At 32.6% G+C, this 66,752-nt stretch overlaps 6 protein-coding genes, 1 long non-coding RNA gene and 3 other non-coding genes across 21 annotated transcripts; 6 read left to right on the forward strand and 4 right to left on the reverse strand.

Annotated features, from left to right (window-relative positions):
- TRNAA-AGC lies at positions 9,653-9,725 on the forward strand. The gene has a single exon. It is a non-coding gene; the product is annotated as a tRNA-Ala (tRNA).
- Positions 11,727-17,215, reverse strand: LOC109358627 (TGACG-sequence-specific DNA-binding protein TGA-2.1-like). Of its 2 annotated transcripts, XM_019602973.1 has the most exons (5): positions 17,194-17,209; positions 14,157-14,218; positions 13,947-14,126; positions 12,922-13,170; positions 11,727-12,233 (listed from the first exon to the last, which is right to left on the reverse strand). In XM_019602973.1, the coding sequence occupies exons 2-5, from the start codon at positions 14,211-14,213 to the stop codon at positions 12,087-12,089; spliced, it is 633 nt and encodes a 210-aa protein (XP_019458518.1). In that variant the 5' UTR covers positions 14,214-14,218; positions 17,194-17,209; the 3' UTR covers positions 11,727-12,086. The 2 variants fall into 2 exon arrangements, with proteins under 2 accessions (XP_019458518.1, XP_019458516.1); XM_019602971.1 differs by having other exon boundaries at positions 12,087-12,233; positions 13,947-14,218; positions 17,194-17,215.
- On the forward strand, positions 13,390-13,462 carry TRNAA-AGC. The gene has a single exon. It is a non-coding gene; the product is annotated as a tRNA-Ala (tRNA).
- LOC109358626 (transcription factor TGA2.3-like) lies at positions 19,203-25,999 on the reverse strand. Of its 9 annotated transcripts, XM_019602963.1 has the most exons (13): positions 25,771-25,875; positions 25,330-25,425; positions 24,472-24,575; positions 23,642-23,715; positions 23,357-23,545; positions 23,110-23,160; positions 22,973-23,032; positions 22,701-22,778; positions 22,511-22,562; positions 21,506-21,777; positions 20,481-20,729; positions 19,614-19,792; positions 19,203-19,499 (listed from the first exon to the last, which is right to left on the reverse strand). In XM_019602963.1, exons 1-12 carry the CDS (start codon positions 25,869-25,871, stop codon positions 19,646-19,648), a joined length of 1,473 nt encoding a protein of 490 aa, XP_019458508.1. In that variant the 5' UTR covers positions 25,872-25,875; the 3' UTR covers positions 19,203-19,499; positions 19,614-19,645. The 9 variants fall into 9 exon arrangements, with proteins under 9 accessions (XP_019458508.1, XP_019458514.1, XP_019458511.1 ...); XM_019602969.1 differs by lacking the exon at positions 25,771-25,875 and adding an exon at positions 25,926-25,999 and having other exon boundaries at positions 19,203-19,792; XM_019602966.1 differs by lacking the exon at positions 25,771-25,875 and adding an exon at positions 25,926-25,999 and having other exon boundaries at positions 19,203-19,792; positions 24,472-24,588.
- On the forward strand, positions 20,949-21,021 carry TRNAA-AGC. The gene has a single exon. It is a non-coding gene; the product is annotated as a tRNA-Ala (tRNA).
- On the reverse strand, positions 41,364-46,006 carry LOC109358921 (vacuolar amino acid transporter 1-like). The gene is made up of 12 exons (XM_019603416.1): positions 45,662-46,006; positions 45,286-45,560; positions 44,701-44,915; positions 44,317-44,340; positions 44,041-44,221; positions 43,724-43,943; positions 43,497-43,632; positions 43,297-43,313; positions 43,046-43,194; positions 42,471-42,514; positions 42,037-42,099; positions 41,364-41,736 (listed from the first exon to the last, which is right to left on the reverse strand). Exons 1-12 carry the CDS (start codon positions 45,850-45,852, stop codon positions 41,635-41,637), a joined length of 1,617 nt encoding a protein of 538 aa, XP_019458961.1. The 5' UTR covers positions 45,853-46,006; the 3' UTR covers positions 41,364-41,634.
- LOC109358922 lies at positions 46,547-47,217 on the reverse strand. The gene is made up of 2 exons (XM_019603418.1): positions 46,823-47,217; positions 46,547-46,721 (listed from the first exon to the last, which is right to left on the reverse strand). Exons 1-2 carry the CDS (start codon positions 47,011-47,013, stop codon positions 46,562-46,564), a joined length of 351 nt encoding a protein of 116 aa, XP_019458963.1. The 5' UTR covers positions 47,014-47,217; the 3' UTR covers positions 46,547-46,561.
- Positions 50,230-53,478, forward strand: LOC109358923. The gene is made up of 2 exons (XR_002109015.1): positions 50,230-50,261; positions 53,284-53,478. It is a non-coding gene; the product is annotated as an uncharacterized LOC109358923 (long non-coding RNA).
- On the forward strand, positions 57,502-59,163 carry LOC109358770 (uncharacterized protein At5g39865-like). Its single transcript, XM_019603205.1, has one exon. The coding sequence runs from the start codon at positions 57,892-57,894 to the stop codon at positions 59,152-59,154; it is 1,263 nt and encodes a 420-aa protein (XP_019458750.1). The 5' UTR covers positions 57,502-57,891; the 3' UTR covers positions 59,155-59,163.
- On the forward strand, positions 62,578-64,940 carry LOC109357704. 3 transcript variants are annotated; one of them, XM_019601719.1, is made up of 6 exons: positions 62,578-62,720; positions 62,812-62,913; positions 62,991-63,077; positions 63,646-64,266; positions 64,357-64,401; positions 64,698-64,940. In XM_019601719.1, exons 1-6 carry the CDS (start codon positions 62,700-62,702, stop codon positions 64,767-64,769), a joined length of 948 nt encoding a protein of 315 aa, XP_019457264.1. In that variant the 5' UTR covers positions 62,578-62,699; the 3' UTR covers positions 64,770-64,940. The 3 variants fall into 3 exon arrangements, with proteins under 3 accessions (XP_019457264.1, XP_019457266.1, XP_019457265.1); XM_019601720.1 differs by lacking the exon at positions 62,991-63,077 and having other exon boundaries at positions 62,580-62,720; XM_019601721.1 differs by lacking the exons at positions 62,812-62,913; positions 62,991-63,077.

Here is a 66,752-nt window from a genome sequence, read left to right on the forward strand (position 1 = left end):
TAGACATTTTCTTGCTGAAGAAGGCGATGGGAGGACCCTGTCGAGATAGCACTGCACCGATGGCTACTGTTGAAGCATCCATCTCCACTTCAAAGAGTTCGTGGAAGTCAGGCAACCGCAATACTGGAGTTTTAGTCATTGTTGTTTTTAATTTTTTAAAGGCATGTTGAGCCTCTGTAGACCATGTAATATTGTTGTGCTTAAGTAGATCGGTGAGAGGAGCAGCGAGGGATGCATACTCTTTAAAATATTTTTGGTAAAAATCGGTGAGGCCCAGAAAACCTCTAAGTGTCGTAAGTGATTGAGGTGGAGGACAATCCACCATTGCTTGGATCTTGTCGGGGTCTGGCTGCACCCCTGTTGCTGGAATAATATGACCTAAGTAGCTAACAGAATCCACACCAAAAATGCACTTTGATAATTTGGCGTAAAATTGATTAGAAGATAATAGGTTTAACACTATTTCTAAGTGTTTCAAATGATCAACAATATTGGCACTATAAATCAAAATGTCATAAAAAAAACTAGAACAATCCGCCGTAGGTGTAGCCTCATTAAATCATTCATTGCTTCCTGGAAAGTGGAAGGGGCATTGGTGAGGCCAAACGGCATTACGAGAAATTCGTAGTGCCCATCAAAAGTGCAAAAAGTGGTCTTATGGGTGTCAGAGGGGTTGACCCTGATTTGGTGATACCCTGAGCGTAGATCGATCTTAGAAAAAATTGTTTCGCCACCCAGTTCATCCAACAACTCATCAATTGTAGGAATAGGGAAACATTATGGAATTGTTATAGAATTCAGTGCCCGATAATCCACACAAAACCTCTAGTTCTCATCCTTCTTTCTTACCAACAGGACTAGGGAAGAGAAATGACTTGTACTAGGTACAACAATCCCAGTTTTGAGCATATATTGTAGCATAGTGGTCATAACCTCTTTTTGGGAGTATGGGTAGCGGTAGGGTTTAAAATTTATGGGGGTAGAATTAGGAATTAGAGGGATGTGGTGATCATGTGGTCTAGAATGGGGTAAGGTCGTGGGAGTGTGAAAAAATGTGGCAAAATTTTGGATAAGTGGTTGAAGTTGTGGGTGGATAGTGGGTGTATCGGTGGTGGTGTTTGTGGGGATGATGGTAATAGCGTGAAAAGTAGCAATGCTATTTGTGTGAAATATTCGGGTAAATTGGTGTAAGGTGGAAGGTTGTAAGTTAAAAGATGTCTCACCAGTAAGTGTAATGATCTGCTCCCCCACTGTAAACTGCATGGAAGGGACCGAGAAATCTGAAATAATAGGCTCAAGTGTTTGGAGCCACTCAATACCAAGCATCATGTCTTCCCCCTTAATAGGCAGTAAGTAGAATGAGATGATGAACTCCTTGTCTTGCAAGGTAATCGGTATATTATTACACAGACCGCTACAATAAATATGTGACCCATTGCCAACCATAACAGGAAATTGAGGAGTATTGGTGACTGGTAAGTGTAAGTGGTTGGCAATTCTTGGTTGTAGAATATTATGTGAGCTTCCAGTATCCACTAGGACTGTCACAGGGTGTCCAAATAAAGATCCCGAAAATTTGAGTGTTTTGGGAGAAATGTTTCGACCCAAAGCTTGGTTAGAAATATGGAAGTGTATGATATCTTCACAAAAACTTTCTGGGTCTTGAGGGGTACATTCATCAACAATAGTGTCTGGAGTGTGTATGGTAGCATCCATAGAAAGAGTAGGATCATCTTCCAAGAACAAGAGGAATCTATTGGGTTGGCATCTAAGGCCGTGATGGAATTTCTCGTCACAATTGTATCAAAGACCTTGTGCTCGTTGCTCCTGCATTTATGTATTGGTCAAGCGGCGAAGAAGCTGGGGAGTGTTAGTTTGAGATGTTTGGGCAGTTGGGTTAGGGATAATGGGTTTGGGTGGATATGTAGGGTTAACTAGTGGGTTGAACCGTGAGGGTCGAGGGTTAGAACGGTTATTGTCTCTGATTTTAACTTCCACTAGTTTAGTTAGGCCTAATGCTTCAGGTATGGTTTTGGGCCTCAAAATAGCCAACCCATGTTTAATTTCAGGCAACAACCCATAAAGAAAACAATTAAGAATTACCTCTTGGGAAAGACCCAAAATCTTGTTACATAATCGCTCAAACTGCTGTTGGTACTCAGCAATTGTACCCATTTACCTCAACTTGAATAAGTCAGATTGATAATTAATGTAGGTAGATGGACCAAAACGATTCTCCAAATCCCGGGTAAAAGAGTACCAATCCGAGAGCTGTGAGTTATGGAACATCCACTGGTACCAACTAAGGGCTTCTCCATGCATATAGAAGGAAATCATATGGAGGCGTTGGTTTGGGGGTACCATATAAAGCTGGAAAAATTGTTTTGCTTAAAAAATCCAGTCAAGAGGTTCTGAACCATCAAAAGGTATAAGTTGTAGCTTCGGTGGTCGTGATTGGGTAGGGGAGTGGGGTAGATGAGAATTTGGTGGAAATGAGGGTTCTGGGTAGGTTGTTGGTGGATTGTGAAATGTGGGTGGGTTGTGATTAAGGTTGATAGGTGGGGTGTGAGTAGGATTATTGGGGACGTTATGGGTAAGGTGTGAAGAAGAAGAAGCATGATGAGGGGATCCATGAGTTGGATCTGGTGGAACAGCAGGAATAAAGCGAATATCAACTAACTTATCTGTAAAATTGTGCAAAACAATGGTGATGGCAACATGTCTAGCATCATGGAGCTCTTGATGTTCCCTTAATTTCTCCACGAGTAGGGTATAAATGTTCCCTTAATTTCTACACGAGTAGCAATGGAAGCACCAAATTGTTAGGAAGCAGCTAGATAAAAAAAATTGACAAAAAATAGATACTTAGAGAAATAGAATTTTGGAAATTTTATTCATATCTTCATTCATTACTAATGACTATTTTTATAAGGAATGATAGAAATAACTAGTTGATCTGAACTGTACACATGGTTAGATCCTACACAGATGCTACCTGTATCAAAACAGAAAATATTTCATAGTAAGATATTTTAGAGAAAACTGAAACTAATCCATAAAATAATTTTTCATCCAGTTGGGCTTGTTTATCATTCTTTTGGGTTTGCCTCCAACAGAATGGGCTCTAACATCATACATCTAATATTTTAGTCGTGCATTAATTTTAAGGCAATTATATTGCTACTAATGTAAATTGATTTCACTGAATTCAGATAACATCACATGTTTTAATAAAGAAGAAAATTCTAAAAATGAAAATCCCACATAATCCAACACACTAAATTTAAAGTGGAATTTCGGTATTTAGTTAGTTTGATTTTACTTTCTTATTAACTTTTTATAAATATTATAATAATATCAGCGACCCAATGTTCAAATGTGAAAACATGGTCTCCACTTGGCTTGAACATGGAATTGGTACTACTATCTTGGCTAAGTATATGGCTATTGAGCATGGACTCCACTTGACTTGGAATAAAGGTTATCATCGTATTATTCTTGAGTGTGACTATTTGGAGGTGATACAAAATATTATTAAGAGGTTAGAAGTTTGTATGCATCAAGTATCAAAAGTGGTTAAGGGTATTTTGATTTCAATACATTCAAGTTATTACTTTTTGGTTAAGTTTTGATTCTTTAAGAATTTCTTAATGCGGGTTTAGCTTGATCACCTAAAATTTGATTTAAATATCCAAAAATGCTTCTTCTTAAAGTGTTGACAAGTGAACTAAAAATTATAACCTACACCTTAGTTCACTTGTCATATCAAACATCTATTTAAAACAACTTATGTTCAAGGCTAAATGATGTTAATGAAGCCTGAAGTAGGGTGTGACAACCTCCTCCGACGAGTGACACTTAACTATTGTTTAGTGTATTATATAAGGTTTGAAAATTATCTTATCATATTATGACACTAGATGAAGGATTTAGAAATGGTGTGTGGAATTAACCAAAAGTATAACACATAACTTGTAATGTTTTCAAAATCATTTGAGTCAAGAAATAATTTCATCTTTCAAATCAATTATTTCGTCTTGAATTTGTAAATAGTTAGTTCTTTACTTTTTCATGTTTCTTAGTTCATAAAATCACAAAAACAACTTTAATTTTTATTGTATTACTTTTGATAAAAGATACAAAGTACGAGTACATTTCTATTAGGCAATTCCATGTGGTTCGACATAATCCTATATTGTACTACAATTGAATCTTGAAAGAGATGCAAAAGTAAAATAGTAAAGTGTTAATTTATAAATTTTATTTGTTGACAAAGAAAGAATCGCTTGAATCAAAATGCAATTTAATTCATAAATTGTATCTTTGTGAAAAGGAAAAATACATAGTCATAATGAGTGATCTAACTACTAACTTTTATTTTCAGTCATTTACATTTCTGCAACTAACATTTATTTTCAGTCATTTAAATTCTGCAACTAACCATTTATTGTTTTATTTATTTATTCTTTACCAACATTCCGTAAGGAAATAGTTCGGTTAATAAATAAAAATGGAAAATAAATATCACACATTATCACTTGTATTAATGTGCTAAATTCATATCATTAAGTCGGCGTTGAAATTTATTCCAACCAAGCCGAGATGGTATGAAATTGTTAATAATTCATTAAAACTAAGTTTTCGATTAAAGGAACATTCTTGAAACCATTATATCGGCGTTGGGATTTATTTCAACAAAGCCGAGATGGAGAGCAAAGAATCGACATGTCATTAAATAAATAATCAAAAACTTGCACTTCAATAAGCAAGCAACAATCACTCTTTCAACATTGGCATGCAATTGGGTTGTCCAAGTTCACTTTATTCAGAGGAAGACTAACTCTTTAACGAATTATATGATAAAACTTGGAAATATGTCATCAATAACTCCATTTATGCAAGTTTCCCCTGAAAGGAGTAGTGACAATTTTAGGGAGCCACATTTTCTGTTGAAGATGTGTCCCACTTCATATACCCATTGTTTCTCACTCAGAAAAATAAAACTAAAATTAAATATATATTAACTTAATATTTTTTGACTAATGAGAATACAATAATAATTGAAGTGGGTACATATTTTGAAAAGGAAGTTATACTCCCTAATTTTATATGTGGATCTCACTAATTAGTTTTTTTTTATGTAAAACAAAAACATAAAAATCTCATCTCCTCCATTCCAATTATGTATTGGCATTGGAAATATTCAACTTCCATTATTAATTAATCATGTCAATTTTCATCAACATTTTAGAAATAACTATTAAATACAATTGATACTTTTATGTTGAATATCTTTATGTATGTCTTTGTTAACATGTATCATCAGCTTTTTTTTTTTTAATTTCAGTTATTTTTCACTCAAATTGCTCTAAGTTGACATTGTGCTAAAGAAAGCTTACCATCATAGTTTCTAATGTTATTGCTCATAGACATGAGGCTTACATACACTAGTATGTAATGAATTAAGGGTGAGCAATGGTTGGGTTGGAAGATATAAGATTTATCTATTACCCAATCTTAAATGTTGGTCGTATTATTTTTTGAATTCAGACTCATTTCTAGACCCGAACCTAACCCGATCTCAAATGTCGGCAAAATCAGCTTTTAAACTCAAACCTAACCCTAAACCGAGTTAAATATAATGCATTGATATTTTAGATAAAGTCTTCTCAGTATTATTTATTATTATGGATATGCAATTTGACATATGAAATGATATGATATTTTGTTAATTATTTATAAAAAATCGGAGAATCAATGATATTTTGATTACAAAAATATTATTATTCTATATACAATAGAATATGCATATCCAAACATGACAAATGAGTAATGACTCAAGGTTCATATTTATCCCTTACCAATCTTGAATTTTGATTGTGTCAATTTTTTGCAAATAACATAAGTTATCATATTATTATGAATTTGGGATAAGGACTCAGGACAAGTGATCACTCATGTTAGCAAAACACCTTTATGTATATATATGTCATCCTTAGTAATAATTGTGGAGCTCTCTAAACATCCCTCTCTTCATGGGCCTGCTTGTTCTCTAAATATCCCACTATTATCACTTAGAAATTGGAAAACAATTAACAATCTTCATATTACTAAGGATAATAACAGAAAGGAGATAACCTCGGGAATATCCCTAAATCTTAAAGAGTTAAAGTTAAAGATAAAAAAGGAAATAAAAATCTATGACTAAAGTAATAAGAGACTTCCATAGTTTTTTTTCCCATTTCTACCGAAATTACATAAATCGTTCATTTTTTATTTTTTTGTACCTACACAAATTTCCCCTAATTTATACATTTATACATGTAAATTACACTAACTATTCATGTCGCTAGTAGACCGTTAAATAACAGTGTAATGTGCTTATTACATGCCATTTAATAAAATATTATGACAAAAATACCCTTCTCCTCATTATTTATTTTACTCAATGTTCTCATTCTTCATTCTTCTTCTTTTTTGCAACTATGTTTATTCAGTCTTCTCTTTCATTCTATGTTCATCTCACACTAATTCTTCTTATGCAAATCAACTTTTGTCTATTTTCCATGGATAGTTCTTCTAGAAACTCTAGGCCCTTTTATTTTTTCATGTTTTGTTTCTTTTGTTTTATAGGAATCCATCAATGTATACTTAGTAGGAGTGTAGGACCATTGAGAATGAGACCCAAACAACTACTGAGTACCCTAATTAATCACTCATCAAGCGGTTAACGTGACAAACCCATCCAACAACTTTGGCCAATTTGTCGAATAGCTTGTGTTCAACAACCAAATTTCATAATGTTATAATGAACTGCTGTAAGAATTTTGTGTGCAAATTATGCACAGAAGAATATAGAATTTCTTCATATATGATACTTTTATGATTTAATTTATTTGAATCCTAATTTCATAAAGAGGATATGTTGTGTTTAAAAGAAAAACAAGAATCATATTTTGTTTGAAGTGAAAATATTTAAATATTTCACTCCATAACTTTTAGGTAACTATGTTATTTGGAAGGGAGGTGTTGTAAGTATAAAAAAAAGAGGGGTAGTATATGTAATTTTATTAAAACTAAAGGGAAATCTATATAATTTACTCAATTTGATTATCGTTCAAAATAATATCACTAAAAAAGGGCTGAGAAGCTTATAATTTACTCTATTTGATTTTTTTTTAAATAACGGTTCATATTTTGAATAAAAAATTATAAATCATGAACTATTATGGATCTTATATTCTAGTATTGTACCCTCATGTATCGGAGAGGATCTTAATCCAATAATAATACATGTCCCATGACTCATGAGTACTCATAAAAATAGTTAATAAATGAGTCAAACATCATAGTACTCATATTGTAGCAATCATATTACATCATTGTACTTACATATTTATAAATTTAATTTTTAATTAAATGCTATGTTTTTATAGTAAATTTTAGTGATTGAAAAATATAATAATAAATTTAATATGTACAAAATTTCCAGTATTGATGTAATAATTAATATATATATATATTATAAAATATATACTTAAATTTAAAAACTTGTTAGAAACTCACAAATACTTATTATCCACGCTAGGAACCGCAAATAGTACAATTATATGCACTAGAAAGCATTATCAGCCCCACCCATCACCAATGATGATGCTATATAGTCTTGAAGGTGTGCAAATGCACACCCTGACAATTTTTTGAAGAAAAAAACTATATTATTTATAGAGAAAAAATATATACATTGAAAGTCTATGAGTTACATATATTGTTATTATATCATTTTTATCATTTATATTTAATTATCATTTACTCTTAAAATAAAAGTAATCCAAATAAATGTTAGATATTTAGTGACTGTATATAAATATTTAAGCATTGCATATATATTACACTCTTATTTATAACTCTACAAGCTCAAAATTTATTTTTTTAGTAAATGACATGACATGCTTGATGGAAAATAAATAGTGATTATTGTATTAAATTATTTTATAATATTATAAATATGCATTCGAGGAACTTCATAATCAGATATCCAAGAGAAATACTCGGTTGCTTCTTTGTATGTATTGTTTGAGTCTATCTGACTTTTTCTCTAGTTTTAATATGACAAAACTTATTAAATTTGTAAAGTTTTCTAAACATGATTTTCTTGTTCAACTAATTTTATGATGTTTGATAAACAACTTGAGACTTACATCATTGATATGCTTAACACTGTTGAATATGCTTTTTTGAAGTGAATAAATAATTTTAAGATAAGTTGGTCGGAGGTGAAAGATACATTGTTTCCGAGTAATTTATCTTCTTTTAAAGTTAACAATACAATTTTAAAAAGAGTTTTTTCAACTATGAAAATTGTAAAAAATAGAGTTTCTAATCGAATAGAAGATGCATGAATGAATAACTATCTAGTGACTTATATTTAGTGAGAAGTGTTCAACAACATTGACAATGAAGTAAATATCTTTCAAAGATTTTAAAATGTGAAATCACACAGTGATTAGTTATAAAATATATACTTTATTTGATTAAATATATTTAAATTTTGTAATTTTGATATCAATATTTTTATTTTTATAATTGATAATATTTATTATTTTAATTTTAATCTATGTTGCATACTCTATCTCTGAGTCTTAGATTCATCACTGCTCATCACTACGTATGAGCAAAATGAGTGTTTCAATATTATCAAACATAAGTGGTAATAAGGATCATTTAATATTGTGGCATAAAAATCTTTACTACAACAACAAGTATGATGTAATTAGTAATTATAGTTCTTTTTTATAATCATGGTTAGACAATGGGATGATTTTTTTGAAAGAAAGTGCCAAATCGTTTTTTGCCTATATACAAAAACGGATAGAGTATACAGTAAGAGATGATATTTATGCCTTATGATCATTTACTCTATGAGTAAGTTTTTTAAACTCACTTCTCATCCTGACCATTAATTCTGTGAACATTTAATAGTTTAGATCTACTTACTAATTGAAACTAATGAATTTCATTAGAATTGATCACTACTTTAAAAAACTTACTCTTAGAATAAGTGAATTTTCACTCTATTTTTTAAATACCTTTAAAGATTGCCAAATATTTTTCTTTCAAGTTTGATTTGATTTTCACATTAAGTTTTCCAAAATTTACTCCATTTTGCAAAACTCAAACTGAGATAAACATTATGGCGTCTTTTCAAATTTTAGCTTTATACAATTTTTTCTAGGAAGTATGAACTCAAATTGAGACGAACTCAAAGGATAAATATGTATTTTTATTTAGAAAAAATCAACACTTAAACAAGACACCCAAAATAAAAAATTTCTAAATTATCAAATCTAAAAAATCATCTAATTTATTATCATAGACATCAAACTTAAATCTGACATGATATATGTGACATTTGGCCCAATATTTAAAGAAGTGGGGTGCTTTAACCTAGTTCATGAGTTTTGACCAAATTTTCATGTTCGCCTATTAGTTGAGAGGTATGATAAGAGGAATAAGGACCATCCTTACTTTGATGATTATAGGCTAATTCTTTGAAAGAATATAAAAGAAAGGCTCATAGACATGTTGGAAAATAGTTACCAAATATTACGGATGTTTTTGTGAGAGTCCAAATGACAAAGATTAACATGTTGGGGATGTAGCTCAGATGGTAGAGCGCTCGCTTAGCATGCGAGAGGTACGGGGATCGATACCCCGCATCTCCATTTTTATTTAATTACACAATACTTCTACAAACTCGTCAAAGCTAAGTAAAAAAACATTGTTTACTGGAGAAACATGAATTTAGTCCCACATCATGAATAACAAGCAAGTGGAAAGGGTTTATATACGCGAAACGGGAGAGGAATGGTCACGACCTTACTTGAACAGGATCTGTTCTATAGGCTCGTACCATTGTGTCCTTGAGTTCTAAGGAGACAAGAACCTAAGCCTGGTTGATGAATCATGACCGTGTGATCAGAGCGTGATTAATGGCTCTGATGGGCTTCTCTTCTGAGAGTGTCATCTGTTGCAATGGAGGATCGTTCTCAGACAGTGTTAAAACTGGCTGGGGGATGGTTACACGGTTGTCTGACAGGTTCAACATTTTTTTCTTCATATTTCCCTTTTGTTATGACTTTTTTTTTGTGCAGAGGAGAAGTGTGAGTGACACAAAAAGTGCATATTTAAATAGAATGTGAGTATATAAAGAGTGTGGTAGTGAGTATATAAAGAGTGTGGTTAAAATACCTTTGCATCCAAAGCAAGCAGTGATTGAAATCAACATGCAACATAATAGAAGCACAGCGTTTTACTTAACCTTGGTCCTTGCAACAGAGTACAGATGCGTTTTAGTTCCTGAGGTAGATGATGACTCCCAATTTTGATTTTAAGTTTTCCAGATTGAGGCAAACCTTTCTTCATGAACTCAAATTCAGACAAACTAATAAGAGGTGAATTTATTTTATTTAGACAAACAAACAGTTAAACAAATAAGACACAGATAAGATGCTTATATTATTTAATACTATACAAAAATTATCTAACTTATATTAAACCTAAAAAATATCTCCCTATGATATACATGACAGTTAGCCCAGGGTGAACCTAAAGTGTATAAATTTTAACCAATTTTTTATGTACATTTTGAGGTATGATTAGAGGTATACTAACTCAATCCAACAAAATAATTTGATTCAATTCGATTTATTAATTTACTTACTTATTTTTCCTGAAAAAATTAAAAGCCTAAAAAATCATGTTTCTTTAAAAGTTCAAAAACTATATTGCTATAGAAACTACTTAATAGTGCAATCGACTTAATAGATTTTTCTTGTTAACATATATCTACTAATATACATTTCTTATTTGTAGTACCCCTTTTAAATTAACATTGTTTGGAGTCATTTTTTATATATCAATCTTTTAGCTATAGCAACTTCTGGTCATTATTGAAAGAGTGCAAAATCTATACCCTGTTAGTGTAAAGATTTATACACAGATGGTATATCATCAATTATTCATTTAGATTATTTTGTTCTGAAAAGTCAATGATGATTAAATATCAATGATACATATTGTAATTACAATGTATAAAACTCATATACTGTCAGTAAATATATATTTTTCTCCTATTGAAAAATGTTGTATTCACATAAATTTACACTATAAATCATCCACATGAATAAATAAATTTTTTTTTTTGATATTCTTACATTATTGATTAAATGTCACAAGTTTGAAAATTAAATACTTGATGAAAAGTGTTTTGTAGCTCATAATAATAACTGCATCAAACAAAAATGCCCCATGTGCTCAAGTAGTCCTAACAAAAAATACAACCTTTTGGAGGTAGGTCATATCTTTTTTACAATCAATATTTTCCTTAAGACAGCTTATAGCAAATCTAGCCCTGTGAATTGCTTTAATTATGTTGAATTATTGTCTGAGTTGATAATAGAAAATGGAGTGATGGACATTTGATGATTGCATGGTCTATAAATAATAACACAATCCATAAAAGATTTCTTATGATTGCATCAGCATGGTCAAGTAATTGTTCTCATACTCCCTCTATGAAGGCCATAAAATCCAGATATTCTTGGATAATTAATATTTCTTGATCTATATTACTAATAGTGTACTAGCTAGTTAAATAAATTACATATATACTTGTTAAAATAAACAATTGCAAGTTAGTAATGTCTTCCTAACAACAGTTGCATAGGAAAATGTCCCTCAAACAAAGCTTATTTCTAAAATACATTTCACAACCATAACCTATTCTACAAATTTCCCTGCACCTATCAAACACTTGCATAATCAAATTATTGAAACTATTGCCAAAGTAGAGGAAAGGCTTGAAGAAAATGATTGTACTACACTAGTAGCAGTAGGGAGAGATATTACATGGAGAATAGAAAAATCTTAGCATCTAAGATTGAAGCACCACAGCTACGATTTGTAGAGAAATTTATTGTCAAAAGAGACCACCTTCCATTGAGGACTCCTTCAATGCACATGCTATGATGTCTTTAAAGGGCCAGCCTTCAAAAACTACAAAGACTGGAGCTTTGAAATGCTTTTTACTCCCTTGGCCTGGCAAGCCATAGAGAACTTAAGGCTCGCAGCCGGGAGAAGTAATCGCTAATTGCAAGGAGAGCTCGGGCTGATTGCCTGGTTGTTAATATCCGAAGCATTTGTTGTAATGTTTGCTGCCGCAGATTATCAGCCTAGGAACACGAAAAGGCATTGTTAAATATTGATTCTATTCCTAAGGAATAAATCCATCGCATTTGCATTTCGTTGTTCATGTTTTCATTTTCGTTTTATATGTTTTCAATTAAAATTAGAGGGTAAGTTTGGCGAAATGGAAAGGTTGTTGATTAGTGGCCATGAGATCACATGTTCAAATCCTTGAAACAACCTTTCTGCTTGCGAGGGTGAGACTGCATATGTCAACACTCCCCAAACCCCACTAAGTGGGGGCGTTGGGCCGCTCTTTTATGTTTTCAATTAAAATTACAAAAACACCACTTGATTGTCATCTTATTTCCCGTTTTCATACTTTTGTGAAGCAAAAGTGAACACGAGGCAATGTTGTATTCACCTTTCTGTATTTAAGTATTAAAGTATATGAACTGAAAATAAAAAGAGACCAAACAAAATCTTACATTGAATTCTGTTTTCACCTACTATTTACTTCTAAGCTTGTGACCTCTCTATTTCAAAAACCATAGGCAAAACCATTTACAAGGATTTAAATGTAATGATATGCTTGTAAACACCATTTATGATAAAACAATATAGCGTCATTCGTTCATTACACTGACCCCAGTTAGTGGAAAATAGCTCGCTTATTTTGTCACTGATAGTCGAGAAGTAGGAATTAGAGTAGAAAATAGGGAAGTAGTTAATTACCTGACGAAGAAAGCCCTCGAGACTACCAAGTTTACCCATGGCCACAGCCATTTGTCCCATATAATTCGCCACATTCCCTGAAGAGGCTGAAGAGTTGGGTGAACCATTAGCCAATGTCTCGGCTAGTGATTGTTGCAATGCATCCATTCCTTGGGACAAAGCATCTTCTGCTTCCTGGGATGACTGCTGCAAGTTGTATATACCCATCACTTGTTGCTCAGTTAAAGGCTCCAATTCATTTACAAGAAGCTGCAACCATGTCGATCCGTTAAAACATTAAAGTTAGATGGCATTCATTATCATATAGATAAAACTGTTAAAGTTGTTACTTCTTTAAAAAATAATATGTTCATTAAAAATATTATAATAATCTAACCGATTATTCATTAAAATGTTGTCTTGGTTAATCTTCATTCACTTATTAAGAAACGTGTTTTATAATAGAAAATGACACAATGTTGACGACAAGGGGATGTAGCTCAGATGGTAGAGCGCTCGCTTAGCATGCGAGAGGTACGGGGATCGATACCCCGCATCTCCATTTTCAAAATATTTCTTTAAATTTTAATTAGAGGATATTCAAAACATCACATCACTCAAAACCGAAAATTTTAAAAAGTTATTACACCTCTTTCTCTACCCAATATCTAAATGAAGATTAAATACGAGTAAGAAAATTTTCATAGGGACATAACTTATATGTCTGCTCTGAGATAATATTTCTATAAACATCTCAGATAATTAAAACTTCACAAGCGATAAGGGAGAGAGATTGCTTTCATAGATATACCGAAATGGAAGTGCTGTGCAAGAATGAGATTACCATAAAGTGTGTACAAAAAGCTTTCAGAAATCATTAAAGATATGTATATAAATGTATTATTTTTGTAGAATAAAATTAAAATGAAGAGTTATTTTTATTTGTTGGCAAACTCTAATTGGTCTGGAACAAAGAAACGGGAAGATTAAGGGACAAAGAATCTCCTTTCTATAGAATATAATACTAGAGAAAATAAATTTCTGACCTTGAGAAGCTCGGATGAACGAAAACCTCCAATCCACAAGAAACATCGCTCAGCTGGAGTCTTCCACATTCCTGACAGAATGTGGAAAATGTCAGCTTTTGCTGCAACACCTTTCAGCCTGAAGATACCATCAAATTGTGTCATGAAATTGTCGACAATGGTACGAAGTTCAATGTCTCCGGCATGAGAATTTATTGCAGCCCTTAGCTCATTGGTGTGCCTATTATGCTCTTCTAACCATCGTGCATATTCTACGTCAAATGCCATAGCACCTGCATACCAAGATGATTAACACATATTTTATAGAATCTGAACGTGATAGATCACAAAGATTGTTGGGATTGTCTCAGAAAGGATATATCAATAAAGTGTTAGAGAGATTCAGAATGGAAAAGTGCTCCGCAGGGATAATTCCAATCCAGAAAGGGGACAAATTCAGTGAAAAGCAATGTCCAAGGAATGATTTGGAACGTAAGGAAATGGAATCTATTCCCTATGCATCAGTGGTTGGGAGTTTAATGTATGCTCAAACATGCACTCGACCGGATATCAGTTTTGCTGTTGGAATGTTAGGGCGATATCAAAGTAACCCCGGAATGGACCACTGGAAAGCTGCAAAGAAGGTTCTAAGATATTTGCAAGGCACTAAGGATCACATGCTCACGTATAGAAGGTCAGATCATCTTGAGGTGATCGGTTATTCGGATTCAGACTATGCAAGATGTATGGACTCAAGGAAATCTACATTTGGGTATATCTTCCTAATGGCTGGAGGAGCCATTTTATGGAGAAGCGGTAGAGAGTCTACAATTGCTATGTCCACCATGGAAGCTGAGTTTGTGGCATGCTTTGAAGCCACAAATCATGTATTGTGGCTGCGGAACTTTACTTCAGGGCTTTACATTATGGATAGTGTAGTTAGGCCGCTGAAGTTTTATTGTAATAATTCCGCAGCTGTCTTCTTCTCTAAGAATGACATGTATTCTAGAGGTACTAAACATATAGATTTAAAGTTCCTGTCAGTTAAAGAAGAAGTACGGAAACAGAAAGTGTCTATAGAGTATATTAGTACCGATTTAATGGTAGCGGATTCGTTAACTAAAGGGTTGTCGCCCAAGATTTACATTGGCCATGTAAAAAGGATGGGCATTATAGATAAGTCCTTGTTAATGTTATTATACCTGATGTATATATACATATATAGATGTTTGCTCATTATTGCATGCCACATTTGAATTCAATGAAAGTTTCGTTTCTGTAATTAAAGTTTAAGTTAACTATATTACAGAATGTACTTGTATGGTTATAATAAGATAACTTGGTGAGTCTTTGAAAGGTAGATGAAGACTCAAATTAAAGTGAGTTGGGTTGAGATGATTGTGATACATGGAAGATATTAGGTTGCCTCGTATAATTTGTAACCGCCATGATTCAATTATTTCAGCTCAATTTAAAGGATGATGATTTGTAAGGTTCAATAAAAGAGCGCGAGTAAAGTTATGAATCTTCAAGTCATCACATGGACCAAGTGAGAGATTGTTAGATTAATTTAATAATCTATGTGGTCCATGTGCTTGAAAGTTACTAATCTGAATGAAAATGCCTAATGTGATGATGGTTGGTAATTAACTGATCAGATTAGTATGGGGTTTTGTTAACTCCCTCCCCTCTCACTTCATGAGCAGTTACTTCCTTCCTAACTGCTAAAAACTGATATTTTGGAATAAAAGTAAGTGCAATTTTATTCTGAAAGGGCTCTCATTCATTTTTTCTCTTATGAACATAAAGCGAATCAGTAATAACAAGAGAGAGAACTGGGATTGCATAGAGATAGTCTGGTGCAATGTTAGAAAGAGGAAGGAAGAAAACTGAGTTCCTAATCATCAATGAACTCATAAAGGAAATGAGGAGAGGTGATAATAAAGGTAACTAGAAAGAGCATGAAGAAAGAACATCAGAAAGTGAAATAGCAATGAAACTAGGTATTCCTGAACATTTGATCATATATAAATGTCATAATGTTAAGGTTCTACATAAAGGATTTTTATGAACCATGAAAGGCTCATGAAAGTTTTGAAATTCTAAGAGTCTAATGCTCCGTTTATAATCCATTAGTACAGAAACAATGTTGAAACACTTACATATGTCTATGTTCTCATTCTTCTTTGACTCATGTCAGCCACATAGATTGGAGCTATTATGAAATATGCAACAAGGTTGCAGCAATTTTGTAGGGATAAATAAATACAAGTAAGACTATCTTTATTGAATATGCCAAAGGTAGCTGCAGTTGCCGGTACACCAATAGAATCACTTAAACATTTACTCATTGTTCCAAATTGTGGACTGCGTGGCTCCAATATTACACTTGCGGTGACCGCCGTAATTACAATATGACATCAGATTATAATGATGCAGTCATAATACAACCACATCGGACCACTTTTGGGTTGCATCACGCCACATCGGATTACATTGAATTTAAAAATATTTTTTTAATCACAAAATAGTTCATACTGCAACAGTCACAACTCGCATCATAATAGTCACAAATCACTACAATTTCAATAACACAATTGTAATCCGAATGGGAATCTAAAACACTGCATTCAGTGGTTGAACGTAGTAATCATATTGGCTAAGCTATAAAAAATTATAAAGTTGGCTGATTTCAAAAGAAACAATTTACTATTGTGCTTCATTTACATGTACATGAGACATCAAGTAATGAAATAGGTATAATACTATCATAGCAGAAACATGCATATCAATCACAAAGGAGTTATGTGGTAGGTTCCAACCCATCCTCATAATAATGCAAGGCTACTTGAAGAGAATTTGAGGAAAACTTGGTGCAGAGAAAATTTTATAATTATGAACAGTGGAATATATCTTGTAAAATTAAAGATAGTAGAAGCTAAAAAATTCAAAATGAAGCTCTCAGTCTTGGGATTCATCAGTAAACCCCTAATCATCAAACCTTAGTTGGTATCATCAAACCACCATAGCATTGCAGAAACATGTTGGGTTTAGTTTTTATACTAATTACCCATCTAAGATACTAAGTGGATAATGTTTTACAGATTAACATATCTCAAGTTTCATCGTTGTTCTAAGATGTTCTGGACCCCATATGTGTAACACAGAGTTGTGAGTTGTGACTGAACATGATCTTAGTCCCACGTAGGCAGAATTTTGTAAAAGAAAACTATTTATATAGGCGAATCTTGAGAACCTTAGTCATGACCTTACTTGAACAGGATCTGTTCTACAGGTTTGTAACATGTCTCCTTGTCTTCTAAGGAGAAGACACGATCTGTTTCAAAATGTATACTTTTTAATCCCTTTTAATTGATTTTTTTTTCTGTGACGTGAACAAAACGAGTATTCACATCATCCTTCCAAATATTTTCGGATCAACTCCACAAGATAAAAAAAAATAGTATATATGGCCGGTTTGAATGGTTTATTTGCAAAAATATTGAATCAACTTCACAAAATAAAAATCCAATCAAAGTTAACCTAAGCCACTTTTTTACTTATTCGGCTTCACTTGTTTCTAGAATATATTGGTAAAATTATATATAAAATATGTATTATTTTAATATTAATGTTGAAAAACTAATAAAGAAATTGATAAATATTTTTCCTTATACTATTTATTAAAATAAAATATGTGACTTTGTAAGATATCATATTTTATAAGTATAAACAAAATCATTGATTATTTATTTAATCCTCTAACATTTTACTAAAAATAAGTCATTTTTATAAAAAAAACATTAAATGAAAGTCAACTTGTATGATTATTATGACTTAAACTAGAATCTGACAGTATAACTTATATAGTTTAAATGAAAATCAAGCACCAATTTTAGTTAATTTTAATTTTATGATTAAATAATCAGTATAATAAATTATAACGTATCGGCATGAGGATCAATTTATACTTTTCCACTCTAACCAGCCGGTTCTGGGCGTTTTTTTTTACATCTATACCACCAGATATGACAATCTAATTATTCAATATATTTAATAATTTACATTCATGCACTCTCATGTCTAAAAAGGAATAAAAGGAGTAAATAATTTTGAAAATCAATCCAAAACTAGTAGGATTAACCTTTTAGTGATATACAAAAACATATTTCAATTCCAGTAGAAACTTTAGTATTGAAGGAAAAGATTTCAAAAAAAATCTAAAATTGAAATAAATAAAACTTAACTATAACTCTGTCAGAGTTGAAAAATGATTAGTATTTCCATATAAAATTCTTTGTGGGGTGGCTTTGAGGAGAAAAGGAAGGTTTCACGCTGAGTTGGAATTTAAATTTTAAATCAAAGAATGAGCATAGTCTAGGGTGTAAATTATATGGAAATGTAAGAATACCATGTTACGAATTTAACTTTGATATTATATTAATGTTCCAAAATAATCAAATTTTATAAGACCGAAAAGAGTGGGTTAACAAGTGCCTCTAAGAAAACTAAGTCCAATATTTTTCATATGTTTTTGAAAAATGTTTAATTTTCTCTACATAAACAATATAATTAGAGTACCGGCTAACATTCTTTCAATTATGGTGGAATTATTTTCTAAGTTGATAATTAAAAATGATTGACTTAATATTTCATGACCTACTTACTATAAACTAAACAATCCATAAGAGTTCTTATCAACCATAGGCTAAATGGACCAAATAATTGCTCTCATATTCATGCTATGAAGAGCTGTAAAATCCATAAACTCAGCAAGGAGACATTCATGGATAGACAAATCACAATATTAATTAAGATGGTTATTATAGTAGTTAATTAAGAGGGTAAACTTAGCTCAACAATAAGATGTTTTTGCTTAATGACCATAAAGTTATGAGTTTAAATCTTCAAAACATCATCTCCACCGCTTGAAGGGATAAGACTGCATACATTTATCATTCATAGATCCCACTAAATAAGAGTTTCTGCCGCTTGAAAGGATAAGACTGCATACATTTATTGTTCATAGATCCCACTAAATGAGAGATTATTATAGTAGATTAATTCATAGATTTATATTAATATTGTGAATGGCTTTCATCATTGTCCTATGTTATATGTATTCTTGGATCAGAAAGGCATTCATCAATGATTCCAAACTTATAAAAAGAGCATACTACTTTTTCACATAAACCACAGCAAGGTAATACATAAATAAACTAAATATATATTTGCCACAATAAACAAATCCAGTTATTAGTAATAATGTTTTTCTAATACAGCAAAAGAAAATGGTTATTATATACATACACCAGCACATAGGTCCATTGAAACTTGTTTGAGCATATGTTCAACAACATAGAGGAAAAATGTCCCTCAAACAAAGCTGATTTATGAAAATACAATTCACAAGTGTAACCTATTCTACAATTTTACCTATCAAACACTTATCTAATCAAATTATTGAAACTATTGCCAAAGCATAGGAAAAGCTTAGAGAAAAAAGTTGTACACACTAACAGTAGGAAGAGATATTACATAGAGAGTAGAAAAATCTTAGTATCTAACATTCAAGCACCATAACTAAGCTTTCTAGAGAAATTCATTGTAGAAAGACACCAGCATCTATTGAGAACTCTCATTCTATGCACATGATAACATGGTGTCTTTAAAGGTTCAGGCTTGATAAACTCTGCATAAATGGAGCTTTGAAATACTTTTTAGTCCCTTGGCCTGGCAAGCCATAGAGAACTTAAGGCTCGCAGCCGGGAGAAGTAATCGCTAATTGCAAGGAGAGCTCGGGCTGATTGCCTGGTTGTTAATATCCGAAGCATTTGTTGTAATGTTTGCTGCCGCAGATTATCAGCCTAGGAACACGAAAAGGCATTGTTAAATATTGATTCTATTCCTAAGGAATAAATCCATCGCATTTGCATTTCGTTGTTCATGTTTTCATTTTCGTTTTATATGTTTTCAATTAAAATTAGAGGGTAAGTTTGGCGAAATGGAAAGGTTGTTGATTAGTGGCCATGAGATCACATGTTCAAATCCTTGAAACAACCTTTCTGCTTGCGAGGGTGAGACTGCATATGTCAACACTCCCCAAACCCCACTAAGTGGGGGCGTTGGGCCGCTCTTTTATGTTTTCAATTAAAATTACAAAAACACCACTTGATTGTCATCTTATTTCCCGTTTTCATACTTTTGTGAAGCAAAAGTGAACACGAGGCAATGTTGTATTCACCTTTCTGTATTTAAGTATTAAAGTATATGAACTGAAAATAAAAAGAGACCAAACAAAATCTTACATTGAATTCTGTTTTCACCTACTATTTACTTCTAAGCTTGTGACCTCTCTATTTCAAAAACCATAGGCAAAACCATTTACAAGGATTTAAATGTAATGATATGCTTGTAAACACCATTTATGATAAAACAATATAGCGTCATTCGTTCATTACACTGACCCCAGTTAGTGGAAAATAGCTCGCTTATTTTGTCACTGATAGTCGAGAAGTAGGAATTAGAGTAGAAAATAGGGAAGTAGTTAATTACCTGACGAAGAAAGCCCTCGAGACTACCAAGTTTACCCATGGCCACAGCCATTTGTCCCATATAATTCGCCACATTCCCTGAAGAGGCTGAAGAGTTGGGTGAACCATTAGCCAATGTCTCGGCTAGTGATTGTTGCAATGCATCCATTCCTTGGGACAAAGCATCTTCTGCTTCCTGGGATGACTGCTGCAAGTTGTATATACCCATCACTTGTTGCTCAGTTAAAGGCTCCAATTCATTTACAAGAAGCTGCAACCATGTCGATCCGTTAAAACATTAAAGTTAGATGGCATTCATTATCATATAGATAAAACTGTTAAAGTTGTTACTTCTTTAAAAAATAATATGTTCATTAAAAATATTATAATAATCTAACCGATTATTCATTAAAATGTTGTCTTGGTTAATCTTCATTCACTTATTAAGAAACGTGTTTTATAATAGAAAATGACACAATGTTGACGACAAGGGGATGTAGCTCAGATGGTAGAGCGCTCGCTTAGCATGCGAGAGGTACGGGGATCGATACCCCGCATCTCCATTTTCAAAATATTTCTTTAAATTTTAATTAGAGGATATTCAAAACATCACATCACTCAAAACCGAAAATTTTAAAAAGTTATTACACCTCTTTCTCTACCCAATATCTAAATGAAGATTAAATACGAGTAAGAAAATTTTCATAGGGACATAACTTATATGTCTGCTCTGAGATAATATTTCTATAAACATCTCAGATAATTAAAACTTCACAAGCGATAAGGGAGAGAGATTGCTTTCATAGATATACCGAAATGGAAGTGCTGTGCAAGAATGAGATTACCATAAAGTGTGTACAAAAAGCTTTCAGAAATCATTAAAGATATGTATATAAATGTATTATTTTTGTAGAATAAAATTAAAATGAAGAGTTATTTTTATTTGTTGGCAAACTCTAATTGGTCTGGAACAAAGAAACGGGAAGATTAAGGGACAAAGAATCTCCTTTCTATAGAATATAATACTAGAGAAAATAAATTTCTGACCTTGAGAAGCTCGGATGAACGAAAACCTCCAATCCACAAGAAACATCGCTCAGCTGGAGTCTTCCACATTCCTGACAGAATGTGGAAAATGTCAGCTTTTGCTGCAACACCTTTCAGCCTGAAGATACCATCAAATTGTGTCATGAAATTGTCGACAATGGTACGAAGTTCAATGTCTCCGGCATGAGAATTTATTGCAGCCCTTAGCTCATTGGTGTGCCTATTATGCTCTTCTAACCATCGTGCATATTCTACGTCAAATGCCATAGCACCTGCATACCAAGATGATTAACACATATTTTATAGAATCTGAAACACAGTGCAAACTTACATAAACCCTGGCCCATGCCCATCCATGCTACCAAGTAATATGTCAGTTCAAAATCACAAGCAACACCAAGCTGACATATATCAGAAGAGTGTAGTGTTTAAGTGCAAGAGCCAAGATGCAACCAAATGATAAAATGGAAAAATATGAAGCAATATAAAGTAATCCATGTATGAGAAGTTATATATCATCTTCACAGGAAACTTTGATTTCATTCATGAAAAAGAACCATATCACAGTTCCATAGATACTTATTAGATAAATACCATTTGTAGAGACATGAGTCTACCAATCTGTGCTTATTTCAGCACACAGAATATTAAAAAAACTTTAGTCTGGTTTAGAATCATGTTTTAAAAAAGATCAGGCATGATATAAATAGCTTGGGTAGTTTATAAATCCGATATTGGACAATGGCAGCCACCTCCATAGCAGTGTCTCATGTGCTTTCTGCCAATGTAAAAATTTAACATATAAACTAATTTCAAATTTCGAGGATACCACATTCTTAACGTCAAGCCAAGTATTAATGGATTTCACATTGGCTATAGTTTTAGCTTTAAATTTTTTATCAGACTCAACAAAACTAAAAAACTGCTCCAAGTAGAAGAGACCTCAATGCATTATAATTTCCCAAGCTTGAGGTACACAATTGAAGGTAAAGGAAGTTTAAATACCATTTCCGCTCATTGAATGGGCCTGGTCTCCTGTGTTTGAAATAAATATTCCCTACAAAAGATTAGTAATCAAGTTGAGACACAAAATGCTTAACATTAACAGATTAAATAAAATTGGCAAAAAATGGCCTTCAAAAGGATAAGTACCAAACTTTGAACAAGGACGGCAAATAAAATATCATAAACAAACCTGCTGGCGGGCTCGCTGGAGTTCCTGCTCAAGTTGGGTAAGTTTCAGCCTACTACTCTCTAATTGTTGCACATATGCCTGAATGAGTAGAAAGGAAAATAAAAACAGGACATAAAATCAGATGTATGCAATGTAGTTAAACATGACAAATATCAGCATTACTCCAACATGGCAATGCTGCATTCTAAGAACCTGGCCAATTATTTTGTTGAAGATAGTAACAAAAATAACAACTTAACAAGTTCATTAATAAGTAACAGAAAAGTTTCTACCTTTTTCCTCAGTCGGCTTTTTCTGGCAGCCTCGCGATTTTGAGCTAGCCGTCGTAGTGTCTGAATGAATATAAAATTAATACATAGAAACAAAATCTTATGTTATCTGAGCACAACTACTTTATAGTTTGTACAACCTTCTGATCTGATTTATCTTTTGATCTATCACTGGATTCACCTCTTTCAGCCTGTAAAACAACAATGAAGCACCATATTTCATGGTAAGAATAAGAATAACCATGCTTTTATCTGTTTAATAATGGTGAACAAAGATGGAAAAATTATTCTAGAGGACATCACCAGTACGCATGCAACTAATGATTAATGAATGGTTAAATTCCCGAGGCATAAATGAAAAAAATCATGAAATAAAAAAACAGTCACCCTTTGACTTTTATCATCTGTATCATCCGTTGAAGTATCAGCGCTTGCATCTGCCATGTTGGACTCTCCCCAGTTCTCACGATGACCACCAGACATCGGAGTCAGATTTAGTTGGGAGTCTCTTTGCCGTGCAAATGTCTGAGTCCCAGCAATTGCAGCGGAGAGGTCAATATCCGGGGTTGCAAATGACTGTATCTTACATGTAAGAGAAGAGTGTAAAATGCAGGAATTCATTATATTTTGGATTCATTTATTGTTGGAAATTCGAAGACGGTATGAAATTACCTTATTCAAAGCACCAAATTGAACATCAGCACCTAGAGCTTGGCTATTTGATTTCATCTGACTAAACACTGGATCTGAAATATAATATAAAAATAAAAGGGTAATAGAGGTTTTGTAAGGTGCCAATAAGAGGGGGATGATAACTCTAATACAAAGTATTCCTATCAATGTTTGTTTTGTTTACAAAAACAAGTTTTCTGATAACTATTCAAATCATTTAGGGTTAAAGGCATGTGTTTTGCAGTTTTTTATTCAAACAACAGTCATGCATCTTTTAATTAATTTTGAATGATCATACATGAGTTAACACACATTTCTTCTAGAAAAATGTAGAAAGTTAGAATTTCACTCATGATATAGCTATAAAATGAAGGCTCGTGTATGATCCTTCATTAATTGCTCTGAAGATAAGCCTATTATAAACAAAAAAAGAGGCATATCGTCAGAGAATTATACCAGCACTACATGAAAACAATTTGAAAGGATATTTCCTCATTTGGTATGCCACAGTCTAAGTTGCCACAAAAGCCTAAAGAAATAATACTGAGTAATGAATGATGGGGTATGCACACAGTACTGCATAAAGAAAACAGCATCTTTCATAAAAATAAGATTTATCGCAATTCGCAAGAGAAAGAAATGAAATAGAAGGCTCATATTTGCAACAAGTTATAAACAAATACAAACAGTTGGAAAGGAAATGAGATCATTCCTGTTTTACAAACATAGTTTTAGGAAAAGCAGCAATATAAACAATGAGAGTGTGACACAAGATATTTAAGTCATAAAACAGAACACTACTGCTAGAGATCAAAATGTGAGCAACATACTTCTGCTATGATTGATAGTATCCTCAACATGAAATCCAAGAGATTGCTCAAGAGCACCAAAATCAGAAATTCGAGAAGGATGGACATTGTTTTCTTCGATGCCCCTGAAAACCAAAACTATTGTGACATGTCAAAATGTTACAAAATGCAAATCCAATTATCCATGCCAGATGCAGCCACTGATGAAGTCCATGTTTCCGAAGCTAAAGAAGATGATTGCAAATTGTATACACAAATTACAAAGTCTAACAAAGTATATAAGAAAGATTGAACACTAAAAAAACACCCTACAAGGTTGCATAGTTTCAATTCAAGAACTAAAAGAAAACATGACATTTTTTTCAGTGAGGATCAATAAATTAGTAATAATTAAGTGAAAGGAATGGCTTCCTCCACTCTAGAATCCCCGATATTAACATTAAAATTAGAATATAAAAGTTTCTCATACTTATTGTTTTAACCCTCTCCGCATGCAACCCATAAGACCTAATTTCAACAGCAAAGTTCTCCAAAAACATGACCAGATTCTATTAGCTAGAATTTAGGAGCTATAAAACTATACTAGATATCAGTGTTTTACATTACACCGCAACCTCAATTGCAGCTGCAATATTGCAGTTTCGGGGGTCTTCTCAACAGCATTACAACCACATTTTCCCGCAATTGTGGCAAACATACCGCAACTGCAATTTAAAGCACTTCTAGATATACTAGACTAAATACTAGAAAACTAGATACACTATAGTCACCTACCCTTATGATATTTTTAAATAGTGCCAAAAAACTAAACGTAAAAGCAATCAAGAGTGAATAAACATTAACTACATAAATAAATAAAGGGGTCACTGAAAAACTGACATGGAATTAGAAGAAGGCAATGAAGGTGCATAGCTTGGCATCTTGTTGAAAACGTTGTTAGTATCTTCAGTGTTGTTAACGTTAATCTTTGTAGTTCTGCTATCCATCAACAACCTTGATCAACACAACCACCATCTTATCTCTCCACAAGTCCCTTGAAACTCAAAGAACACAACTTCAGTCAAACCCCACCTCAAAAAAAACCTTAAACTTAGGAAACAAATTTCTAACAGAAAATTCACACAAACTGCGAGGTAAGGAATCAGACAGCAACAAATTTTGAAAGTGTTGCAAATATTTAATAACAACAAAACAAAAAACTTTAAGACGGTATGATAACCATTTGAAACAGGGGAAAAGCTTTGAAACTAGAAAAATTAAAATCTTTGCATCACCAAAATACCCTCCAAACAAATTGAAGATAAAAATAGAAGACCCCACCTTCTATAAACAAGGTTCAATAACATAAACTTCAAAACATGCACACCATATTGAACAAATTTAGCTGATGAAATTGGAAAATAAATGAACTTTTTGGACATTGAAGCAATACCCAGTAGAAGAAAACGATGGAATAATAGCTCTGAAAACCCTACCCAGTGAGAAGTTGACGATAAATACCAAGACTTTTTTACATTTTTTTATTGAAATGATCAATGGAAGTAGCACTTTAATATTTTATTATTGTTAATGATGTTGCACAGTGCAATTTCGTCTCTAGCACTGAAAAACTTATGCTTTTTAGTGATTGCTCATGTGATGATTGAAGACAAATTTAATGTTATTTTATTACTACATTACCACTCACTACAACATTATTCAAAAGGAGCATCATGTCACCGAGTTTAATTCAATGTAACCGAAAGAGAGTAGTGCATAACTGCATATTATTATATTTTTACGGTATCCCCTCATCAATGATTCACTCATTAATGATGTAATGAAAGTATACGAGATTTAAGTATAAAACTATAAATTATAGATATTTATTTTTCAGAAAAATAATAAAATTATTAAATGCAGAAGTGGCATTCAATTTGAAGAGATCTTTTCTGAGTTTTGGAAATTTTGATTTTAATGGTAACCTTCAAGCATAAAGTTGCTAAAGTGTAATATTTATGTACTAGTGTAAAATTTACACACAATCAATATATTATTTACTGTTTTATTTGTTTGTTTTATTTAAGAGTTAATAATAATTAAAATGAATAATAAATAATATATTAACATAGTAAGAAACATTATATTACTGGTATATATATATCCTTTTCTCAAATTACTATTTAGTACATTGATTGAAAGTTATGAATTTAAATTCTCGGAGTAATTACATAGATTTATGTACCCAAAAAAACATTACATAGATTTACCCCATCGAAAGCTGTTTCATTTGATATGCAATGAGTGATACGTTCCCAATTTCCCATGGTTAATGATGATAAACAGAATTGATATTGAAAGAGTGTTTAAATAATTTCCACCGAAAAAGTTGTGTAAATAATAATTAAAAATGGTGAAATATTATATTGCAGAGTGTATGGAAGAAGCGTGACGTCTAGACCATTCTAAATTCGTGCATACGTCGTTTTCGTATGAAAGCGTCGTCCATTTTCAACACAAAATTACTTACCTTTTTAAATTTCTGTTACCTCTTTTATGTTTTTCTTTCCTTTTTTCCAATCTTCATTTTTCTTCTCTAAAAAGTTATTTGTGTCAAAATAACTTTATTTATGTGTCAAAATAATACTAAATAGTAAATTTAAAAATTAACTTCTTTTATCTAATTCTAATGTGGCGCTACCGACATACATTTTTACTTTATATTATAAAATATTTTTGGTAAATTGAATATACTTTATATTATAACTTTTATTCGGTATATAGATAAAACAGGAAAACATAAAATACTGCTTATGTAGTTATTTTATGTTTATTATAGTAGTGTAGATAAACATAAGATTAGAAGTTATAAAGATAAATTAGAGAAACATAAAATACTTCATATATAGTTATCTTATGTTTAGTAGTATTTGTATAGATAAATATGAAATTAGAAATTATAAAAGATAAAATTAAAAAACATAAAATACTTCATAGTAGTTATTTTATGTTTTCTCTTTATTTATTTATTAGTATATGAGATATATTTATCTAATTCTTTTTTGTAATATTATATTGGGTACAGATTACTAGTATACAATATCTAAATTCTTTCACCTTTTTGTTTTCGTCATGACAGCCCTATACTTTACTTCCTATCATCATATTGCATCGGAAAATTCATACGGATATGGATAGTATAGTTAAATTACACTATCACATATTTGGTATATGTTTCAAAATATTTATAGAAGTATTGTAGTTTTTAGGAAACTTGTAGATGAGATCTATGACTTTGAGGAAGTCGTGGACTAGTAATGTGACTTCCTGATACATTCTCTCTCCTCCATGGAAGTCGTGTTTTCTTTGTATATAAATAACAAAAATGGGGAAGTCGTGGACCAGTAATGCAACTTCCCTGACAAATTCTCTCTCCTCCATGGAAGTCATGTTTCTCATCCACGACTTTCACTTTTTTAGAAGTCGTGTACCCTAAACACAATTTTCATTTATATAAATAATAAAAATGTCATTTGGTAGGTGTTGAACCATGGAGCTCTAGGTTACCATGTCAACCAAAAACTATTAGGTTAGAACACATTTTCATTATTTATATACAATGTAAATCGTGTTTAGGATACACAACTTCTAAACACTAGTTGTGGATGAGATACACGACTTTCATGAAGGAAAGAGAATGTGTCAAGGAAGTCGCGTTCCTGGTCCACAACTTTCCCAAAGTCGTGGATCTCATTCACGAGTTCCCTAAAAACTACATGATAGTGTAGTTTGACTATACTATCCACGCTAAATTTTCCTCCCACACCACTTTTTTTTAGCACTTAAGAAAATGTTATAATAAATTAAAAAGTAGTAAATAAAAAGAGTCATTGTAGTACGTTGAAACATTCTTTTTACAAACTGATGATGTAATTCATCATTGTTACATTAATTATTATTAACATCTGAATAAAAATAAAAATAAAAATAAAAACGGTAATAATATACTGAATATAAAAACTTTATAACTATAGTACTTAAACATTAAAATCAATAAATAAATAGAGCATTGGACATTTTATATCTGATAACAGAAAAAACATTTAACAACAATAAATTTTAAACAGAGTAAAAAAGGTTGAAATTTTGAAAATAAAATATAACATATAACTTATAAAAATATGTAATCATTTGGGTCATATTCCACACCAAAATGCGCCTTTAAAAAAACAAAGATGTGAGGACACATCTCATTACTCATCGTAACAGAATTCCATTTTTAACATAAAAAGTGGATAATTTTTTGACAAACACTCACTATCTTTATGCTATCTTCGTGCTTATAAGCACTAGTGAAGTTGCACGGATGTGGTAAAAGAGGAACGGAACTATAAACAAAGAATGTTATTTATTTTGAAGTTGACACTAGCAAACACGAAAGGAGAATGAATATTATTTGTTAAGATTTTTGAAAATGACATTCTAAAAATCTTTTTCGTAAGTAATAATGAATTAAACACATTTTTTGAAAATGGTTTTTGAAAGGTTAAAACAAATAAGGTTAAAGATATTGATAGTTGTGTAATTCATCACTATATCTTTAGAATGAATGATTTAATTCATGAGAACGATATTTGTAATGAAAGATACTCACGTACACCGAAAATGATTAGTTCTCTACATAAAAAGTAAAATGATACTTTTTATAATATAGAAAAAATCTAATTCCTAAGAGGAACATATCCATTACATCTCATAATTTATATCTCCGATAGAGACTTATATAGTTACTACATCATTTATTGTTTATTTATTTTTTTTGTTTTGAAAAGTTAATGATAATTAATATAAATCGTAAAAAATGTCATAATACTGTATAAAACTCATATATTACGAGTATCATTGGCAATTTAGGTTATGCACATGGGGCGCGCCTACACATTTTGGGCGGACAAGACATGAAAAATGTGTTCATCCGTCCTAAAATGCTCGTCCAACATAACTTTTTCACCAATCAGACATTTCAAACGGGCGGACAGGATGACCACAAACATCAATGAATACTGCAGTAAGAAATTTGATGGGCCAAATATAAATATTACAATGTTTTAGCAATGAAATAAAAAAAAAAGACAATATATATTATCTTACAATGTTTCATGTACTATATCATTTTTTATATTTTTAATTTAGGACGCCAGTTAAACTCATCCTACCCATATCTAGGAGCAAGACATGATATTTTATGCTCTGTTTCAAAATGATATAACCATATCAACCTTAATTTAGATGGATATTGTGTGGGTAGAACCTCAAGAGTTTATAATTTTTTTTTTGTAACCTTTGAAGCCTTGAAATTTATGGTACCTAACCTAACCCATTGGGAAAAGGATACGTAATGATTCCGCTGTCACTCTCCACTCTCTCCAATGCTAATATATGATCCAAGGAATGGCCTTATCGTAATTATAACAAATAACGTGGGCCTTTTTCTTCGCTTTGAAAACTGTGAAGCAGAAACAATTAAATCTGATTCATTTTTATCTATCGCGCCGCGTGCTTGGAACTTTGGAAGGTAGTGAACAGAAGTTTCCTTTGGTGATGAAATTACGATAGTACCCTTCGTTAACAAAGTCAAAGAGGTTACTTGGACTAAAAGAAATTGGAATAAATTCATGGCCCACCTCCTGCTGCAGCAGATTATGATTGCTTCATGCATGTGATAGCTTCTTTGGAGAGGGAGATCCTATGTTCTATTTGTATCTTTAGTTTGTATGTATCCATGAAGGTAAACAATATTTCATTTTTTTACTTTTTTTTTTAATAATGATAAATATTATTTTTGTTCTTATTTGGATCTTTTAACGGAATAAGAATGTTCTTATTCCGTTAAGAACAATGCTAACAACAATCGTTGTGGTTGTTCTAATCCAATTAAGAAATGACACCCATTAAAAAAGAAAAATTATAAAATATAAACTAATATTTTTATATTATTCATTCAAATTTAATTAGTTAGAGACATAAAGTTATAATATTTTTAGGCATATGATCTTTGTTCTTATAGATAAGAGAGGCATTTATCTTATTTATATGAGTCTATAGGGAAGCATTGTGTTATGTAACACCACAATTTTCTATCATTTTATTATGTGAGTGAAAAAAATTGATTTACTTTTGTAGATTTATCTAATGACAAATACGATTGTTTTAGATGAGTTGTAGATCTTTGGATGATTATTTAATAAGTTTATGATTATTGCTACCTTAAAAATAAGTTAATTCATTGATTATTTTTTTAGTCAAATGAATCTTCATCTTCTAAGATGGAGATTTGTTTCAAAAATATATTTTGAGATAGAAATGTTATTTTATTATAGTGTTTATCTTTTGATAAGAAATTTACCAAATAATATATCCTGTATCATTTTATATGATACCATTATCTTCTTTTGATTTTTGATTCAATGAATTATATTTACATAATGTTTATCATAAAATATTTAAGATAATATCATCATTATCTGAATCCTTTTATTCTTTTAGTCCTTTTATCTCTAACTAAACAACCCTTAATTATCTACTCCCGAATTCTTTCAAATCCATAATCCTATCATCTTTATCTTTGTTTCAAATTCTCAAACCCTAACCAAGTCTTGCATCATATCAATCTCATATACTCATATAACTCTTATTCATTCACCATAACCATATTCATACAATACACATCTTCTTCTTTTGTGGAATTGTTTGGATTGTTCTTCATTAATCCAACAACACCAAGTAGTGTTAGAGAAGAATTGAAAGAAGAGAAGAAAGAATGATTAATTGAATATGCTTCACTTGTATTGGAATGAAAATCACAAAATCCCAACTTACTATATATAGCAAGCTTTTCAACCAATTCAACTAACTATCATTCCTAATATAGAAACTTCTAAAACTACTTTACCTAACTTTTGAATTACTCTATTTTAACAAGTAACACTCTCCCAACTCCATTCTATTGGTTAGTCTTAATTCTTCTTTCCTCTCATAAGATTGAATTTTCATATGGTTAGCATTCAAACAATTTATTTTACCCAGATCTAAAATAGGTTGATAGTTACTGCTCCATGTGGTATTTTAATGAATATAGTGCACTTAGTTTTAAAAAAATATATATGGTGAAATGATTAACACATGAGTGTAATAATCCGTTGATTGTGCAAGAGCTATTATGTTGTGAAAACATGTACTATCCTCTCTTAAAAACTATTATACCAATATGGATTCTGAATCTATGATGAATACAGTGTAAACGTGTAACCCTTTTCACTTCATATTGTATGTATGGTGATGTATATACGCATGGGTACTTATTTTATAGATAATAATCAAATCATATACTTTGTTTCATTCACTTTTCATATGTTATAAAATAGATTAATATTTATATGTCTTAGATTTGTTGCGGAAATTGGTTAAGTGTACCCTAGAATAACCAAACAAATGCTTATATATGTATTATTACGTGTTTAGGTTTGTTGGAATTTATTATGTTTTGGTTATTGGTGGATGAAGTGCGGCACTTGGATCAAGTAGATGTGTTCATGTTGGTGCAACAAGTTGAAGTTATGAGATAAAGCAACTAAGGTAAGGGAGAAGGTCATTGTGGTCTTAGAGTATTTCATTGAAGTTTTTCCTCTCCGATTCCCTCAAAAGTCGGAGAGTCCTGTCGATTAGGAACTCTCATGGAAATTGTTTTCCATGTAAGAGTCCTTGATCTTTTTCATGATGATGTATAAAGTCTTAGATATTTGATTGTGCTGGAAATATATGTGTATTGTTGGAATTTCTGACAATTTATGGGTCACAAATATAATTCTATAATTGTGTTATGGCCATTATGTAATTAGCCAAAATATAAAATGATCTTAAGTAATTAATTTGGTGGCTAAGGGCATATGTGTCATGAAATAATAATAAGTGTAGATACCTTCAGGCAATTTCTGATTTGATGAAGGGACTGAATCAGAATTATTGCAACTAAAGTAGTAACCACTACGGGGTTACTTTTATGGGTTATGGTCCCCATTTGTAGAGCAACAGGTTTTCAAGTGTAAAGGTGGAGGAGAATAAGGTAGAATGAGAATAGTGTTATCCAGAATAGGATAACACTATCCACTCATCCATAAGGGCTTATAAGGCATAAGGATAAGCCTCCTCCAACTAACCTCAAAGCAACACTTTTCAGAAACTAAGGTATTCTCTCATTCCCCTCTAGAGAGAACAAAAGGAAAACCATTCGACGCTCTATCATTTGGAAGATCATCTAACCCTCATACCTTCGAGATCCCGGAAATGGCTCAACAAGGTGTTATTCATCTTCACCATGAACTCATTTGGGGTTTCTTCGGTCTGGACCATGGATGTTCCATTTGGGTGTATGTATGGGCATACACATTCGGTTGTGGGAACAAAGCCATGGTCATAAGGACTTCCGCATTCACTCTATGAATTTCGGATGGAGAAGGAATTTCTCCAACAAGTGGTATCAGAGCCACCCCAAATTGATTTATGGATGAAATTAGGTTTTCATGTTCTACCCCAAAACTGGATTGATTTAGGGTTTTGATGTTTTCATTGTTTTAAATTCATGTTTTTCATATGAATATAGAAAGATTTAATTATGAATGTTTGATGATTCTGGTTTAATCTTGAATTTTGGGTGATTTTGGGAGAAGAGCGATGCTGAAATCGCACTTTTCATGTTCTGCTGCAGTGCTCTCGCTCAGGCGAGAGCTGAACAGAAGCATTGGCTTCAATGGCGCTCAAGCGAGAGCGCATCGCCCAAGCGAAATCTCGCTCGGGCGACATTAGGCTCGCTCAAGCGAGAAGGAAACAGAGGCAAATCGCCTTAAATAGGGCTCAAGCGAGATTTGGCTCGCCCGAGCGGAAAAAAAAAATTATTTTTGGGACTTCAGTATCTTTGTGCATTGGTTTAATTGTTGTTTGGTTGTCCATTAAGATTGTCTTTTATTTCAAGTGAGCTACATACCATTGTTTTGAGCACAATGATAATTTTGGGTTGTGAGCATATTTTAATATTTTGTCTTTTGTTTCAATCAGCTACATCAATTGCTTCTATATCTGCAAATTTGAATTCGGTTCCGGTCCTTAATGGTGAAAATTTTAAGGATTGGAAAGAGAACATGGAAATTGTTCTTGGCTGCATGGATCTGGACTATGCACTAAGGGTAGAGCAACCTCCTTCTCCTTTGGAATCTAGTTCCTCTGAAGAGAGGAAGGATTATGAGAAGTGGGATCGCTCTAATCGCATGAGTCTGATGATCATTAAGCGTGGCATTCCAGAAGTCTTTAGGGGTACTATCTCGGATGAGATAAATAGTGCCAAAGATTTCCTTGCTGAGATTGAAAAGCGCTTTGCAAAGAGCGATAAGGCGGAAACAAGTACTCTGTTACAGAACTTGATTTCCATGAGGTATCAAGGCAAGGGAAACATAAGGGAATACATTATGGGAATGTCCAACATCGTTTCAAAACTTAAGGCCCTTAAGCTTGACATGTCGGAAGACTTGCTCATTCATTTGGTCTTACTGTCTCTTCCTGCACAATTCAGTCAGTTTAAGATTTCTTATAACTGTCAAAGGGAGAAATGGACTCTTAATGAGCTCATTTCATTTTGTGTGCAAGAAGAGGAAAGATTGAAGCGAGAGAGGACTGAAAGTGCCCATTATGTTACTACCTCTAAAGACAAGGGCAAAAGGAAAATCACTTCAGAGCCCAAGAATGAAGCTGCTAAGGGTTCAGTGCAAAAGAAACAGAAGCAGGATGATGTCTGTTTCTTTTGCAAAGCAACTGGACATCAAAAGAAGAAATGTGTAAAGTATCACGCCTGGCGTGCTAAGAAAGGTACATTTCTTGCTTTGGTTTGTTCTGAGGTCAATTTAACTTCAGTACCTGGAAACACCTGGTGGTTAGACTCCGGTTCAACTTCTAACATCAGTGTTTCAATGCAGGGTTGCCTGAGCTACCGAAAGCCTAATCATGTTGAAAGATACATATATGTTGGCGATGGGAAATCGGTAGAAGTGGAAGCTATAGGGCATTTTAGGTTGTTATTATGTACTGGTTTCTATTTGGATTTGAAAGACACTTTTGTTGTACCGTCTTTTAGACGGAATTTGATTTCTGTTTCATATTTGGACAAATTTGGTTATTGTTGTTCATTTGGAAACAATTCGGTTCAATTGTCTTTAAATTCAAATGTTATTGGAACTGGTTCACTTATGTTGAATGACAACCTTTATATGCTGAATATCATAACTGATTATAGCGAAACCCTGAATGTGGAATCACGTGGTACTAAGCGTAAGATTGAAAATAATAATTCAGGTGCATTATGGCACAAGCGCCTAGGTCACATTTCTCAAAAGAGAATTGAGCGTCTTGTGTCAGATGGGATTTTGGATTCCATTGACTTCACAAACCTTAATGTTTGTGTTAAATGCATAAAAGGAAAACAAACCAAACAATCGAAATATGGTGCATATAGAGCTTCGGACGTCTTAGAATTGATACATACGGATATCTGTGGGCCATTCCCTACGGCTTCCTGGAATGGTCAACGATATTTCATATCATTCATAGACGATTATTCTCGTTATGCATACATTTTTCTAATTCATGAAAAGTCCCAATCGGTGGACGTGTTCAAAACTTTTAAGGCTGAGGTTGAAAATCAACTCGGCAAAAGGATTAAGTGCGTCAGATCTGACCGTGGTGGTGAATACTACGGTAGATATGACGGTTCAGGTGAACAACGTCCAGGGCCTTTTGCCAAATACCTAGAGGAATGTGGTATAGTCCCACAGTACACCATGCCAGGATCGCCTAGCATGAATGGTGTGTCTGAAAGACGAAACCGGACTCTTAAGGACATGGTAAGGAGTATGATTTGTCACTCTACCTTACCAGAGTCACTCTGGGGAGAGGCACTTAAGACAGCAGCTTATATTCTTAATAGGGTACCAACTAAGGCAACTGCTAAAACACCTTATGAGCATTGGACTGGGCGAAAGCCAAGTCTGAAGCATTTTCATGTGTGGGGATGTCCAGCTGAGGCAAGGCCTTATAGGCCTCATGAAAAGAAATTGGACTCCCGTACAGTGAGTAGTTACTTTATTGGTTACTCTGAAAAATCAAGGGGCTATAAATTTTATGATCCAAGTATGAAATCCATATTTGAGACGGGTACAGCCACGTTCTTTGAGGATGTTGAGTTTGAGGGGGAAGATAAGGTTAGAAACTTTGTCTTAGAGGAAGAATCTGTATCTATTCCAGATGCGATTCATATGGTTGCTTTTGAAGAAGCAAATTTGGAACCTCCTCAGGACATAGTTGATGAAACCTTCCCTGCTCAAGGTGAGTTAGTAATTCATGAAGGACAAACTCAAAACCCTCAGGAACATGGACAAGAGGTGCAAGAGCCTATAGCTTTGCGTAGATCCACTAGAGAAAGGAGAAATGCAATTTCGGATGATTACATTTGCTTTCTTTTGGAACATGAGGGTGATGGCTTAATGGACAATGATCCATTAAACGTTCGTGAAGCCATCCAAAGTTCCAATTCGGAAAAGTGGATTGAAGCAATGAAAGAGGAGTATAAATCCATGCAAGACAATAAAGTTTGGGAACTTGTCCCATTACCAGAAGGTAAGAAACCCATTGGTTGCAAATGGATTTTTAAGACCAAGCGGGATTCTAATGGTAATGTGGAGAGGTATAAGGCACGTCTTGTAGCTAAGGGTTTTACTCAGAAGGAAGGGATTGACTATAAAGAGACTTTCTCTCCGGTTTCATCGAAAGACTCTCTTAGGACAATCATGGCTCTTGTAGCACATTATGATTTGGAGCTTCATCAGATGGATGTCAAAACAGCTTTTCTAAATGGAAACATTAATGAAAAGATTTATATGGTGCAACCAGAACACTTTGTAACGGGAGACCGAAAGAATATGGTTTGCAAATTGACAAAATCCATCTATGGGCTAAAACAGGCGTCTCGTCAATGGTACCACAAATTTCATGAGGTGATTCTCTCTTTTGGTTTTGAGATGAATTCAGTTGAAGATTGTGTGTATCACAAGTTCAGTGGGAGCAAGTATATTTTCTTGCTCTTGTATGTGGATGACATACTGCTTGCCACTAATGATGTGGGTACCTTGTTAGAAACCAAGACATTTCTATCCAGTAATTTTGAAATGAAGGATCTTGGTGAAGCTTCATTTGTATTAGGAATCCAGATACACCGAGACAGATCTCGGGGTATTCTTGGATTATCACAAAAGAGCTATATAGAAAAGGTGCTCAAAAGGTATGGCATGCAGGACTGTAAAGTAATGGATACTCCAGTTGCTAAGGGAGACAAATTTAGTCTCAATCAGTGCCCTAAAGGAAATCTGGAAATTCAGGAAATGCAAAAGATCCCTTATGCATCAGCTGTAGGGAGTCTTATGTATGCTCAAGTATGTACGCGTCCGGATATAGCGTTCATAGTTGGGGTTTTAGGCAGATATATGAGTAATCCAGGAATGGACCATTGGAAAGCAGCCAAAAGGGTCATGAGGTACTTAAAGAGAACAAAAGACTATATGCTCACATATAGGAGATCAGACCAATTAGAGATCATTGGGTATTCTGACTCCGATTTTGCGGGATGCCAAGATAGTAGACGATCTACTTCAGGCTATGTTTTTCTGTTAGCTGGTGGTGCGGTTTCTTGGCGTTCTGCCAAGCAAAACCTTGTAGCTTCATCCACCATGGCAGCAGAGTATATAGCATGTTATGAGGCATCACTTCAGTCATCATGGTTGAGAAATTTTGTCACTGGGCTGCGGATTGTGGAAAGGATTGAAAGACCACTAAAGTTATACTGTGACAATAAATCAGCCGTGTTGTTCTCCAACAACAATAGGAGTTCGGCAAAGTCGAAACACATCGACATTAAGTTCCTAGTTGTTAAGGAGAAGGTACAAAGTGGACAGCTTTCCATAGAACACTTAGGCACTAACTCCATGATTGCGGATCCTCTCACAAAAGCTATCACACCCAAGGTCTTTCATGAGCATGCTGCTCACATGGGTGTTCTACAGTGTGAGGATATTTTGGTTTAGTGGGAGTTAGAAAGTGCACACATTTTGTTATGTTCTATGTAATTTCAGTATTTTGTATGAATACTTTGTATTCAAACTTCAGTTGATTAATCATTCAGTTTGGTATTCTGTCATTATACTTTGTACAATAAGGTTTTATGTTATTATTAAGGATCTCACTAAAGTTAAGTAGGACCAGTTGAAAATTGACATGTACAGATCATATTCATGTAATTTTCATGCTACACATTTCATGATGTATCTGTGTCATTTGGTTGTGTCAATGTTGGTGATCATTGTTGAATTAGCCATGATTGATATGGCGAAGTTCACTGTGGTTCGATATGGAGACAGGACTAATGGACGGGATAATTTGGATATGCCTAAGTCATAATGGCAATTAAGCGCGCAATAAGGATAACACGTACGGAGAATCATATGTGTGACCAGTGGGAGATTGTTGGAATTTCTGACAATTTATGGGTCACAAATATAATTCTATAATTGTGTTATGGCCATTATGTAATTAGCCAAAATATAAAATGATCTTAAGTAATTAATTTGGTGGCTAAGGGCATATGTGTCATGAAATAATAATAAGTGTAGATACCTTCAGGCAATTTCTGATTTGATGAAGGGACTGAATCAGAATTATTGCAACTAAAGTAGTAACCACTACGGGGTTACTTTTATGGGTTATGGTCCCCATTTGTAGAGCAACAGGTTTTCAGGTGTTAAGGTTAAGGAGAATAAGGTAGGATGAGAATAGTGTTATCCAGGATAGGATAACACTATCCACCCATCCATAAAGCTCATTAGGTATAAGGATGAGGTTTCTCCTCATAACATAAGGCTAAGGCATTTCTCTCCCTAAGCAACACTTTTCAGAAACTAAGGTATTCTCTCATTCCCCTCTAGAGAGAACAAAAGAAAAACCATTCGGCGCTCTATCATTTGGAAGATCATCTCACCCTCATACCTTCGAGATCCCGGAAATGGCTCAACAAGGTATGTTTTTCATTTTCACCATGAACTCATTTGTGGTTTCTTCAGTCTGGACCATGGACGTTCCATTCGGGTGTATGTATGGGCATACACATTAGGTTGTGGGAACAAAGCCATGGTCATAAGGACTTCCGCATTCACTCTATGGATTTCGGATGGAGAAGGAATTTCTCCAACATGTATGAATTCATTTTTATGTGTAACATAATGCGAGGTACTCGCTTATGTTATTACATCGTCATGAAAGGTTGCTAAATAATTATGTTTGTATGCATGTGACTATTGTGATAAATCGATAATTGTTTTATGTGTTAAATGTTTGTGACAATGTTATAATTCAGAAATATCTCAATTTCAATGTTTATGTTATTGATTGTTGCATTGTTGGATTGAAATAGAAAATAATATACGTGGTTATTGTATTTAATGGGAAATACATATGTTAGTTGTTATATTAATTTGGAAAATACATAAGTTTGAAATTGGGGCTTTGCCCAATTGGGATCACTAAGTTAACATCTTGAGCTCGTCCGTTGGACTTGGCATGATATAAATGCATTGGAACTGAGATGACTAACTTAGGTGATATTTGTGGGAATAAAAATTATGAAAACCTTGATTAAAAGATTTAATGAGCTAACTTCTGTAAGTGGCATGCATTGTATTCATGTAGTTGAAGTTGGAGAAAATGAAAAGATACGGTGATAAAAATATCATTGGGATTTAGATAGGGGCGGCAATGATGGTGATTCGTCAAGAAGCCTAGAGGGATTTCTTAGGTGGAACAGTCCAGTGAGAGTTCGGTCTTATAAGCCATATGACCAGGATAGTCCTACATGCAAACTAAACTATCTCTGACACCCTCTTGCGCATTTCATGATCGGTATAAATGAATCTTGAAATGGATTGGGCTTACGATGTAAGCACCTCAAATAGAGGTCATGGACAACAGAGATAACTGTTACTTACCGTTGTTAAGGATATTTGTACTCCCGGTTGCTTTCCCACTAGGATCTTGGCCTTCAGGTATTGTAATTTTGGTGGTGATTGGTTGGTGAATTGTATATTGTATTGCATGAAAGATATAATAATTGGGGATGTGAATATCCTCTTGTATAAGACATTAACTTCATGCACTATTTGCATATGTTTGACATTGTTTGATTATAGTTGTGTTATAGGGTGTCTCACTTTAATATTATTTCTCTATGTAATTCCACGCTACGGTCGTCGTAGTTGGTTATTACTCCCTTTCTTTGTCTTTTCTTTTTTCTATACTATGTGTATGTCAGATTTGTTACAGTTGCTCTATGGATATCCATTGATGGAAATATAGACAAGAAGAAGAACTTAACTGATGTAAAGTTAAGTATCTTGTTTATATTGAAATTATTGGCTCTGATTTAGGGATACCCTTGGTCTTTGCAACTAATTTTTGTATAAGTTATATTTTATGAAAAATACTTAAGAGTGATTCTTTTTGCATACATGAATTCTTTTATAATCATTATGTTAAGATTAAATTAATGATTTTGTAAAGTTGCATACTTAAAAATAGATAATTATATAAATCATGATTTTGAGGTTGAATGTGATGCCTCATTTTTTGGTGATAATAATATTGAATATTTCCGCATCTTGAACACGTTAATGAAAAAGAATTTTAAATTCACTCTGATTTTATAACATGTGTCTTTAATTTTTTATAAATTTTGAGTATATTTTTATAATAAAGTCCTAATTTTTAAGTTGCAAAAAATGGGGTGTTACATGTGAAGTTTTGTGAAGGAAGGAATACCATAAGTTTATTATCTCAACTAGGATTATCTTGATCCAGTCTTACTCATTGACTCAATCATGGTTAGATTCAACTATAGTCGGATTTTATCGGGTTAGGATCGATTTCAAGTTAATAAATTAGATACGATCAATAATTAAGTTCGAGTAATTGACAAATATGACTTGACTGATAATGATTCATTTATTATTTTGTGTATACTTATTCAATTGTATTTATAATAATGACATTTCTTTGATTCAAAGTGTCAATCATTCATTAGTTTTTCATCATATATATATATATATATATAAATGATAAAAATAAATATTTATATAACAAATAAGATAATAATATAACAAAATCTACTTAGTAACCCTAATTCACACTAATTGCGTATTGGAGTTTATCTCATCTAGTAAATCTCACCCAATAAGATAATTTAACAACATCTACCGAGTCAATGTTATATTTATATGAGTATTAAATCTATGCATTGAAAACATAAAGATATATATACAGTGAGTATATTTTCCATTATTTATTCGAATTACTTTTTTTGAAAAGTCAATGATGAATAAAAATGAATGATAAATAATACAGTAACAATATAAAAAAACTTTTACACTATCAGTGTATATATCTTTTTCTATATTTATATTAGTATGGTCTTATGTGTATATTTGAGACGCAATAATTAAACATAAATAATGTTGGCATATTTCAACTTATTTTATGGAACATATATTCTGTTTCAAACAATGTATCATTCTTTGTATTCATTGTTTATTATTAGTCAAAAAAATATGAAATTAATATATTGTTTTACTTTTCTGGCCAATAAAAAAAAGAAAAAAAGGTACATAAAATGATGCAATATTTGGTACAGAATACATGAGTCCCTTATTGTGCTAAATGGTTGTTTCATCTGGTATACTTCCCATTGTAAACATGCTGGAGAAATAATAGTTAAACAGGCTTAGTCAATTTCAACATTGGTCTTAAATTTGTTCACTTTTTCCATGAGTGTAGTTGATTTGCTACTACAAACCTCAACAATTATTATATTAAATGTAATAAACTCAATCTCTATATGGTTCCTTTCCCTTCCTCATATGTGAAAAACCTCCTATCTCAATGGACCATATGAAAAGTGAGTGATCATTTTTTGTGCCCAATAAAAACTTGAACTTTACAATGAAGGGTTCCAAGAGAGACTAGAGAATAGGTCTTATCATCATCACAATAATTTTAAAGCCAGACTTGTCAATTGTCTCTGTAAATCTGCACAATCTTTAAAAGAGAAGAATATGTTCCAAAGAAAGCACTAGTGATTCCCCATGCAGCAATTATGACGCTCAAAGCAACCTGATGATGCCATGAAAGTGCATGAATATTTGGTACAACAGATAGAGTTAAGCAGTTTAAGGTTATCTCGATTCTAAAAGAAGAGACTCCCCAACAAGTATCGCTCACATGGATTGAACGCTTGACTTTTTGGTTATATGGGATATAGCGAAACCTTACACTACTAGACCAACCCATTGTTGGTAGAAGGGTATGAAATTAAAATAACAACAACCCAAGCCAGATGATTATATGTATCACTCAACTATATTCAATCAAAAACCAAAACAAGTAAAATTAACAGATCAATGGCACTGATACCTGTGTATTTGTTGCTTTTTTCCCCACAATTTTCAGAAAACATAAAGCTGGCAATATCACTGCCTGAAAAAAAGTAGCATTCCTACATTACATGGAAATTTCATACAATTTACAAGTAACCCAAAACAAAACCATTTAGAGAAAACATAGAACAATGGGCAAATCTAGTAACCATTAAGAGAAAGCACTATGATAGAAACAAATTAGTTTTTATTTATTTTATTTCCCTCTTCCATTTTCTTTCTGCAGTTATCAAAGTAGTATAATTATAGCTGCATATAAACAAAGACAGATTATTTTAACATTTTCCCTTCAACTCTAGATTATGTAAACAAAACGAGCATTTTTCGATTTTTGCAGAGGCAAATGCATGCTCTAGTTAAGCAACATGAGAACTTGACTAAGATGAATATTTCATTTTAGTGTTTACTTACCACTAGTACACTGAGGAGAGAACCAATTAAAGCCATCACAAGCCCTGAAATTATAACAAACCATGTTATAGTCATGCTACTCATCTGATACATATTATTAGTGTTAATATTTCATACAGATTTTCTTATAAAATCATTCTGATATTATTAAAAGCCATGCAGTTCCCTATTTAAATTTATACATATTTGAAATAAATAAAGATATAATGTCTAATTAGCACCCACCAGTTCAAAATTTGTCAATAAGAGGCTAAGAGCATTACTATGAATTAATAGAAGTGATTTTTTTAACAATCCCACTCCAAATTGATTCTCCAATAGCCCTCCCATTGAGGAAAAAGTTGACTAAAACTTGAAAAAGTAATTTATCCCAAGTCATCAATGATCACAAAAATTTAACTAAGTATCATATCTTTGCACTTTTGCAGCATAGTCATACAAAGCACATTCTAGCTCTAGATTTAAACAATGGTTAACACTTAATAGGCTATAGTGACATCATTACCTTGAGTGTCATTTTACTAATTGTGAGGTCATAGAAATATAATGTATTACAGAGAGAAAATCTGACTTACCAAAAAATGGAATCACAAAAGCAGCACAAACTGTTGAAATAACCAGTAATGTTCTAAGCAGAAGAAAACACCAATTAGTACTTGAAATGCTTTCTGGCAGCAACTCCTCTACACTCCTTGCTAGTGGGTTCATCATCAAAGCATATTTGTTTAGTATTAAGGAAAAATCAAACTAAAATGTTTCATCGATAGGATCACGCATTAAGCGACGTTTAACTTTCATAAATAAGTTATAGTAAAAAGGATATCTAGTTAATGGGCTAATTACCTGAAAGTGAAAGAAACAAAAAAATTAGAAGCAAGTTGAATGTTCACTGAAGCGCATTTTGGTTCCCGCCATGCATTGAATGCAGGGAATGGTTAGATCAAATATGTGGATCTAATGTAAATGTTCACTACAAAGAAAAGCTAAAAACAAAAATAGCATAAAGTGGCATAAAAAATCTCTTACAATTGTCCACAAGGCAATTCTGGAAGCAAATACATTTGGTGGAAGATTCAATGTTATCTGAGACAACGTCGCTTCACCAAACATGAGAAATCCCATGATTGCAACGACTCCGAATACCAATATGCATAAGATAAAACTGTACATCAAGAAATCAGTCAAGTATGAGAAAGAAGAAAACTTGTACCTCACGCCAGTGACAAAGAAGTTAATGTACTTATGTGCCATACCATGTGATTATTGCCTTGGTAAATTCTCTCTTGTCAGCCATAGAATGGTAAATATTTGGAAAAACTGAATGCCCTGCAAAGCAAAACCCGTAGATACCGAAAGCAAATGGAATGCCACTCCAATGAACAAACGGACCAGTTTGATGGAATCCAACAGCTTCTGTTGTCCCAACACTAAACACACAGATAACTATCAAAGCTGTTGTAACAACCCCTCCAGCTGCATGATCATACAAAAGATCAAGTAAATGCATACTAAAATCAGATTGAAAAGAACAAAGATCATTTTAAACCAAGTCTTAAGGAGTTTAGAGAACCCGAGAGATAGGAGATTAAGCGAAGATCCTTCAACCAAACAGTAGGGAGAATAATCAGTGCAGTCAAAATTGAAAACAAGTGATTTGAGTCCAACTGGAGACTGCCCCAATGTAAGGATGTTCCAGGAAACAAGCTACTGAGATTATCTCCTTCCAAGATGATAAATTCCACACAGTATGACTGCATTCGTAAAAGACGATCACATATTCGATTGCGAGTAATATTGATAAAGTTGTTAAAGGAAACAAAACAAATGGATGCAATGCAGCACTTACATATAATTCTGTGTACAAAATGATCTGCAACCATGATCCATAAATAATAGTAATGTTAGTAACCATTAAGCACTAAATCAAAATTATCAACAAATGTATGTGTGAAAACATTATATATCAGCATTTTCTATTTCACTCCTATTATAAGGAGTTTAAATGAATTATGTAACAATAATAAATAGAGAAAAGCCACTTAATGGTGCACTTATCACAACCTTGAGAAATAAAATATAAAGATCAAATATAAGAATGAACCTACACCACAAGGAACATGTTAAAGAATATAATTAGAAGTTAGAATGAACATCTAACTTAATTTTACCAAGTAACAAGTACTGCACAACAACTTGAGTTAAGTTTAAATAAACAAAGAAACAAACATACTGATACAATAAGACGGCCATATCTTCCGAATGCTGCTTGTCCTATGTCTGGATAGCTGACAATTCCTTCTCTGCTTTCAAAGCAGTGTCTCATAAGGTCTGCTGTATAACAACACACAGCTGCAAAAAGAACCATCACCACCATACTCGCCCACCCAGCTTGTTTCACCGTAAAAGGCGTAGATAGAAGGCCAACTCCAGCCATCACATTAATCCCTGGCCAGATACAACATTACCTCATAAAATGTCCAGTTAGAAAATGTAAAACAATGAAGTAAGGCTATTACCATTGTTAGAGTATGGCTATACCGCTATAGTGTGGTGAAGTGTTAGATAGATTCGTTTTTTGAGTAAGCAAGTTCAATAAATACACTCCAAAGTTTGTTGAGTAAGGAAGTAAGTGTTAGATATATGCACTCCAAAGTATGAAACACTCAAGAGTAACTAGTCTAACAAATACACACTTTCGCACATTCAAATCAATCTCAAGTTTCTCATTCTTTGATTCAATTTATGTTCTCCAGCTTTTGCCATATTTTTCAAGACAATCATCAAATCACTGACTAACTAAAGTAAAATAGCATACCATTGAATATTGTTTGAGTGAGGTTACATCCATAATTAAGAGGATATTCTTCAGGCACTTGCATTTGAATTGAAGCTTTCTCCCACCATGTCGATTGTCTTGTCGATATCCCTTCTTGAATTTGACTACTCTGACCAGATAGAAAAGACATTCTTCCATCTTGATCTAAATAACTCTTTGAAGGATTGACAAAGCTTGAATAAATCACACTTGGTGCTTTTATAATTGATTCAAAATTTGGAGCTGCAGCAATTGTATAAGAATCAGTAGCCTCTCTGTCATATAAGAAAAAAAGAAACAATATCAGAGAAGGATAGTGAATGATTTCAGGTTATAACATTAACAGAAATAGCACCAAAATGGTTAAGGATTGTACTTGTAACTTTGAGGCCATATCTGAGAAGAGAAAGATTGGGGGTGTGTTCTACGATTTCCCTCATCATTATCATTATCATTATCACTACCACTCTCACTCTCATACTTGATAGCTTCAATATCTTGGTCATCATCATTGTTCTGATCCATGAAAAACTCACTCTCTTTCTCCTTGTTCTTGTTGTTAGCCATTGTTTCAATACAACTACCACTCCTTAAACCAAACAAAGTACCTTTCTTTCACTTACAATGTAGAAATATATGGTATGCTCACAAGAACTGCTAGTATGTTCTGTAACTTATGTTGTTCCTTAATTAAATAGTTGCTCAAGTATTAAGTATTTGTATGTTGTTGTTGTTAAATTTTGTAATAACAAATGATGATTTGTCTACAAATAATGAAAGGAATGATGTTGTTGATTGGGTATGAATGCATGCATGTGTTACTATTAATAGTGAACAATGATAAAGTGAAGTTAGAGAAGTTGGAAGAGGAAAAGAGTTGGAGATGCGCATTACATGCATTTGGAATAGGGATCAATATGTAATACCTTTCATTAGCTATGTTTCTTGCAAATGTTACTACTTTTTCCACATGTCATAATCAACTAGTTGGTTATTGTGGAGGACAAATCTCTTTTTATCAAATGTACATTTTGCATTCTTAATATTTGAACTTGTAATTTATATTTATCTAACACAAGTGTAGTAATAAGAAAATTGTAAATATAATGTTTTTAATATGTAGAAGATTTGCTAATGTTTTGGGCTGGTCAATGGAAAGCCCAGAACAGAATTCTACATTTACCCTTGCAACGTGGCTAGTCCTCTACCTTAAGTTTAAGTAACACCCCTCTGTACTTTGTTCCAAGGGTAAGGGAAACGTTGCACTTCTACATTTTCACCATTTTTTCGTGCTTCTTTGCAAAAAGATAAAAAGATGGAGCCTGTCAGACAACCGTGTAACCATCCCAGCCAGTTTTAACACTGTCTGAGAACGATCCTCCATTGCCGATTCAAAATTTGGAGCTGCAGCAATTGTATAAGAATCAGTAGCCTCTCTGTCATATAAGAAAAAAAGAAACAATATCAGAGAAGGATAGTGAATGATTTCAGGTTATAACATTAACAGAAATAGCACCAAAATGGTTAAGGATTGTACTTGTAACTTTGAGGCCATATCTGAGAAGAGAAAGATTGGGGGTGTGTTCTACGATTTCCCTCATCATTATCATTATCATTATCACTACCACTCTCACTCTCATACTTGATAGCTTCAATATCTTGGTCATCATCATTGTTCTGATCCATGAAAAACTCACTCTCTTTCTCCTTGTTCTTGTTGTTAGCCATTGTTTCAATACAACTACCACTCCTTAAACCAAACAAAGTACCTTTCTTTCACTTACAATGTAGAAATATATGGTATGCTCACAAGAACTGCTAGTATGTTCTGTAACTTATGTTGTTCCTTAATTAAATAGTTGCTCAAGTATTAAGTATTTGTATGTTGTTGTTGTTAAATTTTGTAATAACAAATGATGATTTGTCTACAAATAATGAAAGGAATGATGTTGTTGATTGGGTATGAATGCATGCATGTGTTACTATTAATAGTGAACAATGATAAAGTGAAGTTAGAGAAGTTGGAAGAGGAAAAGAGTTGGAGATGCGCATTACATGCATTTGGAATAGGGATCAATATGTAATACCTTTCATTAGCTATGTTTCTTGCAAATGTTACTACTTTTTCCACATGTCATAATCAACTAGTTGGTTATTGTGGAGGACAAATCTCTTTTTATCAAATGTACATTTTGCATTCTTAATATTTGAACTTGTAATTTATATTTATCTAACACAAGTGTAGTAATAAGAAAATTGTAAATATAATGTTTTTAATATGTAGAAGATTTGCTAATGTTTTGGGCTGGTCAATGGAAAGCCCAGAACAGAATTCTACATTTACCCTTGCAACGTGGCTAGTCCTCTACCTTAAGTTTAAGTAACACCCCTCTGTACTTTGTTCCAAGGGTAAGGGAAACGTTGCACTTCTACATTTTCACCATTTTTTCGTGCTTCTTTGCAAAAAGATAAAAAGATGGAGCCTGTCAGACAACCGTGTAACCATCCCAGCCAGTTTTAACACTGTCTGAGAACGATCCTCCATTGCCACAGATGACACTCTCAGAAGAGAAGCCATCAGAGCCATTAATCACGCTCTGATCACACGGTCATGATTCATCAACCAGGTTTAGGTTCTTGTCTCCTTAGAACTCAAGGACACAATGGTACGAGCCTATAGAACAGATCCTGTTCAAGTAAGGTCGTGACCATTCATCTCCCGTTTTGCGTATATAAACCTTTTTTATTTTGTAATTTCTCTTGATGTGGGACTAAATTCATCTATCTTTGCAGCACTTTGTTGACATATCGGGTTATATAAATCTGGAAACATCGTAGAGCAAAGATGAAAATGGAGAGTTTATTCGGTAAAGCATTAGCAATGTGCATGGGATAATCGATATAAATATGAAATCATGCCGTTCTCTAGTAAAGATACATAGTACGAGTTAACTTATGTCATTTGTAGTGCTACTTCTATTAGGTTTTAATCAACTTTTGCTTCATCATATGAGGAACACCTCATGATAAAATTCTTTCTTGTTTATTGTTATTCATTCATGTAGGTGAGTTCACATCACTAATTACTCTTATTATCTTTATTCTTTCTTAACTTATGTGACAATTTGGTTCATTTTTTATAGCGAACCAATTCAGAAAAGAACCAATTTAACAACCAATTTGTGGTTCTGTACCAAACTGAGAGAATTGTCTTCCAATAATCTGAATTTCTGCACTACTATGATAGGATGATGATGATGCCTATTTTATAACTTGATGTCTCTAATGTACAAGTATAAGGATCACTCTAGTGAATTGGATCTTTTGAAGTCAACCAACGTAACAATTTTATATTACTTTTATTGATTAGTGGTTATGATTACTTTGTTTAACCAGTGGTTGTTTAAGATAGTGTTAATAGTTCTGGCAAGATGAAGAGTATTAGATCTATTTATTTCTCTTCTCTGTGATAAGTCCCATACTGAAGAAGTACTTACTAAGCAATAAAGCATATGCCAATATAAAACATGGCTTATAGAATAGAGTATACCAATGTCCCATACTGAAATTTATAAATGCAACAATTGCACAACTAATGGTAAGTTTGATTAGTAATGTCATCATTGTATCATTTCTGCTGTAATCTTTACTCAGTACCCACATTGTCACAGCAAACAGATGAACGCAATTTGTGGAATATCAATCATCAGGTTTAATGCCTGGGAGAACTAGGCCTGCATCATTTTGGTGTCCTTACAGGGCTTGTAAAATTAGCTCACTTATGGCAATAGACCAATAGTTCCTCAAAGATAGTTTTAGTTACATTTAAACTATACCCTACTTAATACTTATGATGCATTCTGATTACTTTTTCTTAATGTCTGATTTGCCAATTAAATGACTTGCCAAAGATTATGAGAAGCTACACTGCTCTTGATTTGTTATAATAATATTTCCCTTTGAAGTTTGAGCACTGTGTATCCACAACTGTAGCAAATTAAATGATTTTGCCAAAGAGTGTGAGAAACTATACTGCTCTTGATTTTCTGGAGGTTGTCAATTTCCCAAATAGAACATTTAAGGTCTGTAGAAGCTAATAGTTCTACCAAGTTGGCCAAAAATCATAGAGTAATTTCCAATATGTTTGTGAGTACAAAAACAAGCCATATAAGTAGTCTATAGAAGCTAACTAACTAATAACATATTTAACTAACTTTCTAAATATAGAAATGGATGAAAACGGTTAAGGTAACTTGTAGCTCAAGTAATAGTGGTGTATGAGCCAAGTTGGCAATCTGGTGCACCAACTTGAATGACTGATGCGCCTTGGTGCACATTATTTGGTGCGTCTTGATGCACGTCTGTTGTGCCTTGGTGTGGTGGTGTAGTGGTGAGAGGGTTCGTGCTTGGTGTGCCTTGCTCGGTCAAGCTGATGCAACTTTGGTGCATGGATGAGGCAAGTTTCTCGGCCAGGTTGTTGCGTCTCTGGTGCATGGCTGATGTAGGATCCTCGGTCAGGTTGGTGTGTCTCTGGTGCATGGTTGATGCAGGATTTTCGATCAGATTTGTTTGGCTTCCTCAGTCAGGTTGTGCGTGTTGGTCCGTGGGTGATGCAATTTTCTCGGTCAACTTGGCTTGGTCATTTGGCTGCGATGTTGGGATGTTTGCCTTGTGTTGTGATGTTTGGGCTAATAGTATATCAATGTTTTATATATGATAGTTGTTATGAATTTTTTTTTTAATATTATTTTGAAAATAAAAATGTAAAAAGGTTGTACAATGAAGAAAATAGATATGTCTATCACAATTGTTTCAATGAATTTATTTTTAATTGTTATTTTGAAAATAAAACGTAAAACTTTGTGCACTTTGTAGAAGACATATACGCCTATCATACTATCATTCTCAAACTGCAAAAAATGTGTATCACTCTTACATTTGATTTTGAAAATATAAAAATTAAATAAAAACTTTAAGTGTAAAGTAAAAGACAAATATTTGTGTAGCTATATTGAAAATAGAGATCAATGAATGATGTTTTTACAAAGATACTTCAAAATAACTACTCAGGTTTTATTATAGACTCCTTTGGAATAAGGCTATGAAAAAAACTATTCTAACCATATGAAATGTAAAAAAATCATTATTAGATATGACAACGGATATATACCTATGACGCTATGCTACAAGATCAACGCATCCCCCGCAAGACAACATCAACTTACGCTTTGATTACAAAGTCATGATTTATTAAATTGGTACGAGCCTATAGAACAAATCTTGTTCAAGTAAGGTTGTGACTATTTGTCTCCAATTTCGAGTATATAAACATTTCTTGTTATTCAGGATGTGGGACTAAATTCATGTTTCTCCAGTACTATAATAATATGATGATGATGGAAAGAAAAATATACATAATATATATATATATATAACCTATGTAGGAAAGGAAAACTATCTAGAAAAAGAAAGATCTACACAAATTAGAAGTTGGAACTTTGAATAACACATAAATATAGGAGTTTCTATTAGACTTTTAAAACTTTTATGAGCTTTTAATGGTTCATAAGAACCCTTTAATTTAAGACCTTAACATTATGACATTCACATGTGATAAAAGAATATAGTAGAAAATACCTTGTTTGATGATTAGGAAGTCAGTTTCCTTCCTTCTCTATATGGCATTGCACTTTCTTTACTTAGCCACTAATGCTCCTCTAATTCTCACTTTGTGTTTCTATTCATGAGATAGTAAATGATGACATGTAATTGAATGTTTTTCCAATGCATGAGTGTCTATATTTATAGAAGGGTTTATGAGAAGTTATTGGAGAAAGTAACTCCTCCACTTTCACGGAAACTACCCATGAAGTGAGAGATGAGAGAGTTAACAACTCCTCCACTAGTTTGATCCATCAATTGCCAACTATCATCACATTAAGTACTTTCATTTAAACTAGTAACTTCCAAGAACGTGAACCATTAATTAGAATTAATCTAATAGTTTCTATTCCACATAGATCAATCATTGCTTTCAAACGTTGTTCTATTGTCCTCAAACATTGTTTCAGTTCTTAGTTGGTTGATTTTTTATATAGGGCTTTACTATTTTCCATTTCATTGTTACTATTATGCGTTTCATTTTTCATTGTCTTAACGTTGTTTCCATTTCATTGTTTCTATTCATTGCCTTCGAATAAAACTATTTGATTTTTTGTTTGATTTATTACTTCTGTTTCGTTGTTTTCGATATATGTTTAACATTGTTTTCATTTTAATGTTTTTATTCATTATCTTCTAAGTTGTTTCATTCCCTTTATTCTTTGTTTGCTGCATTGTTTCTATTCTCTCTTTTAATCTTTGTAATTTTATTATTTTTATTCTACTTTGTTTCTATTATATTCTATTTTGTTTGCAATGATTTTAGTTGTTGCCACAATAATTATAGAAAGAGATTTTTTAGCTATAAAGATTATGAATTAGGTTACGTAATTAAATGAGAGATGCATGAGTGAAAGTCAGTCTAGTTACTCATATTGAGCGATTGTTCAACAACTTTCACATTAATTTATATTTAAATTTTGTAATTTTGATATTAATGTTTTTATATATAATAATATATTTTTTAAATTTTTTAACATTGTTACGCACTCTACTCCGGGATCCTAGATACGTCACTGACTAGGACAATATATTTAATACATCAAATAAAAAAATAAAAAATATTTTTATATCATATATAATGAGCATATATATGTCATTTGAGATATTCAATCTCTTTCATTCCACTAATTTTTCATTCCCAAAATCAATCAACTAAAAATCATATCATTTTGTATTATTTTGCATTCTTTCAACTTTCACTTCTTTTTTTTTCCTTCCCCATTTTGTTCCTTCAACCAAACATAACATTAAATAAGTAGTGTGTAATTTATTTGATTAACTACATTTAAATTTTGTAATTTTGATATTAATGTTTTTATATATAATAATATTTTTTTAAATTTTTCAACGTTGTTACACACCATGCTCCGGGATCCTAGATACGTCACTGACTAGGACAATATATTTAATACATCAAATAAAAAATAAAAAATATTTTTATATCGTATATAATGAGCATATATATGTCATTTGAGATATTCAATCTCTTTCATTCCACTCATTTTCCTTCATCCCCAGAATCAATCAACTAAAAATCATATCATTTTCCATTATTTTGCATTCTTTCGGTTCTTTTATTTTCCTTTCCCATTTTGTTCCTTCAACCAAACATAGCATTAAATAAGCATATGATTTTTTCAGCCTTTTAAAATTTTCAATAAATTACATTTTTAATAGAGAATGATGTATCTTTTAATATATGGTGATAAGTTATCTCCTACAACTAATAAAATCACGACATTTGTCATAATTAATTATTTTGTACAAAAATATTACTAAAACAGAATAAAATAATATGTGTCATACTTTTACTGGTAGGAAGATTTTATACTCTATTTAATATGTTAACTATACAATTTAATATATTTGAAGTATACGATTTTTCAATGTGGAAATTACTTTTTTTTTTCTTTCTTTAAAGTTATTGTAGGACAATGACAGAAAAAAAAAACAATTTTTTTGGGTTAAAAAAAACACAATTTAAAATTACATTTAAGACAAGTTTGGAAAAGGTGTTTATTTTGGGTTAGTCCATGGGAAGCCCAAAACATTGAGGAGTCATCATCTACCTCAGGAACTAAAACGTCTCTGTGCTTTCATCGAAGGTTAAGTAAAACACTGTGCTTCAACAGTTCTTATATTGCATGTTCAATTCATTCACTGCTTGTGTTGTATGCAAAGGTAATTTAACCACACTCTTTATATACTCACAACCACACTCTTTATATACTCACATTCTATTATTTAAATATGCACTTTTTGTGTTACTCACACTTCTCCTTTGCACAAAAAAAAAAGTCATAACAAAATGGAAATATGAAGAAAAAGATGGAGCCTGTCAGACAACCGTGTAACCATCCCAGCCAGTTTTAAAACTGTCTGAGAACGATCCTCCATTGCAACAGATGACACTCTCAGAAGAGAAGCCATCAGAGCCATTAATCACGCTCTGATCACACGGTCATGATTCATCAACCAGGCTTAGGTTCTTGTCTCCTTAGAACTCAAGGACACAATGGTACGAGCCTATAGAACAGATCCTGTTCAAGTAAGGTCGTGACCATTCCTCTCCCGTTTCGCGTATATAAACCCTTTATATTTTCTAATTTCTCTTGATGTGGGACTAAATTCATCTATCTTGATGTGCTGACATATCGGGTTATATAAATCTGGAAACATCGTAGAGCAAAGATGAAATTCAAGAGTTTATTCGGTAAAGCATTAGCAAGGTACATGGGATAATCGATATAAATCTGAAATCATGCGGTTCTCTAGTAAGGATACATTGTACTAGTTAACTTATGTTATTTGTAGTGCTACTTCTAGTAGGTTTTAATTAACTTTTGCTTTACCTTTACAGCTATAGAAAAAACACCTCAACATAAAAATAAATTCTTGTAATTTTTGTAATTCATTCATGTAGGTGAATTCACATCTTTTATTTTCTTTATTCTTTCTTTAGATTATGTGACAATCTGGTTTGTTCTTTATAAGGAACCAATTCGCAAAAGAACCACAAATTGGTAGCAACAACCGACAACCAATTTACAGCTCTCTATAAAACTGAGAGAATTGTGTTTCAATGATCTGAACCTCAGGTTTTGGCACTGCTATGATAGTATGATGATGATGATGATTCCTATTTTGTGTTGCATAATGAAATAAACACACATACATTTATAAGATGATGCAACACACAGTTTATGTGGTGCATCATGAAATAAATTGAACAAAAAGGGCCATGACACAATACATAAAACAAATTGTGAATATAATTGTTCTATTTTATACCAATATATATGTTTGTGCTTCATATTAACAACTGTTCATAGTTTATCTGTATAAATTGTTTACTGAAATTAATGTGCCTTTTGTTTCTTCAGTTTTTCCAAGAGATAAACAGAAGAGGTTTGGATCCATGGCTGTATAAGCTGAAGACAAACTTTCAAGTTTGATCATCCCATCTTTCTACCAAAATATACTGTTGACAGAGCTAGGTGAACTGCACAAATTACTCCTTACTCATATTTAGACTATTACATCTATTTATTTCTCTTCTCTGTGATAAGTCCCACACCGAAAGAAGTACTAAGCAATAAAGCACAGGCCAATTTTTTAAAACAATCACTAACTCTAACATAAAATATACTTTTCTCTTGATATAGAGTATAAAATGTTTGGTTATCTTTATGTAATATTTAAAAGTTAACTCTACAACAATCTCAATTGAGAGATAATCTTGGAGATGAGGAGATGAGTGAGTAGTTATAGGTAGAAAATGCTTATGAAATTGTTGCATTTTATTTGTGACTTTTCACTCTTCCTATGTCCCGATAACAATGTGATAGCAAAGTGGAGAGATACTAAAACTATACTGCTCTTGATTTTCTGGAGGTTGTCAAATTCCCAAACAGAACATTGAAGGTCTGTAGTAGTTAATAGTTCTACCAAGTTGGCTCATTAAACAACAATAGTATCTATGAAGTTAATAGCTCTATCAGATTGGTCAGAATTCTATTCAAGAACTATGCAATATCTGTTTATGTGAATCAGTATCATGGATTTAGATGTGTTGCAGGTTTACAATTAATGAAAAAGGACAAATTATAAGATACCTAAGGAATGTTCATGAGGAATTACTCAAGATAGCTCATGTACCTTAGATTTATGTTGACAGACTGTAAAGTAGCCATGCTCTATTTTAGCTTTACAGGTTTGGTAGTTAAGTTGAAGATTAATGTTCTATTTTTTGGAAGGAAGGTTCTGTTATTTATGCAGTGAAATTGTACAAAGAAGCATTAAATGACATATAATATAAAAGACCATTTTGAAAAATCAATGCAAATGATTCATCTAATATAAGTACTCTTGAATTTTTTATGTGGCTTTTGTAATTCATTAGAATTAAAAAGTGTAAATTATACTGATACCCCTAATGTTTAGCTTAATTTACCCATTATATTTAAAATATTACGTTTACCTTCTTACAAGGGTATTCGGTATAATATATGTATATAAATTAAAAAATATAAAAAAATGATAATTTGTGTAATTTTACAATATCTTAAGAGATAGTTAGTATAATTTACTCACATAACATTTAACAAAAGGATGAAAACGTTTATAAAGGGTGAAACATTTTCCTTTAGTGTTGTTGAAATTTGAAAAGGGTAATGAGTAAAGAAACAAAGTAGATGTTGAGACAGCTAATTGAGCAGCATAGGAACAATGTAGTTGTGGCATGTGGTCAAGGTGTCAATAGACTTGGGTTGGCAACTTGTGGTCCATATTTATGAAATGTCTATTTATTCTGTTTTGTAAGGTTAGAAATGATGCCAACTACTTTCAAAATCTTCAATTTGATTAGACCATTTTATTAACATGCCACATTCTAATGTTTGTTTTATTTTATGATATGCTTTATCTCTTTTTGCAAAGCTTTGTAGTGTTGTAGTGTCATTAGGTTTGATATCATTATGTGCATGTGATTTCCCCAGCTATTGGATGTTGAAAGATGTTACTTTTTGAAAATTATAATACTAATTTGACTTAAAAACCACATAAGAAATAACATCATCTACAATTAATATGATGGTAACTGTAACTAGAAGGACTAAGATAATTAGTTTTGATATAATGTCCACATCATAATCTATTTTGAGTTAACCTAATATTGTCTTATCTAGATGAAATATGAATGATACTCTTATCAACTGCATTATTGCAGAACTAGACAATGAAAACAAATAGATTACTATTGATGAAATGTGAAAATCAGCCTGATTGTTACATTTCCCTTTCTCTTATAAAAGATGGATTCCCTAATCACCATTCAGGATAGAACAAGAAATTTAAGATCCTCATGGCTTCATAATCAAACTTCACTTTTAATATTTATTTTATGAGTGTAACATCTATATATATTGTCAGTGTAAAGATTGATACATAGTTATTATAACATCCACCATTTATTTGTACTATTTTTTTTTGAAGAGTCAATGATGATTAAACATGAATGATAGATGATGCAATAACAATGTAAAAAACTCTTACGCCCCGTGTGTATAAATTTTTTCTCTCTTTATTTATATGTTAAATCAATAAATGAGAAGTGGAATCATGTATAGTTTCAGAGATGGGACCTAACTTTTGGATGCTTTGTTAAAAGGTGAAGTTACTAGCTGCCTGCACTATCAGCTTTATATATTAATTAATATTCCCTTCTCTTTGTGTTTAACAGAGAGGTTAAACTAGTAGAAACTCAGAAACTCACCCTCCAATTGAAGTTGATGCTAGTGAATAAGATAAACAGCTTCTGCACTAAGTAACTGACCACTATTTTTATATTAAAAAAATCACTTGCAATGCTTCTTTTTCAGCATTAAATGAAAATGCAACACTTCACATGGGAGTTGAGGATAGTTTTAATAATGGAGCTTTTATTCAAAGGCATAGAGACATTGGTAGCTGCAGTTATTTTGGTGTGCACATTTTTCATTTGAAGTGTTATTTGTTTAAACATTATAATCATGCTTAAACAAATTCAATCATCTGTGTTAGGCTTTGTTGGTAGCTGCTTCTTAATAATAAGGCAAAATAATTTCCAAATAATGACTCAAATTAAATTAAATATTTTTTTCTGTCAACATTACAAGGGATTGAAATTTAAATGCATGATAGCAGCAGTATTCTTTGCCTTAAAAGACAAGTTTGGGGGATAAAAAAATAAACCAAAGTTGAACATAGTAGTAGTACAATACAATACAAAAATGTATAATTTAGCAAAAGACATTATATTGTTTACTATTAAGGTAAAAGGGGTTGGAAATATGGAAGATCCAATTAACCACTTTGTCTCTTCCATTCAGGAAAGTCAAATTTATTTTGTTTTTACACTTTAAAATAGGTCACAATACTTACAAAGTAGGCTTAAACTGGTACTCAAACATGTTGATAAGAAGATGTTTACCCTAAAAATTTAGTACACAGGAATCTTCCAATGCTTACCCCATTATTTTACCTCTTTATTTCTCTTCAAAAGATGGTCCCTTATCAATTCCAAGAAATTTCTCTTCAAAAGATGGTCCCTTATCAATTCCAATAAATTTTAAAATGGTCCTAACCTGTTCCCAATTTCACACAGCATTGATGTTCATCAAATTCCATCTCCAACCCAATTGAAAGCTCCCTTCTACCATCAACACACAATTCCTTCTTCCTTTCCATCAAAGGCTCCAAAGGCTTTCACATCATAATACCTTTACAAGTTACAACCCTCCTTAAAGGGTAACCATTATTTCACAAAAGGTCCTCCAATTAAGTCATTTTAGTTTAGGCAATAAACTTGGAAAGTGTAGAGAGAAAGGGAAAAAACAAACAAAAAAGAGAGCTTTTTTACATAACACCCATTTCTTCAGTTTATTCTCTGAATTGGTTCCAATCATGGGTTGCTCAGCCTCAAGAACCACAACCATAGTAGCCAAAAAAAACCAAGAGGAACCTTCTCCTTGTGTTTCACTTGCTTGTTCCTCTACTTCTTCATTTTCTTCTTCAGCTACACACTTCACCAATTCTTCACCAAAAGTTCCTAGAGCTTTTTCACTCCCAATGCCTCTTGTTCATCACCTTCCTACAAAAAAGGGTGATACCCACCACCTTGTTTCTCTTACCTCCACCACCTATGGTTCCCTTCTCCTCATTGACCAAAAAGAACCCAACTTTACCAAAACCTCTTCCAACATAGCAAAACAAAATCAAACAGCAGAACCAGAACAACAATCATTGTCCCCAGATTCTGTCATCAACACTTGGGAACTCATGGATGGCTTGGATGGTGAAGAAGATTCAAATTCCATTTTTGAGAGTGTCTCAAACAAAAACCCAAGTTCGTGCAGGTACACAACAACAACAACAACAAGAACCTTTGATGGGTCTGCAAGGAAAACACTTCTTGATTCCTTTGAATCACTGAAAGCATCAAAAACAGTCATTGAAGATGAAAACTCTTCTTCCTCATTGTTAACAAAGAAGCCACTTTGGCAGCATTTGTCTGAAGAAGCTTTACTTGCAAAATTGGATCCAAGTGTGGCTTGGAGTTATAGGAGAGCATTGTCATCAAGGAACCTAGGTTCCAACACCAACAACAACACCAACTTATGCAAAGATGTGAGGTCAATGGGTTCAAGTCCATTTAGTTATTCTTCACCTTCTTGTTCTTCACATGCAAAAAGTTTGTGCCTTTTGCCTGGTACTGAAGACAAGGTAGTGTTTTACTGCACAAGTTTGAGAGGGATAAGGAAAACCTATGAAGATTGCTGCTCAGTGAGGTTGATGCTGAGGGGTTTCAGAGTTGCAGTTGATGAAAGAGACATTTCAATGGATTCATCTTATAGAAAAGAGTTGCAAAATGCACTTGGTGGAATCAAAGCAGTGACATTGCCACAAGTGTTTATAAGAGGAAAGTGTGTGGGAAATGCTGAGAAAATGAAGCAACTGAATGAGTCTGGAGAGTTGGCAAAGCTATTGAATGGTTTTCCCATTCAGGATCCTGGGTTTGTTTGTGATAACTGTGGTGATGCTAGGTTTGTTCCATGCACAAATTGCAGTGGTAGCAAGAAGGTGTTTAAGGAGGAAGATGGAGAATTGAGAAGGTGTCCTGATTGTAATGAGAATGGTTTGATAAGATGCACATGTTGCTGTTCATGATTGCAGAACTATAGATGTTTTGTCTCGGATCCTGTCTCATACGCTGAATCACACCGATGAGAAGATGCGGGACAACATATCTTTGTTCGATGTTTGCTGGTGTTGGTGAGAGAAAATTAGTGATCCTTAACTTCTTTTTTCAATTATTTATTTATTTTAATTGAGGTTGAATTTGTCATTGTAAATTTTGACAACTACTATGAATGCATATCTTTGTTCTTTGTTTTAGGCTATCTTTTAGTTGGAATTTTGCTTTGTCATGGTTCATCACCTGTCTGAGCATCTGAAAATAAAAACTGACAAGTTTATGTATATGTATGCGCTTAATTTTCACTTTCAAGTTTTGAAGTATCATGTACATTTTTTGAGGATGGTGATATTACTAATATACTAACATGTCACTGGTAGAAATAGTGAAACAATACAAACGATAAGAGAAGTTGAACAACTACAATTTTATATCATATTAACTCTTAAACAGAAGTTGCAATATGATCTTCATACTACAATAGTAAGGTAGGTTTTCCCTCTTTGTGCATATTGTGTGTGCCTTATACTCTTTTTTGCTACCACTGCAATATGATATTGTTGATATCTCCTTCATCAGAAGTGTAGCTAGGTGTTAGTAGCTTGATCCCCTTTAGCAAAAACAAAAACACTTTTTTCTTTTAAATTGTTGGACAGTAATATGCATAGCTGGTAAAGATAGCTTTTTCCTCCTCTATCTTGCATCATTTTTTATATTTTGGCCCTTAATCTAACATTTCTGTCTCAAAGCTGGGAATCTAATATTCTCACTTTCTTCCCAAATTTAATCTTCTTTTTTTGGTACTGATACTTTCTCAATTATCTTTTACTTAAGGAACTAATCTCTTTCAGTGTAAGTATTCTATTAATAAGTATCACTCCTATGAACAATCCTTATTTTTTAGTTATCCTCCAAAAATCAAACCATTAATAGTATATAGGGAGAGCTTACACCACCATACTAACATTTTGTTGGATTCCAAAATTCAATCTAACATTTCTTCACAAATTTTATCTAACATTATGATTTCTTGGCAAGTTTACATTATCATATGTCTTGACATTTTTTACAATCTTCTCACATTTCCGAATTAAAGTTCCTGAGAATATAAAAACACATTTCTTCTAGTCATTTAATTTTAATTTTTTAACATGAACATACTAGATATGTAATATGTTTCACATGTTTTTCAAATATAAACATGTATCTTTTTACTTTGTTGACGGCAAGACATGTGTTATCCACAAATAAATACTTAAATAATATATATATATATATATATAATAACTTAATATTTTTGTCCTATTAATAAGCTAACCTATGAACTCAAACCTAACCAGTTTATAGTTGTATGATTGGTTAGAATTGAGGGAATAAAGTTTAATGGGCTTGAGACTGCAAAGCAAATAATTTATTTAACTTCATACTAAAGTAACTCCTAAGTACAAAATATAATTTAAATGATAACATAATTTCCATTTTTTATTTTTTTTATTTTCTCATCTGTTTTTTTCAAACCAACTATACTGTCATAAGCATGTCAATCTTCTTCTTGTCATAACATATCAATAGAGTACATCTTTTGCCCACATTTTGTCATGAGTTATGATTGCTTCAAAAAATATATTTAAGTTAAAAATTTAATTATTTTGTATTTTTTGAACCAATCACAACTTATGGTACATGAAGTGACGGTAGTATTGACAATTAGGCCGCTTTGCCCACACCCACACAAAGCCCACAAAATTAGGGTGGACATGGGCATGCTCGTTTTTAAGTAGAATATGAAATATCATGCTCTGCCCGCCCTAAACATGGGTAGCGGAGACTTGTTGGTCGCCCTAAATTAAAAAAAAAACAAAAAATGATCTAGTACATGAAACATTGCAATATATTATATATTGTCTCTTATTTCTTATCTCACTGCTAAAACATTGCAATATTCATGTTATCATACTTGAGATTACATGGATGTACAATATGATAGTTGGATTCAAAACAAAAAACACAACACTGTTTTTCATAAACCGGACATGCAGTTAATTGGTAAGATATTATATTTTGAAAAATTGCTATGTTATACTCTCAGTGGTGAGACCATGAATCATTGTTGTCATATTTGGCTCATTAAATTTCTTATTATAGTATTCGTTGATACTTGTGGGCTGCCCTGCTCGCTCGTTTGAAATGCCTATGGGCGAAAAGGGCATTTTAGGATGGGTGAGCACATTTTTCATGCCCTGTCCGACCAAAACATGTGTGCAGGTCCATGAGCATGACTCGAATTGCCAATGATAAGTGACACAATATTATAAGACATGAGATGTAGTCCCTTACGCAATAAAGAGAGAATAATGAATGAGCCTAAGATAGTTACTACTTATAATGAAATTGTAGGTTTGAAAGAAGAAAAAACATAAATAAAATAAAAGTGAAATACATTTTTAAGTATAAGAACAAAATTATATTTTTTATATATTCGATTCATGAGAGTAACAATTGTTGAGAGTTATAATTACACATCCTAAAAATGATTAGTTGTTTATCCAAAAAAGATGAAGGATACCCTTGGTATTTTTAATTAAGAAAATTAACAAAAGTACTACATAATAAGTCGAGTAAATTACACCCACATCCCTTGAGTTTTAGTGAAATTACACAAACTATTCATCCATTTTTTACACATACAAAACCCCTAATTTTTATACATACATTATACTAACTATTCTGCATGAGAAATAAGTGTGATCTTTTAAACAAAAAATAATGATATGTTTAATTAAGTTAAACAAAATATGATATATTATGTAGACAAGTGAAGTAGTATAAGAATCGATTCATTTTCATTATTTTTGATTCATTATTACAAAATGCATCAATAAATTCTAAAAATGTATTACTTAAGTCACTCTTATAATATATTACAATGAACAAAAATATATTGAATTATATACTATTTGTATTTGTTTCCACATTATAACATATTTTATTTAACTTAATTATACTTATCACCTTTTTCGTATAAAAAAATCATACATATTTCTCATAAATGAGTAATAAGTGTAATATATGTAGAAAAATTAGGAGATTTTTTATATGTATAAAAAATGGAAAATTGATTTATTTAATTTCGTTTTAAAACTAGATGGAGGTCAGTATACCAAATCTTCAAGCGTGCATGCTACATATATAAATAATAAATTGAGAAAAAAATGTATCTTATTAATATTAAGAATTTCAATGATTAAAAATAATACAAATCAACGGAATTGACAGTAAATTTTCATTCATATTACATTCTAACAAATTATGTAGTCTCAAAACTGATTTTTTTTAATTAATTTTTGAATTAACCATTATAATTAAGCACCCTTAATTTAATGGACCAATTGGGTTTCTATTGCCTAGTTCTCAAAACCCCAAAACATAACCTTAACTATGCTCTAACCCCAGTGGATTGAGTTTTACAGTCACATAATCAAACACATTCCTTCACCCCTTTGCATGCTTTGTAGAGATGAAGCCAACTGAGGCAGAGGTAAGCTCTTCTTTTCAGTAAAAAATGTTGCTTTTCTATTTGGGATAAATGAATAATTAATCTACTTTATTATGGTTTTAACTTTTTTAAGGACAATGCATTTGATGGTACAAATGTTGTTTCCCAAAGATCTGATGGAAGATCTTTGAAGCATGTATCAGAAGAAGAAGGGGTTCATCAAACCATTACTGAGGTTAATTATTTTTGGAATGCCTATGGTGTTGTGTTAACTCTCTCTTAATTTTGTTGTCTCTGATGATTTTTTTTAAGGGAGGTGAGAATGTAGAAGATGATAAAGACAAAGACAAAGACAAAATCTTGGGCTTGAAACCAGACTATGGAGGAGAAATAGATAAGGTTACACAATTATGAAAGACATTTCTGTAATAGTGGTGGTATGATTAAGGGCCCATTTTTTGCTTAAAAAAGCGCTTTAATGATGTAGCTTTTATTCACAATTTTTTTCCTTTTCAAAAGCTACTCTTTTGAGCTTCCAAGAAAGGCACTGAAACAACTTTTTTTAATTATGCTTTTAACATGATTTTTAGTTTGACAAAACACTTCTCTTCTTAATAAATTAACAAATAATCAGGCACTAGAGCTAAGTCCAATATATTGGTTATTTGGGGTTCCTTCAGAATTTATGATTTCTATTTAGCAACTCTAGCTAAAGTGAATTTTGCTTTACCATCAACATCAACCACATTGCTAGATCAAATACATTTAGCTCTCTTTGATTCCATGTAGCTTACTGTCGAGACTCTCAAATTAGAATTTAAAAGATGGAAATTTTACTCCTTTCATTGCTACTAATAGTGCATTCTGTGTGCTGCAGTTTCATCTTTTGTGTAAATTGAAATAGCATAAGAATGCAAGCATCTCACAGAGATGTTCACTTGTTGCTGCTAATGAAAATAAAATGCAGGCATCTCATGAATCTCCGGCTTCTGATGCTGGTTGGGTTTGCAAAAGCCCTAACAGTACCTCTTCAACGGCTTCGATATGGCCTTCCTTTAACACCAAGTCATCAAAGACATATCCACTTTCAGAAGAAGAGCGAGCGACTGTAGCAGTGCTCGATATGCAACTCAAGGCATTAGAACTTTGCAAAGAATTCTTAGTTGGCAATGCTGGTTCTGACTGTGATGAAGATGAAATTGATGATGAGGATGAAGATGCGACTGATGATGAGGATGAAGATGAGTTGGTCGATAGTTATGGTTCTGAAGAATCGAAGGAGTACAAGTTCTTCGAAAGATTGTTTGCAGAAGATGGTGACCTGAGGAGATATTATGAGAACAACCATAAAGAAGGAGCTTTCTATTGTTTGGTTTGTGGACCTGTTTGGAAGAAGGTATGGAAGAGGTTTAAGGATTGTGTTTCTCTAGTTCATCATTCGACTACTGTACTAAGGACAAAAAGGATGCGAGCTCACAGAGCTTATGCCCGGATCATATGTAAGATTATTGGTTGGGACTTTGATCAATTGCCAGTCATTGTGTTAAAGGATCTGGATAACTCTGTGGCTGGTCTAAAGATGCTTTTGGTGAGTAATCTTTATTGATGCATCTATATTCTGAGTTTACAGAGATAGATAACATATTAAATTCTAACTGGGTTGATTTGATTTTTACAGGACGAAGCCAAAAATCCTGCAATGAATTATATTGGTGATTCAAATGTAAGTATCATGCACAAAACATTTCTAAGCCCTATATGTATGCTGGTTTGAGATTATATTTACTTTCTACATATACATATGCTTAGTTACTGACTAGTTTGAGGGTAAGCCCCGGCATAATGATAAAGTTGTTTGCCTTATGACTTAGAAGTCATGGTTTCAAATTTTGGAAACAGTCTATTCGCTTCAGGTTTAAGCTGAGTACATCTGCCTTTCCTATACTCTTACTAGGTAGGAATCTCGTGCACTAAACCGTCTTTTTTTAGTTACTGACTAGCTTAAGTTGTTTTTAACAGATTGAACCTGATAAGCCTGCTGATGTTCATAATGATGATTCAGATGTGCAGGCTAATGTGAATAGCAGTTAGATGTAGTTTATGGGTTGGGCTCTACTGATATTTCTGACTTGAGAATGTATATATCTATGTCCTGTGACTTCCCCTCGTTCTAAGGGATATTTATGTAAACCCTTCTTTCTTGAATTTCGCCCCTTTCAAGATTGTGCCTTACTTGCACCTAGTTTATTCCATTTTTATGTGATCATTGTAAATTATTGTATGTTTCATGTGAACAAGTTTCATTTTGTCTAGGGAGTATTAAGATGCATTCTGTTTTAGCAATGTTTGTTTAGAATGTGATTTTGAACTATTTGCTAAAACAGCCTCCCTATAACTCGCTAGGTGATAGTCTCCAATTGGTAAAACAACTTCCCCATACCTCACTAGGTGAGAGTCTCGAGCACTAAACTGCCCTTTTATTTTGAACTATTGTTAAAACTGACCGGTATGAATGATACGATTTAAATGAAACTCGACTAATATGATCAATTTTGACCAATTTTGGTATGAGGACTGGTTGGATGGACTAGTATGGTCCAGTTTTCTAACATGGGTTCTTTCTTATAATATGGACTAGTCAAGGTAGAATTAAATTTTTACTTAGTTCCAGATTGCTTCTCCAGTACAAACAGTTTATATATATATATTAGAGAATAAGACACTTATCAAGCAAAATTTAGGCTTTGCATTAAGTACATATTCTGATAATCGAATTTCAATTATAACTCTTTTGAATGTCGAATATGTTTATCCAAATAAATAGTAAATGGGCTTGATCCATTTTCAAATTTAAACTTGAGCTTGTCTTTTTTATTTATGGTGAATGTTTCTTACCTTCCATTTTTTGCCACTATCCCCCACATTTGAAATGCATAAGTATATTTTATACATTTACACTATGGAAATACACTTCTAAGTAACTAAATGGAGTAAAATTAGTAAAATGTGAGAGTCTGGAATTGTTCACCTGTTGTATTTGATCAATGACCTAAGCTAGTCTAACCAAATTTATAGTTTTAGGGTTTGTTAAGGTTAATCTATTAGAACCTAAATAAACTGGCCAAAACATTATTTTGGTAGTAGGTTGAAAACTTTAACTCAATGCCCCAACTCATTGACCTAATGGTAAATTGAATGCATATATTTACTCATTTTACCTATTTCATTTATTGGCGACTAACTTGTAACTCAAGAATCAAAATCAAATCTTACAATCTGCCTCTCGTGCTTGTATGTATACCACTATAAATTGTACCATTGTATGCACTATCAACCTATGATTGGTTGGAAAAATATTTTTAAGTTAAAAATTAATAATTAATCATTTTTTTACCAATTATATCTTATGGTACGTACAGTGACACAATTTGTGGGACACTAGATGTGTGCCTCATCTAATCCTCTTCATTCACCCTGCCACAACGTGGGGATATGTAGTGTTTAAATTTCAATGACATTGGGTGTGTGATATGTGATGATCGCCAATCCTAGGATCTTGAATTTAATGATTCTCACATACATTTATGAATCAAAGGGTGCAGTGTCATACCTGAATCCATGTTCCTGAATGTGCTCCTTTGATCCACGTTTCTGGAAGAGATGTGGTATGATGACCTTCCTCAACCAAATCCCTGATTCCTCTTGGGACTTGCGTTTTCACTCTGATGAGGAGAGGAGAAAACTGAATTTGATTTGGTGTTATGAGTTAACCTGGTGGGTATCCACCCATTAAGCACATATCCGTTATAACCTTTTAGAAATCTAAGGGGTGTCACTAATTAGATCACTTATAATGTAACCCCGAAAATAAATAGCCAATATCATTGTATCAAATTTATGATGCCCACCTTAATTAGAAATTTATAATTTCTAACAATCTCCCACTTGAGCTTCATATCTTCATGATACAATTATATCACAGGTTCTTTAGGCGCGCATCCGTATGCTATTTACGTTTAGACTTCTCATTAATACAATCTGGTCCATCTCATATATTAACTATGGAACCACCGC

The sequence above is a fragment of the Lupinus angustifolius genome, chromosome LG10 (assembly GCF_001865875.1).
Source record: "Lupinus angustifolius cultivar Tanjil chromosome LG10, LupAngTanjil_v1.0, whole genome shotgun sequence".
NCBI classification, from domain to species: Eukaryota; Viridiplantae; Streptophyta; class Magnoliopsida; order Fabales; family Fabaceae; genus Lupinus; species Lupinus angustifolius.

Coding starts and splice junctions, on each gene's coding strand:
- LOC109358770 (XM_019603205.1), top strand. CDS start 57,892: ATGGGTTGCTCAGCCTCAAGAACCACAACCATAGTAGCCAAAAAAAAC.
- LOC109358921 (XM_019603416.1), bottom strand. CDS start 45,852: ATGGCTAACAACAAGAACAAGGAGAAAGAGAGTGAGTTTTTCATGGAT. Junction 45,561..45,661: donor ATATGGCCTCAAAGTTACAA/GTACAATCCTTA, acceptor CTTATATGACAG/AGAGGCTACTGATTCTTATA. Junction 42,100..42,470: donor CTCTCCTCAGTGTACTAGTG/GTAAGTAAACAC, acceptor ACTTTTTTTCAG/GCAGTGATATTGCCAGCTTT.
- LOC109358922 (XM_019603418.1), bottom strand. CDS start 47,013: ATGGCTAACAACAAGAACAAGGAGAAAGAGAGTGAGTTTTTCATGGAT. Junction 46,722..46,822: donor ATATGGCCTCAAAGTTACAA/GTACAATCCTTA, acceptor CTTATATGACAG/AGAGGCTACTGATTCTTATA.
- LOC109358627 (XM_019602971.1), bottom strand. CDS start 14,213: ATGGCATTTGACGTAGAATATGCACGATGGTTAGAAGAGCATAATAGG. Junction 13,171..13,946: donor GTTCATCCGAGCTTCTCAAG/GTCAGAAATTTA, acceptor ACATGGTTGCAG/CTTCTTGTAAATGAATTGGA. Junction 12,234..12,921: donor TCGAGGGCTTTCTTCGTCAG/GTAATTAACTAC, acceptor TCGTGTTCCTAG/GCTGATAATCTGCGGCAGCA.
- LOC109357704 (XM_019601719.1), top strand. CDS start 62,700: ATGAAGCCAACTGAGGCAGAG. Junction 62,721..62,811: donor TGAAGCCAACTGAGGCAGAG/GTAAGCTCTTCT, acceptor AACTTTTTTAAG/GACAATGCATTTGATGGTAC. Junction 64,402..64,697: donor ATTATATTGGTGATTCAAAT/GTAAGTATCATG, acceptor TGTTTTTAACAG/ATTGAACCTGATAAGCCTGC.
- LOC109358626 (XM_019602963.1), bottom strand. CDS start 25,871: ATGTCCAAAAAGTTCATTTATTTTCCAATTTCATCAGCTAAATTTGTT. Junction 25,426..25,770: donor TTGAACCTTGTTTATAGAAG/GTGGGGTCTTCT, acceptor GATGGATAGCAG/AACTACAAAGATTAACGTTA. Junction 23,716..24,471: donor TACTATCAATCATAGCAGAA/GTATGTTGCTCA, acceptor ATTATATTTCAG/ATCCAGTGTTTAGTCAGATG.